The sequence below is a fragment of the Peromyscus californicus genome, unplaced genomic scaffold (genome assembly GCF_007827085.1).
Source record: "Peromyscus californicus insignis strain IS unplaced genomic scaffold, ASM782708v3 Scaffold_1__1_contigs__length_55948999, whole genome shotgun sequence".
In the NCBI taxonomy this organism is placed as follows: Eukaryota; Metazoa; Chordata; class Mammalia; order Rodentia; family Cricetidae; genus Peromyscus; species Peromyscus californicus.
In genome coordinates this window covers 48,283,926-48,344,873 of record NW_026294492.1, presented here as the reverse complement: position 1 = coordinate 48,344,873, position 60,948 = coordinate 48,283,926, and the positions used below count along the sequence as shown (strand labels likewise).

Here is a 60,948-nt window from a genome sequence, read left to right as displayed (position 1 = left end):
GAGCTAGGGAGCCGGGTCGCCCAGGTGGGAAACCAGACCTACTGCCAAGCCAAGCCAAGCAGTTTCTAATGGATTCTTGCTACATGGGCACCAAATGTAGAAGTAACCAACCGTCTTATTAAATAAGAAACACAGAGCCAATACAGAGATGAAAGCCCAGAGGTCAGAGCAATAGCTAAGAGCTAAAAACCTTACCCTTCACTTTCGCTGTTGTCCTACCTCTCTGAAAGAGACCTACTTCCTGTGTCTATCTTTTTTTATAGAGCTTCTGTTCTGCTTTTCATTAGTTGTAAACCCAACCACATGACCTCCTAGTCACTGCCTGTCTGTACAGACCTCCAGGTCTTCTATGGTTGGTATTGAGATTAAAGGCGTGTGTCTTCAATGCTGGCTGTATCCTTGAACACACAGAGAGCTACCTAGCTCTGTCTACCAAGTGCTGGGATTAAAGGCTTGCACCACCACCACCCAGCTTTCTCTATGGCTTGCTATTAGCTCTGACCCCCGGGCAACTTTATTTATTAACATACAAATAAAATCACATTTCAGTACAAATAAAATATCACCATATTTAGGTGTGACTAAGGTTAAATGGATACCTCCCCTAGATGTAGGTCGGACCAGGCCACACTTTTAAACCATCCTTGCCTCCTCTGCATTCTGCTTTCCTCTCTGCCTGGGATCTGACGTTTCTATTTCTCCTTCTTCATATCTCATCCCCACAACCCTGTGGGCAGACATGGAGACAGGGACTCAGAGAGGTCTGATAACTTGTCCCAGGTGGCATAGCCAAATTGGCTCCCCAGTTTCAATCTTTGTACATGCAACCCTTGACTTGGGTCCTTGAATACATTGGCTAACTAAGGCTAACCAAGGTGATTCTCAGCTGTACCTACATAGCACGTCCTGATACCAAATCAAAGCTGCGCTGAAGCTGCCATTGTGTGCCCAATTCTGTAATTTTATTACAGTGTGTGTGGTCCTGTGCTTATGGTGTAAGCTGTGGAGCTATCAACAAGGAAAGTCTCAGAAACTCTCAGAGCCAAGAGGATCTCAGGAGAGTCAACAACCCAGTGTAACTCAAAATCTCAGAATGGAACGAGGCCGAAGCTCAAACCCAAAATGCTCCAGTATCCAAACCTTGCATGACCTACAGGATACCACAGATGGAGATTCCACACCTGACCACATGTGACAGGCCATGGTGAAAACTCAAGGGCACTGTAGGCTGAGCAGGGCGTCACACACCCATGCTGCCTGTCTTTAGGAGACTGCAGCAGGAAGATTGTAAGCACAGGCCAGCCTCGGCCACAAGTATAAACTTTCCTCTAAACAAAAGAAAAGCCATATATAAAATGGCCTTCAGATAATGTGTATCGGATGTGTATGCAGCATAATTGAGTTTTGTGTTTAGACTAGAGTCAATTCCCCAGGCATTGTGTACACACCAATAATCCAAATCTGAGAAGAAAATGCAAAGTCTGGAACAGTAGCTAGGGTAATTAAAGCGCTTGCCAACCAGTGTAATTGCCAGGTGGGCATGGAATCCCTTCTATAAATCCATCCTCAGAAAGTAAAGACAAGAGGATCTCCAGAGCAAGCGAATGATGGAAACTCGTCATACTGATGAGCCCTGGGTTTTATTGAGAGACCCTGCCTCAATAAATAAGGTGAACGAGCAATTGGAGGATGATTTCCAACATCCATCTTGGGCTTCCACATGCACACACAACATTTCCTCTTAATTAAGACAGGCTATCCTAGAGAAAGGGTCTTTAAGAGGAGGCTCACTAACAAAAAGGAAATCAACAATTCAAAAGGCTTGAGAAGTCCCTGAAACTTGGTAGATTCACAGGGCTCCTCTTCCTTTATAGAAGCAGTGAGGACTGCTGAGGAAAGGAGACTCCCTGACCTTTCAAGCTGCCCACAAGGCATGTAGGGAGCCAGTTTACATGAGTCGTCACCCATGCTCACCCATATCCAGTAAACACATTGGTCCACCAAGTCAGACTTTGGTGGTGGTGTTACTCTGGTCCGCGCTGTCAGTTCCCTATCTGGGGTGAGTAGACACTCATTTGACATCTCTCCAGGAAGAGGGTCACACAAGAGTGGCAGTACTAGGGAGGCTGAGACAGGAAGGCTGGGGATGTCACGGCTGTGACAATTAGGAACTCGGTAGCTCTTCTTACTTGTCCTGAGCCCATATAAGTTGGGCCTTCCTACCAGCCAGCTCCAGAGGGAGGAGGAGCTCACAGGACCCTACCGCCTACAACTGAGCTGTTAGAAACTAACAGTCCAGGAGAGCAGTGCAGGGGAGGAACCGTAGCCAGTGTGTCCCACGTGTCAGCCCACTGGGCTCTGATGGTTAGTTCCAAACTCAGGTTCACACAGATGCCTCTAGTTAAAGTCTGTGGGACACTAAACAAACCAAAAATCAATGCTTACAAGAAAGAGATTTGTAAGGAAGGAGTAGGTGCTGCTAGGGCTTGGGGAGACATAAGGGCGAGTCGGTGTGTGAGTAACCAGAATACACTATATGTACATGTATGGAATTGTCAAAAAATTATTAATGAAAAACATCAGAGCAATCAAGGAAGGCACCTAACGTCAGTCTCTGACCTCTGCATGTATTTACACACACACACGCACACACACAAACTACACACTTGAAAACAAATTATATTCTTTGAAAAACAAAGCACACCCAAAGGCCACATAGCATGTGTTCCTATTTCTGTGAACTGTCCAGAACAGAACCATCCATAAACACAGGAAACAGACTGGTGGCAGCTTGGGGCCAGGGGAGACCAGTGGGAGCGATGTTAAAGGGGCGGAATTTTCTTATGGTCATGAACTTCTTCTGTAACTAGATGGAGTGATAGTTACCCAACATGGTGAATCATACTAGGTGAGGTAACAATACCAAATTCATGCTCTTTGAAATTATCATTGCATATGACATGAATCTCCCCTCAATAAAACAAAAATCTAGTGACTAAAGAAGAAAGCACTTGACATTTAAGACAAATATTTCTATGCAATATTTTTCCAAGATTCATTTATTTTCAATTAAGTGTAGAGGGCAAGAGAGGTATATATGGTGAGTGTAATGCCTGCAAAGGACAGAAGGGTATCGGATCCTCTGGGCTACAGTTACGGATAGTGAACTGCCAGAGCTAGGTGCTGGGAACCAAACTCCAGTCCTCTGCAAGGGCAGTGCAGGTTTTTAATAGCCGTGCCCCCTCTCCAGGCCCCTCAATACAGTATCTTAAATGCTGAACCCTTGACATACCAAACCTCGTGTGTTTACCAAAAACATCACCTAATAGCACATTCAGTATGAGACACTACATAAAAATGATGACAAAATAGCCACACTGTGCAGAATGTCACCATGTAAACTGTAGTAAGGTTCCTGGTTTTTCCTTCTGCCTCAGCCACTGTGTGACTTGGCTCAAAAATATTACTGATTCTGTCAACATTTTGGTATTTTGATGGTTTTATTAACAGTCATAGTAGTAGTGTTTATGTGGGAGGGTGTTAGTTACTAACATTGTAGTGCTATTAGCAAATGACTGGGTTTGGGCATTCCTGACATCTTGCATACTAGATAAATACTTCATTCCTGTTCTCACCGATAATTCTTTCCTCCCAATAGGTTAAGGATAGTGGAATTCTTTGCAGATATGCAAGGGGCTCAAAGTGGCTGTTAATGTGCGGCTGCACAGGCCTTTGAGCCCAAGTCCATGACCTGCTATGATCCAATCAGTCTCCGGCTCCAGCTCTCTCCCGGCACTCTGTCCCCTGATGACTGTGCGCCTTCCTCTGGGGTGGGCCTGAGCACTAAACAGGAGCCTGAGATGGAAGAATCCAGGCTAATTCCTCTGTGGGAAGTACTCCCTACCAATTAATTGGGGCAGAACTAGCCTAAGGCATCCCCGAAGCCCCAAGAGTCATTAAGGGAAAGGAGGGTCTCATTATGGGCGGGCTGCTTCCCTGCTGTTCCCAGAACCCCGGAGTGGGGGTCTTCCTCTCTGACTCCCGCAGCCTCTCTCCCCGAGCCAGTGCAGCTGGATATGCAGGGGAAAGGTCTGAGAGCAGAAAGATAATTTTAATGGAAGAAAAAAGGAATGGACTATCAGAAACCACACACACATCCAGTTCAGTCTGCATTTTTTATTCACATTTTATTCCGACTACTTGACATATGTCAATTCTTGGAAACTACAGCATTTTTTTTTCTTGGTAGTTATGTGATAGTATATGGTGATACTAATCATTTATTACATTTCACATTTTCATATGCTTTATATTATAAAGTTAGCTTTATCTACTTCATACTAAACTGAATCCTTATAAACCCTTCCTTGTTTTTGAGACATGTATTTTGAAAATAATAGCAAGTAAAGCCTTCTATCTTAAGTTTAGATCTCATCAAATGATTTCTTTACAATCCATGTATACAGTGATGAGTTTTCTCAACCACGAGTCATTTTCCTGTCTTTAGCTTCTTGTACTTATTCGAAGAATTCATTTGAAAGGGGGTGCATGAAGTTGGGAGGGAGACAGGGTAGGAGGAGGAAGTCGGAGGGAAGTGGTGGGGGGGTGAATAGGATCAAAATACATGTATAAATTATAAAATGTTCAAAGAGTAAGTAAATATTATTTTAAAAAATAAAAGGCACATATGTAGGTTGATGGATTTTTCTAGTAAATGAATTTATTAGGAATATCCAGAGCAGGTAAATCCACAAGGACAGAAAGCAGAATGGTGGTTACCTGTCGGGGGCTGCAAGCAGGAAGGAAGGGTAACAGTGCAGACAGAGTCCCTTTGGTATAATAAAGAGCTAGGATTTTTTCCAGCAATTCATTTATTTTTTAAAATATGTTTTATTTTATTTTTATGTGCATTGGTGTTTTTGCCATGGGTGTCGGGGTCCCCTGAAACTGGAGTTACAGACAGGTGTAAGCTGCCATGTGGGTGCTGGGAATTGAACTCGGGTCCTCTGGAAGAAGAGTCAGCACTTTTAACCCCTGAGCCATATCTCCAGCCTGTGATTTATTTTTTTAATTATGTGTGTGAGTTTGTGCAATTCTCATGGGCTGAAGTTAGAGGCAGTTGTGAGCTGAAACTCTGCTCCTTGACAAGATCAGGATGAACCCCTAACTGCTGAGCCATCTCTCTGGCCCCCACAAGTCAGTACTTGAATTCGGTAGCTACATAACAAGATGGTTATCATAAATGCCTGAAATATGGGGGGTTGTGTGTTTCTTTGGTCGGTTGGTTTTGACTTCTCTGAGACATGGTCTTCTTCCATATCCTGGACTGGCCTCACACTTACAGCAACCAGCCTCTTGGATGGTAGGATTATAGGTGTGAATCACTATGCCCAGCTGAATTGCACACTTTATAACAGTCAATTTTATCTTATGTATATTTTACACTTAAAAAATCCAAAGCCTGATATGATGGTGCATACCTTTAAGTTCAGCACTCATGAAGCAGAGGTAGTAGATCTCTGTCAGTTCAAGTCCACCCTGGTCTACATAGCAAGTTCCAGGCCCACCAAGGCAACATGGTGAGACTTAAAGATAGATAGATAGATAGATAGATAGATAGATAGATAGATAGATAGATAGATAGATACCAATCTCAAGGGATGGCTCAAAGGATAATGGTACCTTCCATCAAACCAGCTTCATAAGTTCTCTTTCCCTCTCATGCATACTATGGCATGCATGCAGGAATGAGAACACACACACACACACACACACACACACACACACACACACACACACACACGAAATGGCTTTCTAAATCAGTCTCACTGTTTGATCAGAAAGAAACAAACAAAGAAATTAACTAAGGGCTGGAGATGGAAGTCCAAGGTAGAGCTCCTGCCTGGGGTGTATATGATCCTGAGTTTGGTCTCCAGCAAGGACAGGCTGGGGAAGAACACAGCACTATGCACTTCAATGCATCATGTTCAAAGTACCAGTTATTGGAAGCAGAAAGGAAGCTAGCTACGGGGGGGGGGGGGGGGGGGGGGGGGGGGGGGGGACACCAGCAGAAGTGGAAGGGGTTAGCAGATGAGAATCACCAAGACAAATTATGTGTGAAAATATCATCATGAAGTCCGTGACTTTGTATGTTAATTTAAAAGAACTACTTAAAAAGAGAAAATTCCTAATTTAGCAAGAACTCGAGTTTTTAAAAATCCTTTTCCTAAGTGGACATAGTACCAAACTCCCTTCTAAACAGCCGTCTCTCCACACCACAGAACAGCAGCTCTCAGATGTCAAGAGAAGCTGCTTTGTGCCGTGTATGGAGACTAACACAGACGCTCACAACAGATCCAAGTACACTGAGTAAGTTTCTGTGGCATGTTCAGGCACAAGTGGACCGTCTACATCACACTCCTGCCTTCCCATCATGGAAGAAGATGTAGAAAGACTGTAAGAGCCAGAGATTAGGAAGGACCTGGGCCAATGGGGACTTCTGCACACAGCAAGACCACTGCATCCATGAACTCACAGGATCGGTCATTACCTGCACAAGACACCAGTCAGCATTCCAGAATGGATGTGAATGGGCACACAAGCCCCCACGCCCAGCTGAGGAGCGCCTGACAGCTGAACGCTGCTAGAGGAGTAAGAGTCGGTTCTCCTGAGGGATGTGATCTCAGGTGGGTTGGCCGACCATGCGCTAGTGAATGGCCCCACACCCATGCACTTAAGAGCAGCACTAATTGGACTCAGTGGGATATAAAATGAGAGCATGAAGTTGGGATGGTGACCTAAGGGAGGGCCTGGAACTAACTGGAGGGAGTGTGAGAGGTGAATTTGATCAAAATATATTGTATGCATATATGAAATTCTCACAAAATAAATAAAAATATTTAAATCATAGTTTACGTGGTAAGAACACAATGTTATCTAGGTAAGCTTTAAAAATTAAAAATTTAAAAAGATAAATGTCCTTCCAGCTCATGATTATTTATTCAACATTTTTTAATATTTTTATTTTTATTTTACGCACATTTTGCCTCCATGTGTGTCTGTGCACCATTTGTGTACCAAGTGGCCCAGGATGTTGATTCTCCTGGAACTGGAGTTACAGATAGTTGTCAGCCACAATGTGGGTACTGTTGTAGAACAATCTTTTTGTACACTGTAAAGATGTGTTGCTCTCATTGGTTTAATAAAGAGCTAAATAGCCAATAGCTAGACAGGAAGATATTAGGCGTCTTGCAGACAGGGAGAGAGCTCTCGGAATGAAGAAGGGTGGAGTCGCCAGGAGAAGCAGGATGAACATGCTGTGTTGAAAAAAGGTACTGAGGGCTGGAGAGATGGCTCAGAGGTTAGAGCACTGGCTGCTCTTCCAGAGGTCCTGAGTTCAATTCCCAGCAACCACATGGTGGCTCACAACTATCCACAATGAGGTCTGGTGCCCTCTTCTGGTGTGCAGACAGAACACTGTATAGACAATAAATAAATCAAATATTTTTAAAAAAGAAAAGAAAAGAAAGAAAAAGAAAAAAGGTACTGAGCCACATGGTAGAATGTAGATAAGAAATATGGGGTCGGGCAGTGGTGGCACATACCTTTAATCCCAGCACTTGGGAGGCAGAGCCAGGCAGACTTCTGTGAGTTCAAGGCCAGCCTGGGCTACAGAGCAACATACAGGAAAGGCACCAAAACTACACAGAGAAACCCTGTCTTGAAAAACCAAAAAAAAAGAAAGAAAGAAAGAAAGAAATATGGGTTAATATAAGTTGTAAGAGCTAGTTAGTAACAAGTCTAAGCTATCAACCGAGCATTTGTAATTAGTGTAAGTCTCTGTGTGGTTATTTGGGAGCTGGCAGGCAGGACATAAAAGGCCCCCTGCAGGGTACTGGGAACCAAACCTGGCTCCTCTGAAAGAGCAACCAGTGTTCTTAACTGCTGAGCCATCTCTCTAGTCCTTACTTAACATTTATTATCTTCTACTTTGTACTAGGTATGGTGACCTACAACTTTAATCTCAGAACTCAAGAGGCAGATACAGGCATATCTCTGTCAGTTCAAAGTCAACCTGGTCTACATAATGAGTTCCAGACTAGTCAGGGCTACATGGTCATACCCTGTCTCAAAAAAAAAAATAATAATAAAACAAAATAAAACCATCTACTTTGGCATCATACTAAGACAAGAAGCCTCATCCAGCCTGATCTTACAGCTGAGTGGTCATGAGAAACAGTGCTGGAGAGCTTCCATGGCCTGCAAGGACCCTCCATCCATCTTGGCCTACACTTTATCCAGGCTCATTGGTATTGGTCCTCATGGACTATGCCAACTAGCTCCATGATGGTCTGGCTTCTCCTGGGTTCAAACCATGGGAAGTGCAGAAGGTTGAAGGGATAGAAGAAAACGAAGTTATTGCCTTGCACCCCTCTTCTCATGCTCCCAGCAGATACACCCCTCCCCCAACTCCCTTCCCAGGTCTCCCTCACCAGCTCCATACCCACCCAACTTCATGTTCTCTCTTTGTTGTTGTTACTGTTTTTTAAATCAATCAAGTCCAAATTGTGTTCCCCAAATATTCTTGAACGCGGAGCCTGCCTTGGTGTGTGGTCTGCCAATCCTTGAAGAAAATGGATTTCCCCTCTCCCTGCAGCTACCAAATCCCAATAACTTCTCAGTTAGGAGTGGAATCTGTGCCCAGGTCCCTCCTTCCACCCCCATGTTGAGATGTTGTCCGGCTTGAGCTCGTGCAGGTCCCGTGTGTGGTCATAACTACTGAGAGCTCAGACGCGCAGCTGCCCTGCTGTACTCTTACCAGCTGCCTGGGGCTGGCCGACTTAAGAACTGGTCTTTAATTACTACTTCTCCAGGCAGAGTCAGGAGTCAAATTATTGTGCTTAGTTAAAGCAGCCTACAACTTTCAGTGAATTCAGGGTGCTTCTCTGGCCTTTGGATGCCCAGTAAAAGCTCAGAATTGCATCAAGCCAGATGGTATCATGTCATATGAGGAGCAAGCACGTGGTACAAAGAGCAGACATACTACCACAAGTTGTCTTCTGACCTACACACACACACACACACACACACACACACACACACACACACACACACAGTTGCACATGCATGCTTACACACATACAAATTCACAAAATAAATAAAATGTATTTTTTTTTTTTGGTTTTTTTCGAGACAGGGTTTCTCTGTAGTTTTGCGCCTTTCCTGGAACTCACTTTGTAGACTGGACATAGGCTGCACATGCTTGTAACCCCAGCATCAGTGGGTGGGGGTACAGAGACAAGGGGACCCCAAGAAACCATTGGCCTCACTAAAGTGGTAAGCTCCAGGTTTGGTGAATGACCCTGTTCCCAGGTAATAAGGCAGAGAATGACAGAAGAAGACACCCAATTTCATGAACTGGCCTTAGTATGTAGGCACATTTACACACTCACATGTGTGCAGCATACCATACACACACACACACACACACACACACACACACACACGCACATGCACACACACACCAACAATAACAATAATGACCACAAAGAAAGAAAAAACCTTGAAGCACAAAAACATGGATGAGCTTTTCCCCTGCATTGTGGGTGAGAGTGAGACACTGCACCTGAAGGGATGGCTCAGAAGTTAAGAGCTGCTCTTCCAGAGGACCGAAGTTCAGTTCCCAGCACCCATGTCGGGCAGCTCACAACTATCTGCAACTCCAGCTCTAGAGCCTCCACTACCCTCTTCCGGCTTCTGAAAGTACCCACATGTGCTCACATAGACACACACACACATGCATAAATAAAACAAAAAGTGAAGAGTAAGAAAGTGAATAGAACCTCAGTGCATGAGTTACCTACTGCTTAGACAAATGATTCTAAATTTATCAGCTCAAAATAATACACTATACGTAAGTACACTATACGGATCCCTGCGTGTCTAGACATGGCTTAGGTGGGTCCTCTGACTCAGGGTCTCTCACCAGCCTACAGATAAATGTCATTGGGCCATTGTTTCATGTCAAGAGTGGACTGGAGAAGCATCGTCAAGTTCATTCATATCATCATGAGCAGGTGTTATATAAATTTTCCTAGGGAGATGTACACAAACATCGTCTCCCTACAAACAAGGCACCAATGACAGACCAAAGTAACAATACCAACAAAATCCAACTTGATAAGCCAGTGAGTTCATCGGGGCTACTTGCAAGAAGGGTGTGGGTGATGAGTTACTTACAGGAGTGTGGATGCCTCAAAGGCAGCTGTGTCACCAAAAAGCCAATCTTAGCATGGGTGACAACTCACAAAAGCTACATCCTGGGTATAAAGTGAACACATGGCCATTCCAAGATACGGTTGAGGAGAAGGTTTTTATTGCAGATATGAGGGAGAATACAGCTGGAGGCATCTGGAAGAACCAGAGCAGGGAGAACAAGTAATACACCATACATGGCCAACAGGGTGAACTCGGCCATGGGAGGCAGGAGGGAGGACCAAGAAAAAGGAGCAAGAGAGAAGGGGCTGAGAGAGAGACTGAGAGAGCCAAGAGAGGGAGAGCCAAGAGGAAGTGGAACAATAGAGCCAAAGAACACAGCCAAAACGGCAGAGTTATATAGGAACGAGAAGCTACAGGAAGGGAAGCCTGGAGAAGAGCTGGAGAATTTTCAGGTGGGGGAGGGGTGAAAAGAGCCAGGATGCCAACATGGACTCTCTGTAGCAGGTACTTGCTATGCTAAGAGATCCTGGAGGCCAGCATGAACTCTTGTTTGCCACAGTTAGCCATTTTGTCCTGGGTTTCTTTTGGACCTGAAACCAGGGTTCCTGCATACCTTGCAGGCAACTCAATAGGTCAGAGTCTCCTCTCCCCAGCAGTCCTTTCTGCTTAAGTAACCTCTGAAAAGGACTTCATGAATCTTCTCAATTTCAAGGACATCCTGAGACTTACATGTTGCACGAATCCTAAGTGGTCTTATAATAAAAACCCGGAGCCAGATATTGGGGTGAAAGTTGAAAGATCAGAGAAGCAGAGCAAGCCACCTCTTAACTTACCAAGTCCTCAGCCTGCAAGAGCCTGAAAGGACCTGAGTTCCTGTCTCCTCATGCCTTGTTATTCCTTTCTCTGCCCAGCCATATCACTTTCTGCCTCAACCTTCCTAGTGCTGGGATTAAAGGTGTGTGATCCCAAAAGCTGGAGTTAAAGGTGTGTGCCACCACTGCCTGGCTGTTTCTCTTTTAGACTGGACAAATCTCATGTAGCCCAGCATGGCCTTGAACTCACAGAGATCCAGACAGATCTCTGCCTCTGCCTCCCAAGTCCTAGGATTAAAGGCATATGCCACCCCTGCCTGACCTCCATGGCTACCTCTGTAGCTAGCTCTGTCCTCTGATCTTCAGGCAAGCTTTTATTCCTTAGATTACAACCACACTTACATGTTTTATTTGCTTTCTGAGTCTATTTGTTTGTTCATTTGTTTTCTAGATTTTTTTATTTTATTTTATATTTAAAAGCATTTTTGCCTACATGTATTTATGTGCACCACATACATGTCTGGTCCCCACTAAAGTCAGAAGAGAGTGTTGGATCCCCTGGACCTGAAGTTGCAAATAATAGTGAGCCACCATATGGTGTTGGGGAATTGAATCTGGGTCCTCTGCAAGAGCAACAAGTGCTCTTAACCACTAAGCCATCTGTATTGGCTAGTTTTATGTCCACTTGACACAACCTAGAGTTATCAGAGAGGAGGGAACCTCAGCTGAGAAGATGTCCCCACAAGACAGGGCAGTAAGCAAACCTATAAGGCATTTTCTTAATTAGTTATTGATGGGGGAAGGCCCAGTCCATGGTGAGTGGTGCCATCCCTGGGCCGGTGGTCCTGGGTTCTATAAGAAAGCAGGCTGAGCAAGCCATGGGGAACCAGTAAAGAGCACCCCCCTCCATGGCCTCTTCATCAGCTCTTGCCCCCAAGTTCCTGCCCTGTTTGAGTTCCTGTCCTGACTTCCTTCAGTGATGGACTACAATGTTGAAATGCAAACCGAACAAATCTTCTTTTTTGGTCACAGTATCTCATTATATAAATAGTAACCAACCCTAAGACACCATCTTTTTGGCACTCTCCCTCCCCATACACATACATCTTTTTTTTTTTTTTTAGACAGTGTCTCTCATTGAACCCAGAGCTCACTGACTAGCTAGACTGACTGGCCAATAAATTCTAGGGATCCTTTTGCCTTGACCTCCCCATCATGGAAATTACACGTGCATACCAGTTTCTAAATGGGTTCTTGAGATCTAACTCAGGTCCCCATGCTTATTTACCAACAAGCACTTTATCAACTGATCCATGCCCCCAACTCCTGGAAGCAGGTGTTTCAAATGACCTTACCACAAGAATGACCCCTCATTTCACGTTATACTACACAGTTTGTAGTAAGGAAAAAAATTAAAGTATGATACTGGCACAAAAACAGACACGTTGATTAATGGGATAAAATTGAAGACCCAGATATAAATCCACACACATACACTCACTTGATTTTTGACAAAGTGTCAAGAACATATATTGGAGAAAAGACAGCATTTTTAGCAAATAGTTTTGGGGAAACTGGGTACCTACATGTATAAAATGAAAGTTGATCTTTCTCTCTCCTCCTACAAACAAATCATTTCCAAAAAGTATCTCAGTGTTAGACCTGAAACTTCTAGAAGAAAGAGTGGAAAGTATAATTCAGGATATAGGCTAAGTTAAGGATTTTCTGAAGAGGTCTCTGGTCACCCAATAAATAATAACAACAATTACTAACTGTCACTTAATGAAGTTAAAAGGCCTCCATAGTGCAAAGGACACTGTTATTCAACTAAAGAGGCAGCCTACAGAATGGGGGAGGGATTTGCAACTGTACATTTAATTAAACACCAAGAAAGTGAGCAAAACAGGTAAACAGTGTGCTATAGAACTGAACAGAGACATCTAAGAAATATTTTTTAAAGTGTTCATCATCATTACCCAACAGGGAAATGCAAATAAAAACTAACTTAAAATTTCATTTTACCCAAGTCAGAATGGCTAATAATAGGAAAGCAAAGGGTAACTATTGCTAATAGTTATATTAGCACAGCCCCAAAGGGAGTGGCACTATTAGGAAGTGTGGCCTTTTTGGAGGAAGTGTGTCACTGTGGAGGCGGGCTTCAAGGTCTCATATAGCTCAAGACACCACCAGTGTCTCAGACCACCTCTTGTTGCCTGCAAGTCAAGACGTAGGACACTCGATCACTTCTACAGCACCATGTCTGCCTGCATGCTACCATGTCACACCATGATGATAATGGACTGAAAATGTAAGCCACCTCGATTAAATGTTTTCCTTTATAAGAGTTGTCATGGTCATGGTGTCTCTTTGCAGCAGTAGAAAGCCTAACTAAGACAGATATTGAGGTGAGAATCTCCTACTCCACCCCTCTGTGTAAAAGACAGACATTTGGGGCAACAAAAACAGAAAACCCTTCTGCACTTTTGGTAGAACACAGATTGGTGAAGTCACTATGGAAATCACTGCAGAGAAGTCTCAAAGGGCTAAAAGTAGCTAGCTCTACCATGTATGACCTACCTATACTGCTCCTGAGTATATGCCTAAAGGATTCTATTTCCAAGTAGACACATGTGCTCATCCATGTTTATTCACAATAGCTAGGACATGTAAACAGCCTAAGGTGTCCATCAGCTGATGAATGGATAATGAAAATGTGGTACCTATACACAATGGAATTATATTCAACTGTAAAGAAAAATGAAATCTACAGGTAAACGAACAGAGGTAGAAAACATTATTCTAAGTAGTCCAGACTCAGAAAGACAAGTGCCACATGTTTTTAATCATATGTGGATCTTTGACCTTTTGGTTTGTGTGTTTAATTTGTAGTAACTGTAGAAAACAGGAAACCAGAAAAGGATCATTGTTGGGGGGGTGGGCTAGAGCACAGAATATGTGAAAGGGAAAGGGGAATTAATGGGGAGAGGTCTAAGTAGGAAAATGAATAAGAGGGCAGGAAAAAGAATGGGTAAGAAGGTGGGTGGGTGTGGGAGGAGTTATGGGAATGAGTGGGTGGTCAATATGGTCAAAATACATTACATGAAATTCTCAAGGAATTAATAAAAATACTACATTTTAAAAGTGAGTCTATAGATTCATACTCAACCAGAGGAGATTTTACAGGGTGTGAAGATGAGCAGATGGGGATAATTTGGTGGCATCTTCAAGAATACCAACTCCACATAAAGAACAGTGTATGTGAGGGACAGATGGCAAACATCTAGCTATGAAGGACAGACAGTAGAGGTAGAAAAAGCATATGGAAGAATGTAACGGAGATGTTATAGTTTCATTTCTGCTACTGTGATAAAAAAAAAAACCCTGACAAAAGGCAACTTAGAGAAGGAAGGGTTTATTTAGCTTATAATTCCAGGTTACAGTCTTTCATATCAGGGCAGTCAAGGCAGGAACTTGAAGCAGCTAGTTATGTTGTATCCACCATGAAGAGAAGAGAAATATGAACACATACATGCTCACTCATGCTCAGCCTCCTCTCTACACTTATATGGGCCAGCATCCCCTGCCTAGGGAATGGTGCCACTCACAGTGGGCTGGGTCTTCCCTCATAAACTAACAATCAAGACAATACCCACAGACATACCCACAGACCAACCTTAACTAACCAGTCACCCATTGAGATGTTTTTCCCATTTAATTCCAGATGGTGTCAAGTTCACAATTAAAACTGTCACAGGAGGGGATTCAAGTTTTAGGTGCTTGACAATTCTAAATACTACCTCTGGGTCAAGTTGGAAGAAACTGGAAAAGAAGCAGTAGGATCTGCTGAATGCAAGAGGCCCTTGATGACCTTGGCCTGAATCAATTCAAAGGACCAATATGGTTACAACACCATGAGCCGATCCTTATCACTCATTGACCTATATGGTCACCACCTTTACAGGAGGTGGCCAGAAAGCTTTCCACACAGCCTGGGGCTTCCCGTGTCTCCTGACACCTCCACCAGGAAAGTGACCTCGTTTCTCAAAGACAAAACAGATTCTAGGTCACATCCCCCTGGAATGAGAGACCAATTGATGTGATTATCTCCAAGAGAAAGGGGGCACCTGCTAAAAGTAGAAACCGGTGCCCCAGAAGGGAAGACATCGGGGAACCTAAAAAAGGGTCTCTGATAATTACCTGCCAAGATTTCAGAGCGAAGGGCATTTCCATGTGATAGCAAAAGAAAAAGGAAAGAGGAGCTGGAACTTTTCAAAGGTTCCTCCTCTACTCACCCACCAGCAACTTCACTACACCTCACCGGAGGACACAATTCCGTTACCTACTTGACACTTATAGTATAGAACAGACAGCCTCGGCTGAGATGACAGCGAGAAGGAAGTCTATAATGTGTCATTTATTATCAAATTCAGAAAGCTAATTTCTCAAAGAAATACAACTCCCTGGTGACCCGAGTGAAAAGAAGCAGGGCATATAGGGAGATGGATACAGCGAGACAAAGAGTATGTTTAGAATGAATGTCTCTGGATAGTAAAACTGAAAGTGAATCAATCCCATTCTCTTCGTTGTGTGTTTCTGTCTTCTCCACGTTTTACTCAAAGTGCATACATTAGTTTCATAGCCTAAAAGCCAGAGGATAGAGAGAAGTGCAGCAAAAGATGTCATCTGGACGTGATGTGACCATTGCACTCATGTACTCACTGCAGCTATGGTTATCTGCACAAGACCCACATGCACAGGATTGGACCCTTCTCAAGTTCCCTAGTAGACTGCTCATGCTCCAGTGCATGGGCCCACACCCATGTGTATAAAGGCAACACTAATCATACTTAGTGGTTTATTAAAAAAAAAAAAGACATGAAGCTGGGAGGTGAGAGGTAAATCTAGGAAGAGTTATGGGGGTGGGGAGTGGATATAATCAAACTGCATTTTATAAATGTGAGATTCTCGAAGAATTGTATATTTAAAAATAGTGGGGTCCTCAGTATCTCATCTTAGATGAGGAAGGGGTCCATGAAGCCCCACCACCACCACCACCCTGAGGGACTACTGGCAGTTAACTGTTGTTGGGGAAGGGATGTCATTTCCTTCAGCAATGTCCTGTAAGTAACCCCCCACCCACACTCCTGAAGGCAGCTCTAATTAAACTCAACAGGTCACACACAAGAAGACATGAAAGTAGAAGCTGGACTTCCTGAGAAGACGGGGTCCAGCAGGAAAGGGAGGGGGAATGAGAGAGGGGGACGGAGTGAAAGTGACTAAACTTGATTACATAAACTTACAGAACTATCAAACAATTAATAGATTGGCGTGCATACAGCTTGAGGGATGCTGGCCTCCTGTACACAGTCTTCCTTTCATGCCGTGGAGGTTCCCAGACCCTCTCAGATGCCAAATCTATGATACCCAAGCCCCCCCTCTAAAATGATACGTATTATTTGCTTAGAACCCATACATATCCTCTTGAATATGTTAAACCACCTCTACATGATATAATGCTAAATATATCATGGTGCTATGTATGTAGTTGCTATACTCTATCACATAGTGATTTTAAAAATTTAGGGCTTGGCAAGATAGTTCAGTGGTTAAATGTTTGCCTAAAGCATGAGGACAGGTGTTTAGATCCCAAGACATATATAAATGATAAGTGGCTGTGGTGCCCTGCCTGTAATCCCCTAAATGTGGACTGGCCATATCGGTTAGCTCTGGACTTGATTGAGAGACCCTGCCTCATTGAATCAGGTAAAAGAGTGATGAAGAATGATTCCTGATATCAACTTCAGGCTCCCACATGCATGTACACAATGCACACCTACACATGTGTATGCCTACATACACATACAGACATACACACATGGAGAGAGAGAGAGACATAGATAGAGAAACAGAGACACACAGAGAAAGAGAGAGAAGAAACATTTGCAGATGTTCAGTTCAGACACAATGTGTCTCTGTAGCTGTTTGGATATGTAGGTGTGGAATCTACACAGAGCTGACTGGATAATATTAGGAAGCCCTTTGGTGAAATCACCTTTAATCTCTTGGGGACATCTCAGCCTGTAGTCAGTGTTTCCTCTGAGACACTTTCTGTGCAAGGCACCTTGGGACAAAATATCTGAGGGAATGGACTTAAGGAAAGAAACGTTTACTTTGATTCCTAAGTTCAGAGGTTTCTGCCCGTGATCCATTGTTGTGTGGCCTGTGATAAGGTTGTAGGGAATACATGGTAGAGCATAGCTATTCACTAGTGGCAGCCAGGACAGACAAAGGAGGGGGCCAGGGACATTATCTCCTTCAAGAGTATACCCATGGTGACCTACTTCCTACTAGGCCCCATCTCATGAAGTGTACACCAGCTACTGATATCTCATTAAGATATAAATCTATCAATGGATCCATCCATTGATGAGGCCAGAACTCTCACAAATTCAATCATTTCCCAAATGTCTGAATACACCTCTGCTGAGAAACAAGTCTCCAACACTAACTTTTGGGGGACATTTCAGAGCCAGGCCATAATAGCTATCCAACAGGTGTGAGCAGTAGGCTTTTTAACAGTCCAAGCAGGCTGGAGAGGTGACTCAGCAGCTAAGAGTATGCACTGTGCTGGCAGAGGACCCCAGTTTAAATCCCAGCACTCATGTCCAGCAGCTCACAACCACCTGTAACTCCAGCTCCAGGAGATCCAGTGCCCTCTTCTGCCCTCCTGGGGCATCTGTGCACATCTCCCTGCATAGACATATATGCATACACACAATAAAAATAAAAATAAAATGTTTAGAAGGGAGCAGCATCAGGGCTAGAGAAGTGACTCAGTGGTTAAGAGCACTGGCTAATTTTCCAAAGAAGCCAGGTTAGATTCCCAGCACCCATGTGCCTGCTTACAACCATCTGTAACTCCACTTCTAGAAGATTCAGTGTCCTCACCTGACCTCCTCAGGAACCAGGTACATGTGCTGCACAGACATACATACTGACAAAACACCCCCACACACACATGACAAAAACAGATTAAAAAGAAAAAAGAAAGCGTCAAGCAGAAAATGGTTTTCCTGTCTTCAAATGCAGAGAGGTTGGGCAAGAAAAGTGTCTGAAACAGGACATTGAGGCCGGGCTGCGGTGGCGTACACCTTTAATCCCAGCACTTGGGAGGCAGAGGCAGGCAGATCTCAGTGAGTTTGAGACCAGCCTGATCTACAGAGTGAGTTCCAGGACAGCCAGGACTGTTACACAGAGAAACCTTGTCTGGAAAAACCGAAAGAAAAAAAAAAAAAAGGACATTGAAGGAATCCACAATCCACGCCTGATAATATAAACCTGGTCAAAAGCCAGTGGCCTTGGAGGTCATAACCCTATTAGTGCTGCTCTCAGCCTTGACCAGAGAAGCTGCTTCTGCAGTGGCAGTTAATACAAACTCTCATAACTGGCCAATGTACTGAGAATAAAAGATTGTTGATGCCAGGCGGTGGTGGCGCACACCTTTGATCCCAGCACTTCGGAGGCAGAGGCAGGTGGATCTCTGAATTCGAGGCCAGCCTGGGCTACAGAGTAAGTTCCAGGACAGCCAGGGCTACACAGAGAAACCTGTCTCAGAGAGAGAGAGAGAGAGAGAGAGAGAGAGAGAGAGAGAGAGAGAGAGAGAGAGAGAGAGAGAGAGATCAGCCTGATATAGGTCTAACCCTCACCCCCAAGACTCAGGAAACATCCCAGAAGGGAGGGTGTTAAGAATGTGAGGGCCGGAGGATGTGGAGGAGACTCTGAAATGCTGTCTTCCAGACATGACGTGGCCATTGCAGTCATGGACTCGCTGCAGCTGTGGTCACATGCACAAGATCAAGGCCACAAAACAGTCAACATTCCAGTGGGCAGCGCTGACTGGACTCAGTGGGTCAGTGATGAAGTACACAAGGGAATGTGTTGGGGGTGGTACCCACAGGGAACAGGAAGGAAGATTCAGAGGTATATAACATCAAGATACATAGTATATATGTATGAAATTGTCAAATAACAAAGACATTCAAAAATAAAGAATGAAATGCACCATTGAGCTTTGAGAGCTGACATGGAGAATCAAAACTTGGAGAGAGATGACATTTATTCTGTGACTGGGTCACGGTGGTTTGAATGAGAATGGCCCCCACAGGCTCATATGTTTGAACACTTGGTCCCCAGTTAGAGGAACTGTGTGAGAAGGATAGGTGTGGCCTTGTTGGAGGAGATGTGTCACTGAGAGCAGGATTGGAGATTTCAAAAGTGTACCCCAGGCCCAGTCTCTCTCTGTCTCTCTGCCTGCTGCCTTTGGATCAGGATGTAAACTCTCAACTACTGCTCTAGCACCATGTCTGTCCCCTTCCTGCTGTGGGATGTTCTGTATGGCAAATGTGTTGCTAATTAGTCAATAAATAAAACACTGATTGGCCATTGGCTAGGCAGGAAGTGTAGGCGGGACAAGGAGGAGAATAAAGCTGGGAAGTGGAAGGCTGAGTCAGAGAGACACTGCCAGCCGCCACGATGACAAACAGCATGTGAAGATGCCGGTAAGCCACGAGCCATGTGGCAAGGTATAGATTAATGGAAATGGATTAATTTAAGATAAAAGAACAGTTAGCAAGAAGCCTGCCACGGCCATACAGTTTGTAACCAATATAAGTCTCTGTGTTTACTTGGTCGGGTTTGAGTGGTTGTGGGACTGGCAGGTGAGAGAGATTTGTCCTGACTGTGGGCCAGGCAGGAAAACTCTAGCTACACCTTCCTGTAGTCAGAAGTTTTCCTGTGTCCCACCAGGTCCAGCAGCCGCTCAGACCCAAATCAACATATAGAGGCTTTTATTAATTATGAATTGTATGGCCATGGCCTATGGCTCAAGCTTCTTGCTAACTAGCTCTTATAACTAAACTCAGTCCATTTCTATTATTAATCTATATGTCACCACGTGTTCCATGGCTTTACCTGTGTGCCATTCCATGCTGCTCCCTGGACAGAGGATATCTCCTTCCTCTCCTTTCTCCTCCCACTATCTCTCCTGGATTTTCCCACCTGGCTCCATCCTGCCCTGCCATAGGCCAATGCAGCTTTATTTATCAACCAATCAGAGCAACACATATTCACAGCATACAGAAAGACATCCCACAGCAACTTCCCACCATGATGATCATGGGCTGACCCTCTAAAACTGTAAGCAAGTCTTAAATGCCCCCTTGTAAAAGAATTGCCTTTGTCATAGTGTCTCTTCACAGCAATAGAATACTGATTAAGACTATGGATGTATGCCTGCGTGAGTTCCTGTGCCCCATGTGCATACAGGTGCTTGGCCACACATCCTTTATAAACCAACTAAAACAGTCAAATTGATAGTGAAAAAGCAGAAAAGAAAGATTTATTCAGTGTGGTCTCACTGGAAAGAAAGACAAGAAAATCCAGATGGACCCCCAAAGGAGTCCATCTTTGGGGTTCTGAGAAGGGGCTAAGGTTTAAGTAGAGGCCGTAATTATGCATATCTGAGTAGTCCTCACCCAGGCATGGTCCTGAACAAAACTGGTCCATCATTGCTCTCCTGTACAGCAGTCTAAATGGTTGTAAATCTCTTTCCTGAAGATGAATTTTCCCCAGTCTGGCCAGAGCCTGAGGCTTTCCTCTTCTCCCAGCATAAGATTCTTAGGGTCCATTGTCTCAATACCCTCTTAGTGAGATTGAGGGGCCAGATATCTCTTTAGAACATCACATCTCTACAGGCTAGTCACAAGGAGACTATGGGAAAGAGATGTTGTGGGAATAGAGGACAAGGAAAGCTAATAAGAGGGTAAATGTGATCAAAGTATGTTGAATGTATTTATGAAGATATTATAATAAAATTCATTATTTTATGCAATTAATAAACACTAGTAAAAGTAACATTTTCTAAGAACAAGAAAACAAATCAGTATGAAATAGAATGCACCCACATGCATCATCCTAATGAGTTTCAACAGCCATCTGGGAGCCAAAATTCCTACCCATAGGCCTGGCCCAACAGAGCTGTGGGTATCTGTGCTGGTTAATTTTATGTCAATTTGACACAGGCTAGCTAGAGTCTTCTGAAAGGAGGGAACCTCAACTGAGAAAATTCCTCCATAAAATCTGGCTGTAGGGCATTTTCTTAATTAGTGATTGATGGGAAAGGGCCCAGCTCATGGTAGATGGTGCCATCCCTAGGTTGGTGGTCCTGGGTTCTGTAAGAAAGCAGTCTATGCAAGCCAGGGAAAGCAAGCCAGTAATTAGCACCCTTCCATGGCCTCTGTATAGCTCCTGCCTCCAAGTTCCTGCCCTGCCTGAGTCCCTGTGATTCAGGATAGGTAAGTCAAATAAACCCTTTCCTCCACAAGTTGCTTTTGGTCACAGTGTTTCATCACAGCAATAGTAACCCTAACTAAGACAGTGTTTCTAGGGCTGGAGAGATGACTCAGTGGTTAAGAGTATTGACTGCTCTTCCACAGGTTCTGAGTTCTATTCCCAGCAACCACATGGTGGCTCACAACCATCTATAGTGGGATCTGATGCCCTCTTCTGACATAAAATTGTACATACAGATAGAGTACTTGTATGCATAAAATAAATAAATCCTTAAAAAAAAAAAAAAAGACAGTGTCTCTCAGGTGGATATTTGGATACAATTCTGGTCTCCACTCACTCAGCAGGCAGCAATCAACCCACTGAATTTCTCTGGTCAACGAAAAAGGAATCCAGGCCAGAAAGGTAGCTCAGTGGGTAAAAGTGGGTCATGCTAAACCTGGCATCCTCTGTTTGATTCCTGAGACCCACATGGTGGAAGAAGAGACCCAACTCCCACAAACTGTTCTCTGACCTCCACATTATAAGATTCTATTGTTGTTTAAAATTGTGTGTGAGCTCAGGTGGAAGGGCCTGTGCATGTGTGTGTGCAGGTCCCGTCAGAGGCCAGAAGAGAGTGTCAGAGTCCCTAGATCTGGAGTTGCAGAAGATTGTGAGCTACCAGACATAAGTGCTGGGGACCAAACTCAGTTCCTCTACAGAAGCCACACATGCTCTTGATCACTGGGTCATCTCTTCAGCCACTGATTAAAATAATCCACACAAGAGAAAATTGTCATGGTTCAGCTTCCTCCTCATGTCTAGACGTCACTATTTAGCAGTAAGAATCCTGGTCCTCTGGCTCTTACTTAAGCACATGCACATACAAGCAACACGAAATGGATGAGAGAGAGCATAACAATAATAATTTTAAAAGAAGACATTTTAAAAGAAGGCTGGAGAGATGGCTCAGAGGTGTAGAGCATTGACTGCTCTTCCAGAGGTCCTGAGTTCAATTCCCAACAACCACATGGTGGCTCACAACCATCTGTAATGAGATCTGATGTCCTCTTCTGGTGTACAGGCGTACATGCAGGCAGAACACTGTATACATAATAAATAAATAAATCTAATTTTAAAAAAAAAGTCAAAAATTTGAGAGGGCACATGAGAGGAGTTGGAATGGGGAGAGGGAGGGCTAGAAATTACATAAATACAGCACTCAAGTATGAAATTCTAAAAAACTAAAAAATTAAAAACAGGGGGAAAGTAAGACATGGACCAAGCAAAGGGCATCGGCTGAGTATGGAAAGTGTCCCAAGTGAGCAATCTCTCCTGAAACCTTCTCTGCAGTTACTGGTTTTGGAAGAGCTCACGAGTGTGTTCATTCAATGAATAAAAATTAAAATTAACTAGCTGGAAAGACAACTCAGTGGTAAGGTCTTCAACTGTTCTTGTTGAAGACCTGAGTTCAGTTCCCAGCACTCACCACCAATGGCTCACAACCTCCTGTGACTCCAGCTCCAGGAGACCCAGTGCCCTCTTCTGGCCTCCACGGGCACTGCACCCACAAGCTCAAATACACATAATTAAAAATGAATCTTTAAAAAAAAAAAAAAAAAGCCAGGCAGTGGTGGCACACGCCTTTAATCCCAACACTTGGGAGGTAGAGACAGGTTGATCTCTGTGAGTTCGAGGCCAGACAGATCTACAGAGCAAGTCCCAGGACAGCCAAGGCTGTTACACAGTGAAACCCTGTCTCGAAAAAACAAATAAATAAATAAAACTAGAGCTAGTCAGGATCACATAAGAGCTACACTAATCCCCTCCAAGAGCAATGCCCAATTTCACCAGAGTCTACTTCTAAAAGTGTCTACTTCTGCCACACTAAGGACTAAGCTTCTAATACACGGGACATACCACATCCAGCCTAGCAGAAATACTAAGAACTCAAAGAGATTTAAAACACTAAGGGAAAGAGACCCAGTCAAAGAACAAAGGCCCTGGGGCAGAAAGGACCAACACATCAGAGGAACACAATGACAATGGGGCAGGCTGACATTCCATGGTAGGGCTCAGGTTAGAGAGGGAAGACATGAATTGGTTCAGGGAAGTGGGCTTTAGGGTATTTATTTATGTATTTGCTTATTTATTTACATGTGGTTTTTCTTTAATGTGTTTGGGGGTTGTTTTTGTTTGTTTTTGTATTTGGGTGTTTGGTTTGGTTTGAGTCAATTTGGTGATGGTAGCAGCTTAGATTTTAGTTCTTTGTATTTTTGTTTGGTTATTTTTCGTCATTGTTTGCTTTGGTTGGTTGGCGTGGACATTTCCCTTTTGTGTGTGTGTGTGTGTGTGTGTGTGTGTGTGTGTGTGTGTGTGACTATCATCTAAATAAAACCACAGGCTGGGTTCTGAAGACCAAAATGGAGTCAGCCACAAAGTTAGCAAAGGAAAATTATATGAGAAGGAAAAAGTTCTAAACTCTGAAGTGAGAGAAGAATTTAGAATGTCCTAAGAGCTGGTGAATATTAAGTATTTAATCTTTTTGGTGGTATAATAAATAGAATTGTATTTTTTTAAGGTATGAGTGTGCAGGTGCACAAAAACCTCGGTGTCTGTCTTCAGGTGTCTGTCTTCAGATGTCTGTCTGTCTTCAGGTGTCTGTCTTCAGGTGTCTGTCTTCAGGTGTCTGTCTGTCTTCGGGTGTCTGTCTTCAGATGTCTGGTCTTCAGATGTCTGTCTTCAGATGTCTGTCTTCAGGTGTCTGTCTTCAGATGTCTGTCTGTCTTCAGGTGTCTCTTCCACCATTTCTTGAGTCAGGGCCTCTCACTAGCCAGGAGATGGCCAAGTGTAGGAGCCAGCCCAAGGAATCCTCATTTCAGCATCCCTAGAAATTACGATCTCACCACCAAGCCAGCCTGGCATGCTTTCATGTGGGTTCTGGGAATCAAACTCAGGGCCTGTGCTTGTAAGGCAAGCACTTTACCAACTGAGCCGTCTCCCCAGCCCCAAGAATTGTATTCCTAATTCAGTTTTTTGATTGTTCATTCCAAGAGTATAAAAGCATAATGGGTGATGGGGGGAACCCATGGCTCAGCTGAAGGCCCTTGATGCCAAACCAGGCAGTTTGATCCTGGAACCCACGTGATGAAAGGAGAGAACGGACTGCTTCATGTCTTCTCACCTACACACGCACCCTGTGGTGGTACACACACACACACACACACACACACACACACACACACACACACACACACACACACGCTACTTGTATATGGTATTCGAATGTGCTACATGACCGCTGATATTAGTCCTAGTTCTGCTCGTGGATCCCTTAGGATTTTCAAAATGAAAGACTGTGTCTGCTAGAAGGGATAGGTTGGCTGACATCTTTCCAAAATCAAGAGAAACAGCGAGAGGAACTCCATAAAAGTGGCTTCCTCAAAAATTCCCACAGAATTTCCAGGCAGGATCCCGCCTCTCCAGCTTACTGTCCCCCTCCCCCACCCCCTGGAACGCAATCTGCATGCTTGTCCTGGTCGCCATGGTGAGGGGAGCTCTGGACGCACTCATTCTAGCCGCCGGGAAATAGTAGTGTGTGGTTAGGGGTGGGTGGACCCCTGCCCATTCAGCGAGGGGATCCCGGGCCAAGTCCTGGTACCGAGTTAGGAACCATGCCTGTGGTGCTCCCCTCCACCGACCGCGGCCAGGACTCGCGCGTCGGGGCTCCAGAATGGCGCCAGGCGGCCCAGGCCACGTCTCGCAAGGCGCACCTTCTGACCGATCGCTGCGGGCAGGAGGCGGTGACCATGTGGCAGCCCAAAGACAGTGTACTGGACCCGAATGTGGCTCACCACCTGGGCCGAGCCGCCTACATGGAGCCCTGGCGCTTTCGCGTGGAGATGCTGAAAGGCGGCGGCACGCTGGAGAAGCCACCGCCCGGGGAAGGCGTCACTCTGTGGAAAGGGAAGATGAAGCCCCCGGCCTGGTACGCGCGCCTGCCGCTGCCGATGCACCGCGACGCGCGTGCCCAGCAGACCGCGGAGGTGGTGCACGCGCACGCGCGCGGAGCGCGCCTCACCGCCGCCCGCCTTGGCCGCGCGCAGCACCAGATCAATGGGCAGCTGCGGCTGCTGCTGCGCCAGCGCGAAGCCAGTGACCGCAGGCTCAGCGAGGTGCGCAAGGGCCTGCTCATCAACCAGCAGAGCGTCAAGTTGCGGGGCTACCGACCCAAGTCCGAGAAGGTGCGGCCCTCCCCGCCACCACACCGGAGGCAGAGGCTGATGCTTCCTTCCTCAGACAGATAAAAAACCTCCCACGCTCCATCTCCAGTGAGGATACCCTCAGGATAGGGTGGCTATGCCTCCGAGTTCCAAAGCCTGAGAGTTACCCCCAAAAGCGTTACCGAAATTGAAGTCACAGTCTGTGCCCCCAAGAAACCAAGTTTGGTCACCCGTCCTCTTTAAGCCAATTAGAACAGTCAAACTAATAGTAAAAAGCAGAAAGGGTATTTAATCAATGAGGCCGCATCGAGAAGAGGGACGAAGAAATCCATCCAGTGTCCCTCTTCTGTCCATCTTCGTGGTCCTCCGTGAGATTAAAGATGCTCACATCTAAGCAGTCCGAGTCCTAAGTAGTCCTGCCCATCGCTGACTTTTTGTCTCAGCTCTGTCTCTCCAGCAAGCTGGTCTGACGCAGCAGTCAGTACTGTGTGAAAACCCCTTCTGGGATGGAAGTTCCTCCTCCAGCTGGCAGAAGGCCTTTCCTTCTCCCAGCATGAGATGCCTGGGGTGAATTCCAGTTTCCTGGTGTTCACTGGTAATCAGATGGAAGGACATAAGTGTCTCTTTAGAATATCTCCGTTCCTGTCAGACTGCTTACAAACAAAATCCCCAGCCCCTTTCGACAATAGACAGACTGTCCCAAATCCTCCCTGAGTCACACTGCATGGAAATCTTCCTAACGAGCAAAATTCACAGCCCCAAGTCTGAACATTAACTCACCTCTACCCCTGCTCTAACAGTTTCCCGGGCCCACAGGGTCCCCCTTGGCCACAAGGCCTTGATGCCCCAACTTCCAGGGAGAAATACCTTCAGATCCAGCTAAGGAGGGCACTTGATGATGCCATGGGTCTCAAATCAGATGAACCACACCCTACACAAACAGAAAATAAAACCCAGCCCTGAGCTAGGTAGATAACTCATCGAGTAAGAACCCTTGCTATGTGAACTTGAGGATTAGAGTTTGAATCCTCAGCATCCACAGAAAAGCCAGGCGTGGATGAGAGTGCCTATACCCCTGGCACCGAGGGATGGAGACAGGTGGTATCCCAGGAGCCTAGCCCAAACTGTGAACTTTAAAAAGCCAGCAAACAGCTCCCTCAGCAAGTCATAGACACTTGATTTAAAAAAAAAAAAGCACCCCCAAATCTCTGCACAAGAGGGCCTCCAGCAGAGATCAATTCTCAGTGATAGCCTCAGCCCCACCCCCTACTCCCAACTCCCAACGGAGTGGGATTCCTCCAGGCCCAAGTTCCAAGCTCCGCAGTTCACAAGGATGTGACATCCTCTCCACCATGAAAGATAAAATCCCTCTCCAGCCTTCTCCTGAGAGTTTTCTCCCCTTGTCTTCTAGATTCCAGACAAGGCTGACAGCATGCTTGTCTGGGAGAAAGAGGAGCTGAAGTCCATGAAGAGAAAAATGGAGAAAGACATGGAAAAATCGGAGACCTTGCTCAAGGTCAGGGGGTACCTGGAGAGGGACGCCTGGATGTCTAATGCACAAACTGCTCTGACCTAAGGGGAGGTGAACACGGTCAAAGTACACTGTGTACAGTTATGACAATGTCACAGCGCAGCCCACAGTGTAAAATTAGCATATGCTAATAAAAAACTGTTTTGGTTTTTCAAGACAGGGTTTCTCTGTGTAGCGCTGGCTGTCCTGGAACTCACTCTGTAGATCAGGCTGGCCTTGAACTCAGAGATCTCTCGAATATTATTAAGGACCAGCCTTAATAATCTTCTTCCCAGGGGCCCAGAAGAGAAACTACAAATGGCGAGAATTGTTTTCAGGAGAAGAATCTAACTACGTCAAGCTCTTAGTCGGTCTACTTTATTCCTCTGGGATAAAATCCTGTCTACACAGCTACAGTTCTGTTCTGGTGCCTCGCTCCTTTCTTGCCTGATTTCTCTCTATATTTATCTACTGTCCCCTCTAGGTTCTATCTTAATTCTCTCATCTTAATTCTGCCTCATCTAGGTCCTTCTCATCTAGTTCTTGCCCATCTAGTACTTCCCCATCTGACTCTTCCTCATCTTCCATCTCATCCTCCTAGTTCTCCATCTAGTTCTCCAGTCAAAATCCTCAAAAATCCTGTCAATCTTCCTCAGGTCTCTGTGGTTTATGGTGATATACCCATACAACAGCAGTGCTCTCGCTAAAGCAAGGTCACCAGGCTTGAATTCTTCCAGGGCCATGAAGGCAGGCAAGAGTTTTCCTCAGGCAGTGACTGTCAGGCTTTCTTTTACAACCCAAAAGGGGAGTGGTAAAGGAGGAGATCAACTGAGAGATAAAATCGCTTAAGAGATCAGAGAAAGGAGACGGGCGGTGGTGGCGCAGGCCTTTAATCCCAGTACTCGGGAGGCAGAGCCAGGCGGATCTCTGTGAGTTCGAGGCCAGCCTGGGCTACCAAGTGAGTTCCAGGAAAGGCGCAAAGCTACACAGAGAAACCCTGTCTCGAAAAACCAAAAAAAAAAAAAAAAAAAAAAAAAAAAGAGATCAGAGAAAGGGAATTTATATGCTCATTCTACATTCCTAGAACTGGTTAGATGTTAGGAGTCTATAATGTTAGTAAGGCTGTATAAGAAAGGAGGGTCTCAGCTAAAATTGCACAAGAAATAAAGCTATCCGCCTGACCTAGGAGACGCAGGGGTTGTTCCCATAAGGATGTTACCTTAGTTCAGGAGATCATTTGGCCTTGGATGCTTGATAGGCATGTACCACTACTGACTGGCAATAAAAAACATTTTTAAAAAACCACAGCAAACAAATAAATAGCCCTCTTCTCTTGATACCCAGCTGCTAGTCAGTCCTGTCTACAGATTGGGAATGATACCTGACCAATTTGCCCCTGTTAGCTGAGCACCAAACCCACACTGAGCACACTCTCTGGCACACAGTAGGGACTTGATAAATATTTGGATTCCTGTAGGGAAGACTTTTTTTTAAGTACTAGGATTGAACACACTGAATTATACCACAGCATCATTTTTTGATTGTTTTAAATGATGTGTATATTGGAAAGGGAAGCTGCACATTTTATTCAGGTGCCCCTAGGAAGCCAGTGATATCAATTCTTCATGGAGCTGGAACGATACAGTTGTGAGCTGCCCAGTGTGGATTCTCTCCTTCTACCATATAAGTCCTAGGTTTCAAACTCAGGTCATCAGGATTAGCTGCAGGCAGCTGTATCTGCTAAGCCATCTTAAGTAGTTTTTTTCTCAGTATCAGATGACAAATGCCTTCAGCCCTGTGTTCTGTATACTCCATCATAACTACTCAAGGAGGCCAGAGCCCCATAAAGTCACCAGAACCAGTGTGCCCAGGAAAAGGCCTATAACTGTGTCCTGATTAACATAAATAAATAGGGGGCTGTAGACATGGCTCAGAGGTTAAGAGCACTGGCTGCTCTTCCAGAGGTCCTGAGTTCAATTCCCAGCAACCACAGGGTAGCTCACAACATCTTATAATGGGATCTGATTCCCTATTCTTGCATTCAGGTGTACAGGCAGATCGAGCACTCATATCCATAAATAAATAAGTCCTTTTTTAAGGTTTAAATAAATAAAAATCAAAGCAGGCCACCAGTCCACAGGCTGTAGTTTGCTAACCACCACCACCACCACCACCACCACCCAAAAAGTAATAAAGCCAAACTATCAGCTTGGTTCAGGAGATGAAGAGAAGAGGCACCAGGAAAATGCACGGGTTACTGAAAGGCTCTGCAGCATCTAGGTGAAAGGTGTGTTTACAAGGATATATACATATGCAAAAAGACTTCTGTTTTGATGACGTTGGGCTTCACAAGAACAGTGAGCTGGGCGAGCTTAGAGGCCCAAGTGCTTTGTGATGGGCTCGGCCCCTCCCCTGACCTCCAAGCTTAGTTTTTGCCTTCTTTCTCTCAGGCTCTGGCCTCCTGTCGGGACACGCTGGACTTCTACTGTCAGGAAAGGCTTCAAGCTGTGGAACTCGTGAACCAGCCTCTGGACAAGGTTCTGGAGCAGGCTGGCCGCCACTCGTGGGTGGACATCACTCGACCCCCAACTCCACGAACTCAAGGCCAGAAAACACCTCCTCCTGACCCCGTGGGCACCTACACCCCAGGTAGGCACCACAGAAGGGTGTCTGCTAAACCTACAGCTCCCTTAACTAACTGTTCCTTAAGTACACAGCCTTGCTTGGCCTCTTTCCCTGGACACTTCCGACAACACTCATACATTCACAGAGTCTACTTCAAAAGAAGTCAACCCTAACGCACGATTTAAATTATCCTCACTTACTAGCCCTTATCTGGGCTTTCCAGTCCTTCATCCATGGCGCTTCACCCCTGGCCCACCACCATCATAGAGAGGGTAGCAGGGGAGAAGGGGAGGAGAGCCAGAGATGCCTGTGGCCCCATGTACATCCTGTGCTTTCACAGCCTGCGCTAAGGCCTTGTTTGAAGCCAAGCGCTTGTTGATGGAGTCCAAAGACACCTTAGCGGAGATGGCAAAGAACGAGGTGGACATTCAGAATCAACAACAGAACATCAGCGACCGCGTATGCGCTTCACTGGCACAGAAGATGCGCGAGACCCTGGAGTTGAAGGTGCCCACGCGGCCTGGGGAGGCTCCAAGAGGGTGGCTGCTGCTGGAGTGGGTGGGGACAGACACCCAGTAAGAGACCCCTGTGCGCCCCCATCTGCAGGAAAGAATGACTATGACTTTAGGGCTAATGAGGGGAACTATCCACCGGTGCATGAAATTCAATCAAGAGATGTATGTCACGAGGGGCCTTATCAAGGTAAGGTTTGAGGGAGAATAATCTGTGAGAAGGGGGCGGGGGAGGGCAGGTATCGGGTAGGCTCGGCCTCACTGCTCCCCACAACGAACTCTGCCAGGGTCCTCTGCTGAAAAGGAACCTGGAGGCTCGAGAGAAACTGAACAGACCCTTGGTTCGCATGTATCAGAGACACGTGGGCACTCAGCTCCCCGAGGCTACGCGCCTTGCCCAGGTATGGCCCCTCCGTGTGCCCCTCCAAGTGCCCCTCCATGGCCTGGTAAGCTGCCTCCCCCAAGCTTCCTGACCAAGGAAGAACTGCCCGCTGCAGGTCCGCCTCTGACAGCTAGCTTTTCAAGCCGGCCGGGTGGCCCTCCCACAGCCCAGCTCTTAGCATACACAGCTCAGATGTGTTCCACCATTCCTGGAGCGCCCCGCTACAAGAGCTTCTCCTCCCTCAGCCATCTCGGCCATTTGTGTTTGTGCTTTGTTTTTTTTTAATGTTTTTCACGCAAACCTGGGCCAGCTTTTTTCCTGGGACCCCTGTAACTCATCTATGCTTTTCCGAAAGTGGGGTCCTTCCAGGTGGACGCCTGGCCCAAGTGTTAACACCTGCCTCCTGCATAGAATTCTGACCCGCTTCACATCTACTCTATGCTCTTGACTGCCCGATGTAGCACCAGCTGAAGGCTCTGGGTTTGGCTCGACAGTCTTCCAGCACTGCCCGCTCCCTTCCCAGTACAGCTCCTCCCTCCCCAACACCAACCAACTTTTCCCCAGCAAGGATCTTACTACATCTCAGTATGACCCCGCTCCGCCCTAACACATCGCTTCCCTTACCAATACGGCCCCTCCTCCTCCCCAGTACCACTCCGCCCCACCTCAGAACAGCCCCACCGCTCCCAGCACTGCCTCGATCCTCCCCAGAAAGACGTCGCTAGCTCCATTACTTCCTAAAAGCCCCAACCCTGCCCAGAACGCCCACGCCCCTGCCCCAGCGCGGCCACGTCCCTTCTCCACAAGGCCTGAGCCCCCACAGCACAGACCTGCTGTCCTGTCCCTTTTAAAGCACCGGCCCTCCCCTGCGAAGCCCCCAGCTCCTTTGCCAGGACCCGCCCCTCCCAGCGCAGCCTGGCCTCCTCCTCGCCGAGGCCCCGCCCTTCCCCAGCGAGATCGCTGCCCCTCCCTCTCCAGGGTACTGACAAGCTGACGCGCCACAACTTGCACATGGAAAAGAATTTAGCGGAGCTCCGTACAACACACGACAACCTCGCCTGGAGCCTCAACTGCAAAAAGATAGGACATGATGTTGACTACGATGTGGTGCGCCTGCGCCTACGCCAGCGCCACCCACATGTGTGCTATGAGCAGGCACAGCGCCTGGTCAACGACTGGGACCCTCGCACACCACCGCGCAGCCAAACCAGTACCGCCCCCAAGTGACCTTGGGCTCAGGCGACTGGAGAGATAGATGTTCCCAAATGGATGGCCCTCCCTCCCTCTGACTCATCTTCCCTCCAAACGCCCTCTAGCAGAACTATAATTAAATATATTGTCACTTATTAGGCACCTACTGTATGTCAGTCGTGCCATAAAAACCTATGTACTTGTTGTCAAATTGTTAGGGTTCAAATCCCAGGTCCCTGGTTTCAAGCTGTTTGGCTTTGGGCCACATACACTGCCTTTCTTTGACCTCAGTCTCTCCAGCCTGTGAAATGAATATTACAGCACCTATTTTGGATGGTTGTGGGAAGAACAGAAGAATATATCGGTAGAAGGTCAGTAGCATAGCTGCTGCCTATCATAACGTGAGCAGTAACATAAGCTGTTATTACTTAATAACAGCTCCACCTTATCGTTGAGGAAACGGAGGTGTAGAGAAGTTAAGCCGATTGCCCAAGGTCACACAGGATCTTCATCCATCGCTACAGAGTCTGCCCTCTTAGCAGAATGCCTCTGATCTCTGCTTCTCTCCTCATCCCACAAAAAGTCCCAGGCCCTGAACCAGGCCGGTGGCAGCACTGGGCACAGCTGATACGGTGGTCACTGCCCTGGGGAAGCTCACAAACCCACTCCCTGCTGCCGGCAGTGTTCTTTTGGGAGAGGCCCTTGAGTGTTCACATCCTCCTGTGTGCTCCGGTACCCTTGAACACCAGCAGAGAACTCTACTGTCTGTTCTTCCTGGGTCCCAGGGCCTGGGATATACAGACAAGGGTGATTGTTGCAGTCACACTGGGAAATCTGAATTCACGGATTCAACCAGTGTCAACTTGAGAAGAGTCTCAGGACTCCTAGGGCTCAGACTTCTGCGTTAGCACCTGTCAGGCTCTCTCCTCTTCCCCCCACCAATCAGGAAGGAGCACACTCACTGAAAGGGAATTATGAGGAGTGTTTGTTTGTTTGCTTTTTGCTTTTTCAATTATGTGTACTTGTATTGGGAGGTCTGTGTGCATGTAAGTGCAGTGGACCACAGAAGCCAGAGGAGGGCGTCAGATCCCTAGAGCTGGAGTTGTAGAGTGTTGTAAGCCACACTTTGTTGATGCTAAGAGCTGAGAGCTGAATCCCCATCCTCTGTAAGTACAGTACACACACTCTTAACCATTGAGCCATCTTTCAAGCCCCAACTCAAGGGAACTTAGTAAAAAGACATGATGGTTGAACTTCACCAATCAGATTCCATACTTGTGCATTCCCCTCCTCATTAAGAAAAATCTTGGAGCCACCAATCAATGCTTGTGATGCTTTTGCGGTCATCTGTAGACCGTCACAGAGCAGTGGAAGTCTCCAGCCATTCTGACTCACCACAGGCTCCCCTAGCAGGGACAAAGCAGGAGAGGCCCCACCCCCTTGCTTCAGCCCCCTAACTAGGAACAAGTGTCCTCCTGGCAGGCTACTTCTCACCCTCTGTCTGCACTTCTCATGCTTCCCGTTCGTGGTTTCACTGTGTCAGATGCCCTCCAGAGGTAGTGCACAAACTGTCTTAAGATCCCTAAGTGCAGGGCTGGAGAGAGAGCTCGGCAGTTAGAGCACTGGCTGCTCTTCCAGAGGTCCTGAGTTCAATTCCCGGCAACCACATGGTGGCTCACAAACACCTGTAATAGTACCTGATGCCCTCTTCTGGCATGCACATGGTGGCTTACAATCATCTATAATAGGACCTGATGCCCCCTTCTGGCAGGCAAGTATACATGCAGGTATACATGCAGAGCATTCAAACATAAATTTAAAAAAAAAAAAAAAAAAAACCCTAAGTGCAAAAAGGTCATGATGTTTCTTGGCGAAAAACCACGCCGCAAGGTGTGTTGGCACAGATCTGTCATCCAAGCATCTGGGTGGAGGCAGGAGGATCAAGAGTTCAGGTTCATCCTCAGGTACACAGTAAGCTCAAGGCCAGCCTGAGCCACGAGAGACCTTTCCAAAAAAAAAAAAGAGACTGGGCTAAACAAAAACCAAACATACCACTCCCTCTAAACTCCAGAGACCGTTGCAGAAGAGGTAGGAGGACAGTGAGAGCTCGAAGAAGGTGAATGGCTAAAGAATACCGTCTTCTAGACAGGACAGATGCGATCATGAACCCATACAGGCTGGGGCAGCCTGCAGCCGGGCCTAGCAAAGACTGAGCCCATCATCAGTTAGGTATGGATGGAGGAGGGATTCGTGGGGCTCTACTCTTTCCTGGTGGCTACTGATAGATTCATGGAGGAAAGTCAATGTCTTAAATTGAGTACCCACTGATAAACCCACCAGGCTCCAATGGGTCGTTCTAATCCAATGGTCACACAGACCTGGTTAAACTCAGTGGGTAACAAAACAAAAAGACATCAATCTGTGAAGGGAACTGATAGGGATGAGAGGGAGATAAAGGGGTGGGAGGGATCAGAATGTGTCATATATATGTATGAGAGTGTCAAAGGACAAACTTAATCACAGGGGAGGCTGGGGAGATATCTCAGTCAGAAAAGTGAGGACCCGAATTCAGATCCCCAACACCCAAATCAAAGCTGGGCCTGGCAGTTCTAATCTGTAACCTCAGAGCTGAGGGGCCTGAGACAGACCCATTCCTGGGGCTTGCTGGCCAGCCTGTCTAATCAATTGGTAAGCTCCATGCTCAGCAAGAGACTCTGTCTCAAAACCTAAGGTGGAGAGTGACAGAAGAAGCCACCTGATGTTAACCTCTGGCCTCCACATACACACATGTGCACATGAGCCATATGCACACATGCACACACATACATTCATAAACACTATACCACACAAACACACACAAAAAAAATAAATAAAAGACTGACTCGTCATATAAGCTTTATTTAGGCTCAGATTACAATGCTGTTTACTGTAAACGCATCAACAATATATCCTAAATAAAGTACCTTTAAACAGAAGCCGAAAACAAGGTTGGGTGTGGATTATTTGATTAGAATGTGGTCAGAGGTTCACAGTAAACTCACCTTTCACTTCCCAAAAGAGCCATGGTCCAGCAATTACTGATTTGGTGCTCACAGGGACTTTCTAAAGCATAGCTAGAGTGACACTGTTTTTACAAAGATGTGAGTTGTGTGCCAAGAAAACATCCGGTGACAGAGTGGCACTAACCTGCTATTAACTGCTGGGGTTTTTCCACAGGTGGGTTTCAAGGGCCCGAAGCTGTTAGGAAACTGCAGGGTGGACCCCACTGGCTGCTGCTCCCTATAGATAGAGCCACTTGGTTTGTTTTGTTTTTTTTTAAGGTACAGCACTTCCTTCCCTGCACGCAGGTCTGCTTGTTGATGCTCAGAAGCCATCCTCAGGGATGCAAATGTTCTTTTTGCAAGTGATGCCTTGCCTCACGGGTTGTAGGCTACTGCCCTCATCCTTGCTGACACAGCCCCATTTGTCACCTATCCTTACACAATCTTCCCACGCAGCATTTGCGCAATCCCACCGCGACTGGGACACCGGAGGTGTCAGCTGATTCCCAGGGGTGAGTTCCGGGGACTCGGCAAGACACTTCCTCTGGGAGGCCATAAGGTGGCGTCAAATCCACACTTTCGAGAAGAGGGAATAAGCTGGAGGCTGTGATAAGGCTCAGATACGTCACTCAGCAAATGCAGGGCTCAGTTTGACTTGTCAATACCGGCCACAAAAACACAGGAACAAGAGCAAGAGTTGGCCGGCAGGGTTGTGTCACTGAAAGCGCTTCCACATAGCAAAGGGAGCCATCGACGACACAGAGATGCCTCTAGCATAAGAGAGAGTATTTATTCCATCTGATTGAGGAATAGGCAATGTCCAGAGCAGTAGTCCTCAATCTGTGGCATGACCCCTTTGGGGGTCGAATGACCCTTTCACAGGGTTGCCTAAGACCATCAGAAAACACAAATATTTACATTACAGTTCGTAACAGTAGCAAAATTACAGTTATGAAGTAACAATGAAAATAATTTTATGGTTAGGGTCACCCCAGCATGAGCTGTATAGAGGGTCTCAGCATCAGGAAGGTTGAGAGCCACTGGTGCAGAGTATACATGGAACTAAAAGATATTAACCAAAATAGGTAGTCCAACGTGAAATTGGGAAATGAGCTGGACAGACAGCTCTTTTGAAATAGTCTAGGTCTGCAAGTCTTCCCTTCTACACTGGACACACCTGACTCACTTGTTCAAAGGCCTTTAAAAAAAACAAAAAAAACAAAAACCATTTATTTATTATGTATATGGTGTTCTGCCTGCAGGCCAGAAAAGAGCGCCAGATCTCACTACAGATGGTTGTAAACCACCATGTGGTTACTAAGAATTGAACTCAGAACCTCTGGAAGAACAGCCAGTGCTCTTAACCACTGAGCCATCTCTCCAGCCCATTCAAAGGCCTTTTTAATCTCACTTTGAAATAGCTGCTGGACCTAGAGAGGTGGCACAATGGTTAAAGAACAATACACACTTGTGTAACAGTTTCCTCTGGGGTTAAAATGTTCCATTTTGGAGGGAAACCTCTTAAAACATAGGCTGTAAAGCTAGAGTTTGGTTGGTTGGTGGTTTGGTTTGGTTTGGTTTGGTTTGGTTTGGTTTGGCTAGGTTTGGTTTGGTTTTTCAAGACAGGGTTTCTCTGTGTAGCTTTGGAGCCTGTCCTGGAACTCACTCTGTAGTTCAGGCTGGCCTTAAACTCAGAGATCCACCTGCCTCTGCCTCCTGAGTGCTGGGATTAAAGGCGTGTGTGCCACTACCGCTGAGCAAAATGTGTTCTTTTAGGACAGAATGTTTCCAAGGAGGTGAAACAATAGATTGTACTGGGGGTGGGGGTGGAGGGGTGGACACTGTATCTCAAAGGGAAGTTCCATAAAGACAGAATAATACAACTCAAAATAGTTTCAGGAAGTCCCTGAAACTGAGCAGATTCACAAGAGTCACTCTCAGTAAAGCCAAGCTGCCTAGAAGAGTCTCAGACAACCCAAGCCTCTAAAAGGGGCTCGGACCGACTGAGCTTCCTGGAAAGGACACCCTCTAACTTGTTGAGCAGCTATAGACTGTGCACTGTGCTCCAGGTTTCCAGCTCTCATACTGGAGAAGGCTTTGGTGATGCAGCTGTCTTTGAATCGTTTGGGGTCCTGTAATTAACCCATCACCCATATTCCTATAAGTAACCCCAATGAAATTAATTGGTTCACCAAGTTAGATTTTGGTGGTATTTGTACTTTGGTTCTCTAACTGGGGTCAGCAGAAATTTCTTCACATCTCCCCAAGAACAGTGTCACACAAAACACACGCACGTGTGCACACACACACAGACACACACACACACACACACACACACACACACACACACGAAAATGAAAAGCAAAACAATAAAATGCTGTGAAGCATGAGAAGTGCATATTTATTTTTTTCTTCTTTATTTACTTGCTTGCTTACTTACTTATTGAGACAGGATCTCACTAACTAGGCCAGGCTGGCTCAAAATTCTCCTGCCTCAGTCTCCTTGTAATGGAGATTACAAGTATGTGCTACTAGACAGAGCAATTTTGTCTGCAAAATATCCTATTGATTTTACTTTTGTATCCACCCATTTTTTACTACTGTAACTAAAATACTTCAAGCTTGGTAACTTTAGAAAGAAAAACAATTTATTTAGTTCACACTTCTAGAGACTCAAGGACACAGAAAATGGAACCAGGTCAGCGCTGGTGAGGACCTATATTAAATAACATGTGTAAGTATGAGAGACCCCACCTGTGGTCTTTGAATGAGAATGGCCCCCATAGGCTCCCATATGCTGAAACGCTTGGTCCCCAGTTGTGTAACTGTTTGGGAAGATTTAGGAGGTGTGGCTTTGTTGGGGGAGGTGTGGCTTTGTTGGAGGTGGTCTTTGTACTTTGGTTCTCTAACTGGGGTCAGCAGAAATTTCTTCACATCTCCCCAAGAACAGTGTCACACAAAACACATGCACGTGTGCACACACACACGGACACACACACATAGGCACACACACACACACACACATGAAAATGAAATGTTGGAGGAGGTGTGGCTTTGTTGGAGGAGGTGTGGCACTGGAGGGGGTACTTTAAGGTTTCAAAAGTCCATGAAATTCCCAGTTATCACTCATGTTCTCTCTTCCCCACCCCAAAACGTGAGAATCAGATGTAAACTCCCATCTAATGCTTCAGCTGCCTGCCTGCTGCCATGCTCCCCACATGATGGTCGTGGACTCACCCTGTGAACCTGTAAGCCCCAGTACACTCTTCTATACATTGTCTTGGTCATGATGTCTTACCACAGCAATACAAAAGAAACTAAGACACTGTTTCAAGCCAGAACGACATGGATGGATTCAGGGTCAGGCTTGTCCTTGTAATAACTCTCACTAGAGCTAAATCCTAGATCTGCCCCCATGTCTGTCCCTCAGCTTCATACCTCTTTGGTTGAACAACCCACGAAGTTAATTAGTGCTTCTCATAGGTGCATAGATAGGTGGCCATCTAATGGTAGGCTTCACCTCTTAAAGATCCCCAAACTGCTAATACCTCCACACTAGAGACCAGGCTTCCAATACTGAGGGGTGAACCACGCTCAAATCATAGCACTCTTGATAATCTTAAACACATTTCCTTCCACCCTTACCTCCACGCTACCCCATTTGTGGTCCATGCCAACATCCACCTGGGTGTTCCTATGAAGCCTCCTGCCTGGCCGTCTGTATTAGTTACTTTTCTGTTGCTATGATAAAATATGACCGAAAGCAACTTAAGAAAGAAAGGGTTTATTTTAGCTTACATTTCCAGAGCAGTGGTCCTCAACCTTCCTAATGCTTCTAGCACTTTAATACAGTTCCTCACGTGTGGTGACCCCCAACCATAAAATTATTTCGCTGCTACTTCATCACTGTAATTTTGCTAACGTTATGAATTGTAATTTAAGTATCTGATATGCAGGATATCTGATATACAGCCCCCACAGGGGTCTCGACCCACAGGTTGAGAGCCACTGTTCCAGAGGGACAGGGTATGTCAGAGTGGGGAAGGCATCACAGCAGAAGCAGGAAGCTGGCTGATGACGTCTTTCTCCACACACAAGAAGCTGGGAGAGAAAGACAGGAAGAAGTAGATGCGGCCATGAATCCTCAAGCCTGCCCTTAGTGACATACCTCCCAAAGGTTTCACAGCCTCTCCAAACGGCACCGCCACCTGGGATCTAAGTGTTCAAACACACAAGACCCAGCAGGGGACACCTCTTATTCAAAGCACAACAGTTTCCACATGTGTCTCCAGCATTCTGGTCCCTACCACCTGCCGCAGCACCCGTTACTCCTGGAACACCTTTTACTGTGGCCCCTAAGGCTCTGACAGCCACACAATCACCCTCTGTCTTCCTCAGGCGCCCCGCCTCTCAGACAACTCTCTTGACTCCAGCTATTTGCACTTCTGTAAGAGTTCGTTATTAATATTATAATAATGTACAATGAATTTGGTGCTTTTAACCTTTAGGAGGGTTCTAGTGTTAAAAAACCAAAACAGGTTTATTGGCCCTGGGAAGAGAGCCGAGTTATTAAAGTACTTCCTTTACAGGCATGAGGACCTGAGTTTGATGGCCAGCACCTACATAAAACGCCAGGCATGATGGCATACGCCTGTCATGTCAGCTCTGGGGATACGGATACAGGTGGTTGTCTGGGGCTCTTTGGCTTGCCAGTGTTGCCTAATCAGTGAGTCCCAGGCGCCAATGAGAGACTGTGTCCCCCAAAATCAAGATGTGGCTCCTGAGATGGTTCAGTGAGTAAAAGAGTAAAAAAATTGTCGCTCAATTCTGACAACTTGAGTTCAATTCCCAGAACCCCAATAAAAGTGGAAGGAAATGACTGCCGCCACACATTTGTCCTCTAACCTCCATACATATACCACAGCTTGTGCATACACACACATCACAAAGATAACAATAAGGGGGGAAAAAGGTGGAAAATGGCTAAGTTGACTCTGGTTTCCACAGGCACATGCACACACATGCAGGTGCACCCATACATGTCCGCGCACACGAACACACACACACACACAGACACGAACATACACACATACATAAATGAGTTTACCAGGCGGACTGTAGGACCTCCTGTGGGTTGCAGAGAAAATGTTTTTTTTTTCTTTTTTTTTTTTTTGGTTTTTCGAGACAGGGTTTCTCTGTGTAGCTTTGCGCCTTTCCTGGAACTCACTTGGTAGTCCAGGCTGGCCTCGAACTCACAGAGATCCGCCTGGCTCTGCCTCCCGAGTGCTGGGATTAAAGGCGTGCGCCACCACCGCCCGGCGAGAAAATGTTTTTTCAGGACATTTCCAACTTCTAGAAGCCACTAGCCTTCCTTAGCTTGTGGCCTCTCCTTCCATCTTCAAAGTCAACTAACTGTATCTCTCTCTCTCTCTCTCTCTCTCTCTCTTTTAGACAGAGTCTGACTATGTTAGTCTAGGCAAGCCTGGAAATTGTGATTCCCCTTGTTAGTTTCTGCCAGTTTCTGCCCCGGCAGCAGCCTACCTCTGCCGCCAAAGCAATGACGTCATCACCTGTCGCCAGGTGCCTTTCTACAGTCAGCTATGCGGCATGTGCACCCCTTAAAAGTGCCCGCAGGTAGCCGGGCGGTGGTGGCGCACGCCTTTAATCCCAGCACTCGGGAGGCAGAGCCAGGCGGATCTCTGTGAGTTCGAGGCCAGCCTGGTCTCCAAAGCGAGTTCCAGGAAAGGCGCAAAGCTACACAGAGAAACCCTGTCTCGAAAAACCAAAAAAAAAAAAAAAAAAAAAAGTGCCCGCAGGAGCACAACTCACTCTCTTGTCTCTCTTTGCCTCCTCTTTCCTCTCTTGCCTCTTCTTGTCCCCACTCCAACATGGCCTTTCACTCTTTTGCTCTCTCCCTCCCCCAATAAACCTCTTGCACTAACACTGTTGTGCGTGGCATATTTGCTCAGTGGCATACCTTGGCAGGGTCCATGGAAAGGTACCCACTTCGCCCTTTTTTTAATCATTACACCCCTATCTTAGTCTCTGAGTGCTGGGGTGACAGGTGTACCCTCATGCCTGTTGGTATCAGTCACATCTTTAATTCCATTCATTCCTCTGACTCTGATCCTCTTGGCTACAGCGTAAAAGGAGCCTTGGATTCTGTTGGACTCACTTGTGTAATTCAGAACTGTCTGTCCATCTTAACATGTTCAAAGTGCTGAGATTGACTGTAAGGGTTCAGCCATAGATGGAACATGTGTATCAACTTCCTCCATTCCCAGGGCTCAAGGGACATCACAGGAGATGAAGCAAAAAGAATAGGAAGAGGTCATTGTGAACGGTGGTGGGAACAGGAATAGTGGGGGAATGATGGTGGGGAAAGAATGGTGGGAACGGGATGATGGAGAAAGAGATGGTGGGAACAGGAAGATGGGGAGAAGATGGTGGGAACAGAATGGAGGGGAGAGGATGGTGGGAACAGTATAGTGGGAACAGGATGATGGAGAGAGGATGGTGGGAACAGGATGGAGGGGAGAGGATGGTGGGAACAGTATAGTGGGAACAGGATGATGGAGAGAGGATGGTGGGAACAGGATGGAGGGGAGAGGATGATGGGGAGAGGATGGAGGGGAGAGGATGGTGGCAACAGGAAGATAGGGAGAGGATGGTGGGAACGGGATGATGGGGAGAGGATAGTGGGAACAGAAAGATGGGGAGAGGATGGTGGGAGCAGGAAGATGGGGAGAGGATGGTGGGAATGGGATGATGGGGAGAGGATAGTGGGAAAAGGATGGAGGGGAGAGGATGGTGGGAACAGGATGGAGGGGAGAGGATGGTGGAAACAGGAAGATGGGGAGAGGATGGTGGGAACAGAAAGATGGGGAGAGGATGGTGGGAACAGGAAGATGGGGAGAGGATGGTGGGAACAGGAAGATGGGGAGAGGATGGTGGGAATGGGATGATGGGGAGAGGATAGTGGGAGCAGGAAGATGGGGAGAGGATGGTGGGAACAGGAAGATGGGGAGAGGATGGTGGGAATGGGATGATGGGGAGAGGATAGTGGGAACAGGATGGAGGGGAGAGGATGGTGGGAACAGAATGGAGGGGAGAGGATGGTGGGAACAGGAAGATGGGGAGAGGATGGTGGGAACAGGAAGATGGGGAGAGGATGGTGGGAACGGGATGGTGGGAACAGGATGGTGGGGAGAGGATGGAGGGGAGAGGATGGAGGGAACAGGATGGCCGGGTGTAGTTGTGACACCTCTTGTAGTTGTGGCCTCAATGACACCTCTTACAGAGGAAAACCATGCCCCTCAGTTCTCCCTCAATCCCCTGGCACACAGCAGACACCAAGTCAATGTGTATTAAGTTCATAAAACTGAAAAAGCAAACAACTTAACCTGATGTCCACCAGGTATTTCTGTGTGCATTCTGTGGTCAATTCTCTATCTTCACGCCAGAAAGTTTCCTTTGCAAGCAACCCCCTTACCCGCCAGAGTGGTGGCACACACCTGCAATACAAACACTTGGGAGTCTGAGGCAGGAGGATTGCAAGTTCCAGCCGGTCGGAGCTTCATGGAAGGTTGGCTACGCAGCAAGAGCAGGGAGTGGGGTACAGGAAGCCGTACAGTTTCCGCTGGGGCAAGCTGCAGACCTGGGCTTCACTTTCTTCCTCGGTTGCCCGAAGCTACTTACATACCCTCTCTGTGCTGGCTCTTTCTGACCTGCAAAACTGTCAGATTACCACCCGCTGAAGTCACTTACTCCAGTGCCTGGCAAGCAGTGAGGTCTCCATAAGCAGGAGTAAGGGAGTCTCATCTTTTCCTTTCTCTGTTTATTAAGAGATGAAATTCACACAACATTAAGTTACTGGCTGTGGTGATTTGAATGAAAATGGCCCCCATAGGCTCATAGGGAGTGCCACTGTGAGGTCGTGTGGCCTTGTTGGATGAAGTGTGTCACTGGGCTTTGAGAAGTTCAAGCCAGGCACAGAGTCTCACTCTTCCTGCCACCTGCAGATCCAAATGTAGAACTCTGGGCTCCTCTTCCAGCACCCCGTTTGCCCGCACACCTCTGTGCCTCCTGCCATGATGATAATGGACTAAGCCTCTGAACTGTAAGCCAGCCCAATGAAATGTTTTCCTTTCTAAGAGTTGCTACGGTCATGGTGTCTCTTCACAGCAATAGACACCCTAACTAAGGCATTTAGCAGCCTTTCAGTGTTCTGAAATCATCACCTTTGTCTAATTCCAAAGACTTTACCATACTGGAGAGAAGACCCTGTACCCGTAACCCAGCGCTCCCTAATCTGCTCTAAAGAAGGTTCATTTGGAGGGAGTACTTCGTGAGCACATGAGCAACCAAGCACAGGGTAGACTGTTCCGGAGGATGGGAACTGAGCAGTCGGATGGAAACAACGGCTCTGCCAGTTTTAAAACACCCCGCATGAGTTCTGTAAAGGAGGCCTTAAGTCCCACTAGATAGCTACTGGGTCCCCCGTAGTATTCCTGACACCACCCACCCAATCAGTCCAGGACCTCTGGTGTCACCTCTAAAGATCTCTCTGAGAATCAGAAGTTCCTCCAGGGGCCGGAGAGATGGCTCAGGGGGTAAAAAGTACTTGCTGCATATGCATGAGGACCAGGGTATAAATCCTAATATTCACATAAGAAGCTGGGCATGGCCACATGCACACCTGTAACCCCAGCACTGCGGGGGGCACAGACAAAGGCTCACTGGGACTTGCTGGCCACCAGCCTAGCTCCAAGCTCAGTAAGGGACCCCATCGCAAGGACACACACATCCTCCTCTGGCCTACACATGTGTGTATGTGTGTGTGCACGCACAGAGAGAGGGAGAGGGAGGGAGGAAGAGAGAGAGAGAGAGAGAGAGAGAGAGAGAGAGAGAGAGAGAGAGAGAGAGAGAGAGGAGTTCTATGTAAGGCAAGAGGGATCAATAGGAAGAGGAGTGAAGGGGAACAGAGGGTTATATGGGGAAAGAAAGGCAACACATCACATTATCTTTCATGAGAAATATAGACACATGTATATGTCATAAATGTATGACACACACATGTATATGATAAGATAGCAGAAAGAAGGCTTTTTATGAGGAAGAGAGAACGTGGAGGGATGGAAAGAAAAGATGAGTGAGGGTTATGGGGAAGAAAGAGAAGCAGTGTTTAATGTTCCGTATGCGTAGCAACATCATAATGAAGCCCATGATTCCATACACCAAAAAAAATGATTAAAAAATTAAGTTAAAGCTGTCCTATCGGTTAGCATGGAGCTGTCACAGGACATCTACACCATCCCCTGTGGAGAAACGACCTTGTGCAAGTAACTCCCGGCAACCCCTTTCCAACAGTGATTTTCCATCGAGGCTCTTTCCCGTGCCGCTGGAATTTCCTCCCCTAAGTCTTTCCCACCTCGTTCCTCACCCATTTCAGAACGCACAAACATGTTTGTGACTCTTCGTTATAAGAATAACCACAATGACTGTTTCTCCTTGTTTGTGGGAACACATGATAATTACGCTTTTGCCTCCACCTTGTGCCTCATTAATAAACATGACTATTGCCAATTGTTCTGAAGTCATCACATCCCAAGGAGCCACAAACCAGGACCTCCCTGGAAGACTTGTCTCAGCACAGGCCTCCTATCTACCTCTGGCCCCCTCTCCACCTTCTCCAACAAGGACCAGGGCCTGTTTGGAGGGAAAAGCCAGTTTTTTAAATGCACAGAGGCCTTGTTCACATGACTCAGTTAGGGTCTACTGGGTGTGTACAGCAGCCTCCCAGGTCACAGGTGCTGGTCATCTCATTTCAGATGGGAAAATGATGATGGGGAGGAAATGATGGATCCAAGAAGCATCTTGTGGTTGGGGGAGATGGCTCAGGGGTAAAGCACTTGCCACAGGAGCCTGAAGAGCACAGCTCCAGTCCCCAGAAATCCATCTGAATCAGTGCTGGATGGTTGGGGCAGCCCCACTGTGGTTCAGGACTTGGAAGGCAGAGACAAAAGGATCCCAAAGCAAGCTGGCTAGCAAGATCAGCCTAGAGACCCAACCTCAGTGAATAACGCGGAAGAGCAATGGAGGGGGGTTCCCAACATGGAGTTTAGGCTCCCACATGTACACACACACACACACACACACATACACGCGCGCGCGCGTGCGCACACACACCACACCACACCACACATACGCACATAAACGCGCACGCACACACACACACACATCACCCACATACACACACACATACACACACACCACACACACATACACACACACATACACATCTCACACACACCACACACCACACACACACATCTCACACACACCACACACCACACACACACATCACACACACACCATACACCACACACCACACATACACACACACTACACACCACACACACACATCTCACACACACCACACACACACATCTCACACACACCACACACCACACACACACATCACACACACACCACACACATACACACCACACACACACATCTCACACACACCACACACCACACACACACATCACACACACACCACACACATACACACACACCACACACACACATCTCACACACACCACACACACACATCTCACACACACCACACACCACACACACACATCACACACACACCACACACATACACACCACACACACACATCTCACACACACCACACACCACACACACACACATCACACACACACCACACACATACACACACACACCACACACACATCACACACACACCACACACATACACACACACCACACACACACATCTCACACACACCACACACCACACACACACATCACACATACACCACACACATACACACACACCACACACACATCTCACACACACCACACACATACACACACACCACACACACACATCTCACACACACCACACACCACACACATACACACACACCACACACACATCACACACACACATACACATACATCACACACATACACATACATCACACACACACATCACACATACACATACACCACACACACACATACACATACATCACACACACACACACACACACATACATCACACACACATACATGCATATGCAGAAGGCAGAGGACATCTAGTCTGGCTCTGTCACTCTCTGCCTCCCCTGGAGCTCAGCTGTCAACCAGCAAGCCCCCACAACCCTTCTGTTTCCAGCCCCCACAGCACTGAGGTTACAAGCATGCATGAAGCCATGTCCAGGCTTTTACTTGGGTGTTTGGGTTTAGAACCCGTCTTCATGCTTGGGCAGCAAGCTCTCTTACCCAGTGAGCCATCTCTCTAACCCACACCCCCAAAATGCACACTCTTCTTCCCCTTCTCTATTTTTATTTTTTTATTTTATGTGTATGGGGTGTTTTGCCTCTATGTGTTTGTGCACTGTGTACATGCAGTACCAGCAGAGGCCAGAAGAGGGTGTTGGATCCCCTGACACTGGAGTTACAGGCAATTGTGAGCCACCACATGGATGCTGGGAACTGAACAGAGAGCCTCTGGAAGAGCAGTCAGTGTTCACAACCACTGAGCCATCTTCGGCCCCCAAATGCACACTCTTGGAAACAAATTAGCAAAATAAAAATGGAAACAACAGGAGTCTGGCCAAAAGGTGTGGAAATGAGAGCCACAGGCGTGCAGGAAGGGCATACTTGGCAAAAAATGAACAAAATTACTTGTGCCTCTGATTTCTTTGGGTTCCCCAGAGCAGAGGACCTTTGGTGGAGCTTTTGCGATCTCAGCATAGACCAAAGGCCTCCGGGCTCTTTTTGCTCACTGACCTGACCCCAAGGCTGTGGAGCAAGAAGATGAATCAAGAGTGTGAGAAGGTTCCTGTCAGCACCCCTACACCCCCTCGGGTCCCCTTAAACAACTCCTGAGGAAGCTGTCACACAGCAGGTTTCAAGTCTTTGGGTTTAAAATTCTGAGCAGGGATAAAGAGCATCCTCTGGCAGGTATGGGTCAGCTAACAGGAGACTCTAGGAGTGTTTCCCTTAAATGCAAGGCCCTGTGTTCAAATCCCTGCCACCTGCTCAAAAACCCAAGGGTGGTCCTGCACCCCCTGCGCCCCTAGTGCTGCCGGAAGCAGAGCTGGGAGGGTCACTGTCGTGTGACTTGCTGGCTGCCAGCCTAGCTCCAGGTTCAGTGAGAGACCTTTGTCCTCAGCGAGTAAGGTGGAGAGTCCAGGAGGCCAAAGCAGACACTCCTGTGGCCTCCGCATGTGTGCACACGCCACACATGCACTCACACACAAGGATATACCAATCCTACCTGAACTGAAGGTATCCTGTGTCCCTCACTAACTATATGTATCATATCCGTAGGCCAACTGATCATTGTGTATTACACTCATGTACTGAAATATCACACTGTACCACACGCATATGCACAATTTCATGTGTCTATTAAAAACACCACGTGTGTTTGTACAAGGTAAAACACGTGCTATGTGTTCCTTGCCGCGACGAGACATCAATCCGTCTCTGCAGGAAAGTGCAAATGAAATACTTGAAAACTCAAGCTGTTCCACCTGGCCTGGTAGCACAGGCCTGTGATCCCAGCTGCTCGAATAGCTGAAGCAGGAGGATTGCAAGCCTGGGCAACTCAGCAAGGCTTTGACTCAAAATAAAAATGAAAGAGATGTCTTGGGACAGCCTGGTAGTGGAGTGCTTGCCTAGCTTGTGTGAGTGTTGAAGCCCATTTAGGCTTTACCCAGCAGGTCTGCATAGAGAGGATGATTGGACCACGGGCCTGAGTGCAGGTGTCTGAGATGGTCTGCACTTGGCTGTGCTGGGGGAGGTCTTTTGCCCACCCCTTGGCATTTCTGTAAATAACCTGGGACAGAGACAGTCAGGGCCCACTGGAATAGGATCCAGGCCCTCTCAAGGCTATCCTTTATTTTCTCTTTTTCTCTCCCCTCTATCCTAACTAACATTTCCTGCTGCTTCTACTCAAGAGTACTCTGGGGAAATGTGGGGGTGGGGGGAATGGCCCCCCCACAGGTGAGGCCTTGGGTTCCATTCCCAAGATTGAAAAAAAGAACTCAGTATTTTCATGGCTGGAGATGTAGCTTAGTGGTAGGGCACTTACCTAGCACTGCAAAGTCCTGATTAACAGTTGAAAAAAGAGAAAGAAAAGAGAACAGGGGAGGGAAGAAGGGAGAGGGGACACAAGGTACAGGGAAGAGGAGGGGAGGGAAGGGAGAGGAGGGGGGGAAGAGGAGGGCAGGAGAGGAAGGTGGGGAGGGAAGGGAAGGGAAGGGAAGGGAAGGGAAGGGAAGGGAAGGGAAACAACCTTTTTACCTAACAATAACACCTTCTAGTATTATTACTGCTATTAAATCTATTTGTACTTTTATTGTAAATATATGTGGTAGTAAGCACCAGGTGGCTATTTAAAAATAAAATAAAGTGCTCCACATGAAGGCCTGAAAACCCACAGCCACACAGCAGCCTTTCCTGTTGGCTACCAAGCTACATATTTGGCAAAACTTCCATGTGTTCAGGACAGACGTGAGTGCCTAGGGCACTTGGGCGTCTTCCCGGACTGTGGCTGCCCAAATCCTGCTTAACGAGATGCTACCTCATCCTGCCAGTGCTTGTGTGTCAGTGTCGGGAGTTGTTTACGCTTCCAGGCAGTCAGGGATGACAGGAAGCTGCTGCCCCAAGTGTTGGAGCCATGTCACCCCCTTTATCCCCTTCGGTCACCACGCCACTCTCTTCCGTTGCTCACGTTATGGCGAAGGGCCAGGTCCTGAGTCTACTGGAACCACCCCCACCCCCCACCCCCCCACCCCCGGCGATACAGAATACAGGTCCCAAGGTGGTGGCTTCAGAGGCACAAAAGAATGGTTCAAGAACATGCAGATGCCAAAATGGCAGATGCTCAAGTCCCTTGTATAAAACAGCTCCATGGGGCCATCAGTTGGTTCAGTGGGTAAAGGTGATTGCCACCAGTCCTGACGACCTGGGTTCAATCCTCTGGACCTACATAGTGGAAGGAGTCCTCTGACCTCCACACACATGCTATGTTCACGCACAAACCTGAGTTCACACGCAGCGTAAATAAATGTCATAAAAACTTTGAATAGCATTGTATTTGTATACAACATACAACATGCTTCAGTGTACTTTTTCTCCCCTTTGAACAGACATGGTATCAGGTAGCCCAGGCTGGCCTGGAACTCCACACGGAGCTGAAAATGACCTTGAACTTCTGATCCCCTGCCTCTACCTCCCAGTGCTGGGATGACAAGTGTGAGCCCCCATGCCTGGTTTTATGCAGTCCTGGGGATCAAACCCAGGGCTCAATGCATACTAACCAAGCTCTAGCCACTAAGCTGCAGCCCCAGCTCTTCTGCGCAGTTTTTAAATTTTGTTTGTGTTGATGTGTGTGTGTCCTCATGTGCGCCACCTGTGTGCTGGTGCCTGCAGAGGCGAGAAAAGGGGGCTGGACCCCCTGCAGCTGGAGTTGCTCTTGAGTGCCAGAAACCAAATTCAAGTCCTGTGCAGAGCATCTCAATTGCTGAGCCGTCTCCCCCCACACCCCCACCTCCCCCACCCCCCCCCACCCCCGCCACCCTTTCAAATACTTGGAATTGTATCTAGGTTATTTGTAACACCTAGTCAAATGCAAATGCTATAAAATAGTTCTGCCCTGTCACTAATAGAATGAGAAAGGAAAAGGAACTCAGTGAGACTCTAAGTTTAGCTAGAACAGCTCAAGATTGAACTTCATGTCTTGTGCATGCTAAACTCATGCTCTACCACTGAGCTATAACCACAGCCTTTTTTTAATTTATCAAATCATATACCAGTAAAAAAAGACTCATTGATTATAATCACTTGATATTATACAGAATTCTCTTTTTTTCCTTTTATTGAAAATAGCACAGAATATATCCTAACTACCGTTTCCCCTCCCTCTGCTCCCATTTGCCCCTCCCCTCCCCTCGCATCCTGATCCACTCCCTTCCTGTCTTTCATTAGAAAACAAGCAGGCTTCTAAGGGATAATAATATGAAATAATACGACATAGTAAGATGAAACAAAAACTAACATATTGGAATTGAACAAAACAAACTGGAGGGAAAGAGCCCTAGAGAAGGCATAGGAAACAGAGACCCACTTGTTCGCACACTCAAGAATCGCATAAAAACACTAAAGTGGAAGCCATAATATATACTCAAAGGAGCTGGTGCAGACCCGTTACAGGCCCTGTGGATGTTGCCTCCGTTTCTGTGAGTGTATATAAGCTTTGATCACATTGATTTAGAGGGCCTTGTTTTCTTGATGTCGTATGTCCCTTCTGGTCCTTACACTCCCAGCCCTTCTTTTATTTTTTTACTTTGAAGCAGGGTCTCAGTTATCCAGGCTCAGCTTGAACTTGTGATCCTCCTGCCACAGTCTCTCAAGTAGCTGGGATTGCAGGCCTGTGCAGCCAGCTCACGTGCCAATTTTTCCCCAAAATTTTTCTCTTTTTAAAAATTTGTTTTCATTTTTATTTATTATTATTTGTGCATGAGTGTGTGTGTTTGTGCCTCTGTGTGCGTGCGTGCGTGCGTGCGTGCGTGCGTGCGTGCGTCTGTGCTTGTGTTTGGGAGTACACACTTGCTCAGGTGTGCATGTGGAAGTCAGAGGACAACTTTCAGGAGTCAGTTCTCGTCTGTCCTTAGGCTCAGCAACAAGCACCTGAACCAGATGAACCATTCACTGGTCCTTTCCAAATATTTTCAACCAGCAGTTAGTGGGATTCACGAATGCAGAACCCACGAATAGAGTGGGCTGGGGGTGTATGAGCCAGACAGGATGGGGGTGACATGATTAAGCCAAGCTAACACGTATACCCATCACTGTATCTGCTTATCACTTGAAAATGCAATGCTTTATTGTCTCTGAGTCATGCAACAAGTCACTATGATGTACTCCGCCCATTTCACTGTGGCTTTGAGATGTTGATCAAAGGGTACAAAGTTTCAGGATACACGACTGTTGACTATGATTGTGAAAGCCAATCTCTTCCTGATATCAAGCCACTAATGATGGGTATCAAATATGACACATGGTGATATTTGATTCTACCAACACACACTACACAATGTGGGCATTTGCATCCGGCTTCTGTCACTAGGCATATTTTCAAGGTCTATTCACATAGTGGCATGGGTCAGAGCCTCATTCCCACCCCCCAACCCCCTGCATTTTGAGGCAGGTTCTTCCTATGTGGCCCTGAAACGGACAGGATACACAGAACCCCTCCCTCCATAAGGTTATGTAAGCAGTAAGGACTCCAGGGAGAGGACACTCTTCAACCTGTCAAGCCATGCAGGAAGCTGCAGGGATGCAGTTTTCATGAGCTCACCCAGGCTGAGGTGAGCTCCTGGTGATGCACCTGCCTTTGATGCATTCCTGCTCCTGTGACCCTTTACTAGTGACCCGAATAAACAACTGGTTTCACCAAGTTCAGTTCTCTATCTGGGGTGAATAAACCTTTGTGCGCATCTCTGCAGGAAACGTCACACAATGCCTCTCACCACCCAGACTCACTGTTTAACACCACCATCCTCTTACACTGTATTCCCCAGCTGTATGAAAGCAAGCGTGGAGCTCTGCCGCCACCAAGCTCTCTCCTCTACTGCTGTCCACGCTGGCATCCCTCTGCATCGGCTGCCTCCCCCGACCATGCTCATCCAAAAAGCACCTCATTTTCTCGTGACTCTGGGCACACATCCTTCCATGGAGCCTTCATACAGGACTTTCTCTCACTCACCAATCATCTGATGCCTTATTAATGTAATTAATCAATTAAGGTAGGTGATTAGCTGTTATTTGAGCCCATGGTGACACATCATTCTCTCTCACACCTCCTGACACACTGCAGGCATGTGTCTGTCTCATTAGAGGACCAGGGACCTCCTGAGATCTTGGCACAGGTGGGCTAAGAGAAGTCAGTAAGGGTCCCTCCCTGCCACTCTCCATTGCAGGATTTAACTAGACATCCCAGCACACTCAGCCACCTGCTTTTCCTTCCTGGATGCTTATGTGTACCTGGCTCTGAGAGAAATGCTCAGAGACTCTTACCGAGGGACAGCCTGTCTAGACTCCCTGCTGTCTACACACCATTCCATCCTGTTTTCAGGCCACTTCCTCCCAGCCCCACATTCAGGAACTATCTTGATAGCTTGATATCAGCCACAAGAGTATTTACACAAAAGAAATTGTCAAATGCTGTAAATGTGCATTGTTGTTGTTGTTATTATTATTATTATTATTATTATTATTATTATTATATTTGCCTTTCATGGTTTGTTTTTGTTCACTTGTGTGTGTGTTTGCAAATTTTATACCTTTCCCCCACCCCAGTTTTTTCAAGACAGGGTCTCACTGTGTAGCTCTGGCTATCCTGAAACTTACTCTGTAAAACAGGCTGCTCTTAAACTCAGAGGTCTACCTGCTTCTTCCTTCCCAGTGCTGGGATTGAAGGCCTGTGCCACAATGCCCAGCTTATACAATCTTTTTTAAAAGGTGTGTGTGTGTGTGTGTGTGTGTGTGTGTGTGTGTGTGTGTGTGTGTGTTTATAAGATGTGCACATGCCTTGGTGCCTTTGTGGAGGTCAGATGACAACTTTCAGGAGCAGGCTCTCTCCTCCCACCATATGTATCCCAGAGATCAACCTCAGGTTGTCAAGCTTGGCAGCAAGTGCCTCTACCTGCTGAACCATCTCTCCAGTCCAGATCTTGCATTTTCTAGCATACCACAGCAGACACCTCCATCCCAAACTCCTTCCTACAAAATCTAACCTTCTTAGCTGACCAGCTCCTGTTAAAAAACATTTGTTAAATAATGTTGCAGGGGCAGGGGAGATGTATGAAGCAGTAGTTAAAATACTTGCTGAGCAAGCATGGGGACCACAACTCACACAAATGCTGAGTGAGCGTGGCCACCTGCCTGCAATTCCAGACTTCGAATTGGAGACAGGATCCCCCAGCGCAACCTGGTTAGCAAGGCTAGTTGCATACACAAGCTCCGGGTTTGACTGAGAGTCCCTGCCTCAGTGAATTGTGGAAGAGAGATGGAGGGTGATTCCTGACATCAACCTTGGGCCTCCACATGCATACACACACATATGCATAATTAAAAATAAAATAAATCTTTAAAAATAAATGAAAAACAGCCAAGAATTGTGGAACTTTTTAGAACCTGTTCATCTTTTGTCTTCTCATATGCACCAAACTCCAACCCAGACCTGTTTTCCATTTTCTGCATTCTAGACTGAGTCCTTGTCACTAGAAGTGAGCGTGTGTTGGGAATAGCAGACCGTGGAAAACTCCCTGTTCTCACAGTGCTCCTAAGGGTGAGCGCCATCAGACAAGGACCAGGATCCCACAGCCTTAATACTGCTTGAAAGCCCAGCTCCACATCAGCCAGGATTTTCCCGAACCTTTCCTCCTGGACTCACTCAGACAGGAGACACTGTCTGAGTTAGAGGACCAAGAGAGAATATTCTCAAGCTCACCTGTCTTTCCACTGTGGGATAGGTTTTTCAAAAGAAATTTCAGGACCCAAGTCCTAGGAAACAATGGCTGAAAATAACAGAAAGAGTGGAGAAAGACTGAGGAGAAAGCCCAGCATGTCTGCATGCCTGCCACGTGAAAAAATGGAGGAGGAAACAGTGTGCCTCCTATGTGCAGAAAGCCAGCTTCAAAGACTGCTGTGTGTGCATGTGACCAGGTATGTCTCCCACAGCAGCCCGAGATAGCAGGTAGAGTCACCTTCATTTTACACAGGGGAAACTCAGGCTTGGTAGGAATAGCCTGTGTTGTTGATGGCAAGGCAGGAAAATAGACTCTCTCTCTCTCTCTCTCTCTCTCTCTCTCTCTCTCTCTCTCTCTCTCTCTCTCTCTCTCTCTCTCCCCTGTATTGTTTGAGATGGAAAGGGGACTGGAGGAGGAACAATGAGAGGCAGAATATGTCAAAATGTTCGATGATCTGGGAACCAGAGTCAATAAATCTGCTTCTAGGAGCCTCTCCTTCCAAAGTCTTAGGAGCAGGTGAGATGGCTCAGCAGGTAGAGGCACACACTGGCTGCCAAGTCTGATGGCCTGAGCAAGGTTCCTGGGACCCACATGGCAGAAGGAGAGAACTGACTCCCAAAAGTTGTGTGACACATGCACACTCTCACATACACACATGCAAATAAATAAATGCATACGTATTTTTAATGTTTGAAGAAAGAAAGGGACTCAATTTTGTGTCTAAACTGGCATGTGTGAAGTTGGCCCGTGGCAGCATTTACTTGTCACAGAGAACAAGAAGAAACACCTGAACTGTCCATCAACAGACGGATGACTAAACAAATTCCTGACACCCACTCAATCAAATATTGTGCAGCTACAGAGCCTGGTGGTTGCTCGTGTCCTGAGATAACCAAGGTGGAAAGGATGAGAAACCAGTGCTGCTGTGGAATTGGCAAGGTCTGCACTGCTGGTGTGCGGCTGAGGCAGCTGTCACTCTGTCAGTGGTTCCTACGGCAAAAAGAAATGCATGTGTGCATTCACCAAAAGATTCGTGCTATCCATGTACAGCTCCATGACTCATCTGAAATCACACTAGCAATGACCCAAATACCCATCAGTGAGGAATCCGGTAAGACAGGTGTGGTCTGTCCACAAGATGCAGTGCATAGGGAGCATCTGTCCTCAGGGAGCAGTAGCACCACCAGAGTGTTTGAGAGTGAGAAAAATAATCTTACTCTATATGTCTAGTGTCTGGGAACACAAAAGTATACACCATATATTCAGATATAAATGTGTGTACAGACATGTAGGCCACAGAAACAGATAGGTGAGATAGATTTCCATAGACAGATTATAAAATGGAATGATTGATTGTTAGGTGATGGGTGAATGTATATGTAGATAGATAGATAGATAGATAGATAGATAGATAGATAGATAGATGTTAGATGGATAGATAGATGACAGATAGATATGAAATGGATGAAACATAGATAAATGATAGATGGATAGATAGATATTAAATGGATGATTGATAATAGATAGATGATAAATATTAAAAGGATGATACACAGATTGATAGATACATACATATATACATACATGCATGCATACATAGATGATAGATAATCAGCTGAAATTTTATGGAGAGAAAAAATACCTCAAATGGCCTGTGAGTGTGAATAATTTTTTTTCTAATAAAAAAATTGTATTTACTTAGAAGCATTCAGAATGTCAACAAAACAGCTGCAATTTTTTTTTGCAATTACAGAGTGGTATTCAGTTAACAGAACAACAATTATCTTTGTATAAGCTGCATCAGAGACAACTGAAGATGAAAAAATAAAACAAAAACAAAAAATAAAAACAAAAACAAAAAAAACCTACCGTCCCCATACATAACTAATTTGTGCTGTGCACCAACAAGAACCTGCTTTAGATTTCCATGCCAATTTACAACCCCCAGAATGTACCAGGCAAGGTTAGTGGCTATTGAGAATACCACCAGGACAGGGCTATCTGAAGACACATTCGGTAGTGTGTTAACTATACAAAAAAAGACACTGTACAGTTTAAAAACAAATCTTACACAGCCTTACATTTCAATTTTTTTCTTTAAAAGGAGTGAGTTGTGTACAGGGGGGTTAAATGCTTTATAGACAAGAAAAAAACTGCGCTAGAACCAACTTATTCATCATCATCATCTTCTTCATCTTCGTCTTCCTCTTCTTCCTCCTCTTCCTCATCCTCTTCATCCTCCTCCTCATCTTCCTCTTCCTTCTTTTTCTTGCTCTTTTCAGCCTTGACGACCCCCTTCTTCGCCGCATCGGGTTTTCCTTTAGCTCTGTAGCAGCGATATCCTTCTCGTACTTCTCCTTCAGCTCGGCCGCCTTCTTCTCGTAGGGCTGCTTGTCGTCCGCAGCGGTGTTGTTCCACATCTCCCCCAGCTTCTTCGCCACGTCCCCGATGGACAAGCCGGGGTGCTGTCCTTTGATTTTGGGGCGATACGCAGAACAGAACAAGAAGAAGGCCGAAGGAGGCCTCTTGGGTGCATTGGGGTCCTTGAACTTCTTTTTGGTCTCCCCTTTGGGGGGGGTGTAGGTTTTCATTTCTCTCTCATAACGAGCCTTGTCAGCCTTTGCCATGTCTTCAAATTTCCCCTCTTCTTTAGCAGACATGGTCTTCCACCTTTCTGAGCACTTCTTCGAGAACTCTGAGAAGTTGACAGAAGCATCTGGGTGCTGCTTCTTGTGTTCCTCCCGGCAAGTTTGCACAAAGAATGCATATGAGGACATTTTGCCTCTCGGCTTCTTAGGATCTCCTTTGCCCATGTTTAGTTGATTGTCCTCCGCGAGGCACAGAGTCGCCCAGTGCCCGTCCGGCTCGCGCTTGCCCCGGCGCTGTCTCTATGGAGCTCAGTGTACTGCAATGGCTGTGAGAGCGGGAGCCAGACGCAGACTCCTCACTCTCTCCGCTCTGTAACCGAGTGTGAATAATTTTTAAGATCCCAAGAATCATTCCCCTAGAGCAACTGGATTGAAGATCTAAACACATGCATTAGAAATTACTGGACTGTACAAACACAGTGTTGAGTGGACCAACTCAAAATGACAGCATAACAGGCTGGCAAGATGGCTTAGTAGCTAAAGGCACTTGCTGCCAAGCCTGGCCACCCGAGCTCCATCCCCAGCACCCAAATGGTGGAAGGAGAGAGCCAGTTCCCATGATTGTCCTCTGACCCCCATACATGCACTGCACCATTGTTATGAACAGAGAGAGAGAGAAAACACATGTAATAAAAAGTAACCAAATTTTGACAATGAAATTTAAAAAGAGAGTGTATTGCGGAGCTCTCACTTATGTGAAATGCCAAAGCAAACAGGAGAAGTGGGTGGACAGGAATATTCCAGCTGTGAGAACCAAAACAAGGTGTCTATTTCAATATTCCACCCTCAGGATGGGCCAAAAACAAAAGCACTTACACAAACACTAGTCCATGAGTGTACATAACATTACACATGAGTGTGTGTAGTGCACACCATCCAAAGGCAGAATTATTCTAAATGTCCTTCAGATAGGTTTCATTCCTGGGAATAGTGTTCAGTGAAGAGCAGTGGAGACTGATGAAAACTGCGATGTGAAGGAACCTCAAAGGTACTATGCTGAATGAAAGAAGCCAGACACGGGAGAATACCTATAATATGAATCAATTTCTGTGAAATATCCCCAAAAGGAGAGATGGAGAGATGGCTCAGTCATGAGGAACTGAGTTCACATCCCCAGCCTACCACGCAAAAGGCTGAGTTCAACAGCACTCATTTATAACCTTAGCCGTGGGGAGGTGAAGACAGGTGGAGGGTATCAGGGGCTTGCTGGGCAGTCAGGCTAGCGGCATCAGTGAGCGTGAAGCTCAGCGAGAGACCCTGTCTCAAAAACTAAGGGGAGAGCAATAGAGGAAGATATCCCACATTGATCTCTGGTTTCCACGCACATGTACTCACGAGCATGCACTCCCTCACACACAAGTGCCACACATATAAAAGAAGAAAGGGGGGTGGACACGATGGCTCAGTGGGTAAAGGAACTTACTGTAAACCTGATGACCTGAGTTTGATCCCTCAGAACACATGGTAGAAAGAGAGATCCAATTACCACAAGCTGTCCTCTGAGCTCCACATACATGCTATGGCATGGGGTGTGGTATGCTATTAATAAAAAATATAAATGTAATAAAAAGTGCTTTAAAAATACGTGGCGGGGGAGATGCCTCAGTGAATAAGAGTTTTTCAAGACAAGCATGAGGGGCTAAGTTCAAGTCCCCAGAACCCGTGTAAAAAGTCGGGTGGGACCACTAGGTCAGGCCTGGAACTCTAGCACTTTTGGAGACAGAGACAGGAGGATTGCTGGAAATTGCTGGCTGCAAACCTAGTTCCTAGTTCAAGGAGAGACCCTGTCTTTGTAAGGCCGTGAGCGTGTTCTAGAGTGGACGGTGGCGAAGAGTCCCTGACACCACTCAGTAAATATATTGAAGCCAGTGAACTGCACATGTCACGTGGAGGATGAGTTTGGTGCACGAGTTTATCTCATGAAAGCTGTCCACAGAAAAATAACCAGAAAACCAGAAAGAGCAAAGGAGGGAGAATGAAAGGAAGAGAAGGGAGCAGATGAGGGGAACATGAAGAATCAGGGAGGCAGCTAGACTTGACAGTCCTGAGTGTGAACGCCAAGCACTGGCTGGGTGGTGTTGAGCTGCCACCTGTTTGCACAACCATGAGCCACAGCTTCAAAATAGGAAGGACAATGTTGATGTCTCCCGAGGGCTCCTGAGGACTCCAAAGGACTGGAGACCATGAGAAAATGAAGCTGCTGGTGTCTGTCTCATAAGGGGTGGAATGGATGAAATGGGTTTAATGATAGAGATCACATATTAATAAGGACTTGAGCTGAATCCAGGGTGGTGAGCGGAGGGCCTGCGGTTTGTTTCGTTTGGATGCTATACCCCGGGCACCTAGGCCGGGGGATGGGGGGCGTCAGCTGCGACATGCCATTATTCCTTCATTCATTCTGTGGGCGTTTAATTCTATTTCCACACCTGCTGCCAAAGGTGTGGCCCTCTCGTCACCAGGTTTCTTGAGTGACAGAAATCTCACTGGCAATAAAGGGACAGAGCTTACACTGCTCCAGTCACAGACAGGATCTCAGCAGAAACCTGGGAAGATCGCTCTGTGTCCGCCCCTTCTCAGAGAGCAGCACGTGGGTCTAACTCTTCCTGGGTGACAGCGCTGTATCAGCAGTTTGGAGACAGACAAGCCAGGGCCTGACCCTAAGGAGCACCTGCTTCTGCAGCTGGTGAGGGATTTGCCAGTCTCTCTCTCTCTCTCTCTCTCTCTCTCTCTCTCTCTCTCTCTCTCTCTCTCTCTCTCTCTCTCTCTCTCTCCTCCCTCCCTTTCTCCCTCCTTCCCCCTCTGCTCTGACAGAACTGAAGAAATTTCCATCCATTCTTCCATCTGTCCACACAGGCCTTTTCTCATCTGTTCACTTGTTTGTTATTTGTTTGCTCAACACATTCTCCTCAGCGCTGCCTCTCCACCCACACTGTCAGCCCCGATGGAGACACAGATAAAGGCATCAGGCTTTGGTCATGAAAACGGAGCTCAGCTGCCAATCCAACCACGGGAGTAAGAATCAGGAAACCCTGCTGCTTCCTGTTCATGTCATTTTTCTTTGTTCTAGCCTAAGGAATCTAATAGTTTATATCATGTATGAAGTACAAGATATTTCTTGTAAAATTTGTTTTACCTGTCAATACATCTGTCTTACTATTTTCTTTACATGCATGTAATCGTGAAGATGATTAAAGCGGTATTCAATGGGTAGTTTGTAAAAACACACAAACTGCTGTAACTCAAGTATAAACAGGCAGAGAAGGGAGCGGCACCCAGGAAGCCAGTAAGGATCACAAAGCCTACCTTACTTTGCCTTTACTTTTCAACTACTTAGTGCTATTCCCAGGACCTGCCTTTCCAGGTGCAAAAAAACTGAATCTCAGAGAGGGAGTGAGATGCTTAAATTCTTGGGAGTGACAGAGGTGGGGTGGGGTGGGGGTCTGCTGTGTCTGGGTTCAGAACTGGGTTCCCATCACTTCCACCGTCACAGCATTTGGCTCCTCTTTGTGTGTGTGTGTGTGTGTGGTCTTCGTAGGAGAGAAAGAGTTGATGTTTGTATCTGTCACACACAAGGGCAAGAAGAAGGTCTATTTGATGTAATGTCTTCCCCATGCTTAATATACATAAACTGTCAGGACACATGTCCTTGATCAGTGGAGGAGAGGAGAGTCAGATGTGTAAGTGGGAGGATGGATAGGCATAAGGACAGCTAATAGATTGATGGTTGGTATGTAAATGAATGGATGATTATTTGATGGGCGAAAGGAGGGTAACTGAAGGGATGAGTGCACAGTTGGACCTTTAGATATAAAAGTGCATCGATGGATGGATGGATGGATGGATGGATGGATGGATGGATGGATGAGTAAATGTTTAGAAAGTGATGGGTGGGTTCATGAATGGATGTAGAAATGGGTAGATGGCTGGATGGTGGGTGGGTGAGTGGATTGGTAGGTAGGTAGGTAGGTAGGTAGGTAGGTAGGTAGGTAGGTAGAAATATGCAATGGAGAGAAGGCATAGCAGACATTATGTCACTCCAACCATAGGAAGAATTCCAGTCTGATATACAAGTGTGAGGAAAGGGCCCGGGCATGCCAGACATCCTTCAGTTTAGCCAGAGTGCAGGACCAGACTCAGGGAGGAGGATGAAGACTGCTGGCAGATGCTCAGTCTCAAGGCAAAGAGGGAGAGATAGTTGATCTCTTCAGATGAGAGACTCACCAGGACAGTATCAAGCCAGCTCTCACTTTGGTGGGATTCTCAGTTTTAGCTGATCCTGAATGCTCCCCAGCCAGTCATCCCTTGGTATAATAGTGGGGTACGTGAGCTATTTAGGAATCTGCCCCAACACAGGCAGGAGAATGTTCCAGAGGAAGGAAATGGGGTCCCAGAGAGATGCCTTCTTTTCTTTTCTTTCTTTCCCCCACCCCATTTTGGGTTTTTGAGACAGGGGTTCTCTATGTAACTACCCTGGCTGTCCTGGAACTCGCTCTGTAAACCAGGATGGCCTTGAACTCATAGAGATCTGCCTGCCCATGCCTCTGGAATGCTGGGATTAAAGGCAAGAGATGCCATTTTTGATGGGCTTAGAATAACATGGATGAAAGACTCCACCATACTGCCACTCTAGAAAACACACTCCAGGGACTATCAGTCCTTGTCCAGGTCTGACCATGTAGTAACTTTCCTATTTAGTCTCAATAGCCCAAGGCAGACAAATCAATCTGCCACCTGATCCCCTCAGCCTTCCTGTGGAGACTTTCTACCTGTCTTATCTTGACCTCCAGAACAAGACAACGGTGCTGAAATCTGGACTTGGAATCGAGGAGAGATGAGCAACCCTCAGCCCTTAGAGGAGGTGGGTGAGGGCGCAGAAAGGAT

General features: G+C 46.5%; 2 protein-coding genes, 1 long non-coding RNA gene and 1 pseudogene across 3 annotated transcripts in view; 2 read left to right on the top strand and 2 right to left on the bottom strand.

Moving 5' to 3' along the window:
• Positions 1 to 24,662: 24,662 nt before the first annotated feature.
• Positions 24,663 to 33,643, top strand: Ccdc105 (coiled-coil domain containing 105). The gene is made up of 7 exons (XM_052746778.1): positions 24,663 to 25,600; positions 26,991 to 27,095; positions 29,540 to 29,738; positions 30,055 to 30,221; positions 30,321 to 30,416; positions 30,514 to 30,627; positions 31,587 to 33,643. The coding sequence occupies exons 1-7, from the start codon at positions 25,031 to 25,033 to the stop codon at positions 31,833 to 31,835; spliced, it is 1,500 nt and encodes a 499-aa protein (XP_052602738.1). The 5' UTR covers positions 24,663 to 25,030; the 3' UTR covers positions 31,836 to 33,643.
• On the bottom strand, positions 25,843 to 31,665 carry LOC128115745 (uncharacterized). The gene is made up of 3 exons (XR_008220284.1): positions 31,596 to 31,665; positions 26,447 to 26,510; positions 25,843 to 26,171 (listed from the first exon to the last, which is right to left on the bottom strand). It is a non-coding gene; the product is annotated as an uncharacterized LOC128115745 (long non-coding RNA).
• Positions 33,644 to 55,572: 21,929 nt separating the features above from the next.
• Positions 55,573 to 56,340, bottom strand: LOC128115215 (high mobility group protein B1-like; annotated as a pseudogene).
• Positions 56,341 to 60,898: 4,558 nt separating this feature from the next.
• Casp14 (caspase 14) overlaps positions 60,899 to 60,948 on the top strand; it is a 3,507-nt gene continuing 3,457 nt past the window's right edge. The window contains exon 1 of the mRNA XM_052745689.1: positions 60,899 to 60,925. Within this exon, the coding sequence (XP_052601649.1) occupies positions 60,899 to 60,925 (27 nt within the window). The remainder of the gene's footprint in view (positions 60,926 to 60,948) is intronic.

Coding starts and splice junctions, on each gene's coding strand:
- Ccdc105 (XM_052746778.1), top strand. CDS start 25,031: ATGCCTGTGGTGCTCCCCTCCACCGACCGCGGCCAGGACTCGCGCGTC. Junction 27,096..29,539: donor AATCGGAGACCTTGCTCAAG/GTCAGGGGGTAC, acceptor TCTTTCTCTCAG/GCTCTGGCCTCCTGTCGGGA. Junction 30,222..30,320: donor GCGAGACCCTGGAGTTGAAG/GTGCCCACGCGG, acceptor CCCCATCTGCAG/GAAAGAATGACTATGACTTT.